This window comes from Schistocerca gregaria, chromosome 10 (assembly GCF_023897955.1).
Source record: "Schistocerca gregaria isolate iqSchGreg1 chromosome 10, iqSchGreg1.2, whole genome shotgun sequence".
NCBI classification, from domain to species: domain Eukaryota; kingdom Metazoa; phylum Arthropoda; class Insecta; order Orthoptera; family Acrididae; genus Schistocerca; species Schistocerca gregaria.
The window spans coordinates 59,742,368-59,814,456 of NC_064929.1; the positions used below are offsets into that span (position 1 = coordinate 59,742,368).

At 47.1% G+C, this 72,089-nt stretch overlaps 2 non-coding genes across 2 annotated transcripts; both read right to left on the reverse strand.

The window, feature by feature from the left end:
• Nucleotides 1-32,912: 32,912 nt before the first annotated feature.
• Nucleotides 32,913-32,986, reverse strand: Trnaa-agc (transfer RNA alanine (anticodon AGC)). The gene has a single exon. It is a non-coding gene; the product is annotated as a tRNA-Ala (tRNA).
• A 1,490-nt stretch (nucleotides 32,987-34,476) lies between these two features.
• Trnaa-agc (transfer RNA alanine (anticodon AGC)) lies at nucleotides 34,477-34,549 on the reverse strand. Its single transcript has one exon. It is a non-coding gene; the product is annotated as a tRNA-Ala (tRNA).
• Between the last annotated feature and the right edge of the window lie 37,540 nt (nucleotides 34,550-72,089).

Here is a 72,089-nt window from a genome sequence, read left to right on the forward strand (position 1 = left end):
TTCCAGGTAACGATCAAAGCGTAAACTCTTTGAGACATTACTCCCATGGAGGAAAGTGCGCATGGTGACTATTGTATTCAAACCCGATGCAATTTCCGTGTTTCATCAACACTCTGATAGTCCACAGATTACAGAATGCCTCCAGATGTGCATCGTTAACTACTACTGGTCTTCCAGGGAACGATCAAAGCGTCGACTGTTTGAGACATTACTCCCATAGAGGAAAGTGCGCATGCTGACTGTTGTATTCAATCCCGAGGCAATTTCTGTGTTTCATCAACACTTTGAAGGTCCACATATTACAGATTGTCTCCATATGTGCATCTTCAACTACTACTGGTCTAACTGGAAACGATCAAAAAGTAGACTGTTTGAGAATTACTCCCATTTAGGCAAGTGCGCATGGTAACTGTTGTATTCAATCCCGATGCAATTTCTGTGTTTCATCAACACTCTGATAGTCCACAGATAACAGAATGCCTCCAGATGTGCATCGGAAATTACTACTGGTCTTCCAATGAACGACCAAAGCGTAGACTGTTTGAGACATTACTCCCATGGAGGAAAGTGCGTATAGTGACTGTTGTATTCAATCCCGATGCAATTTCTGTGTTTCATCAACACTCTGATAGTCCACAGATTACAGAATGCCTCCATATGTGCATCGGAACCTACTACTGGTCTTCCAAGGAACGATCAAAGCGTAGACTGTTTGTGACATTACTCCCATAAGGGAATGTGCGCATGCTGAATGTTGTATTCAATCCCGAGGCAATTTCTGTGTGTCATCAACACTTTGAAGGTCCACAGATTACAGATTGTCTCCAGATGTGCATCGGAAACTACTACTGGTTTTCCTGGGAACGATCAAATCGTAGACTGTTTGAGAATTACTGCCATGGAGGAAAGTACGGGTGGTAACTGTTGTATTCAATCCCGATGCAATTTCTGTGTTTCATCAACACTCTGATAGTCCACAGTTTACAGAATGCCTCCATATGTGCATCGGAAACTACTACTGGTCTTCCAGGGAACGATCAAAGCGTAGACTGTTTGAGACATTACTCCCATGGAGGAAAGTGCGCATGGTGAGTGTTGTATTGATTCCCGATGCAATTTCTGTGTTTCATCACAATCTGATAGTCCACAGATTACAGAATGCCTCCAGATGTGCATCGGAAACTACTACTGGTCTTCCAGGGAACGATCATAATGTAAAATCTTTGAGACATTTCTCCCATGGAGGAAAGTGCGCATGGTGACTGTTGTATTCATTCCAAATGCATTTTCTGTTTTTCATCAACACTTTGATAGTCCACAGATTACAGACTGCCAACAGATGTGCTTCGGAAACTACCACTGGTCTTCCTGGGAACGATCAAAGCGTAGACTCTTTGAGACATTACTCCCATGGAGGAAAGTGCACATGGTGACTGTTGTATTCAATCCCTATGCAATTTCTGTGTTCGATCAACACTCTGATAGTCCACAGATTACAGAATGCCTCCAGATGTGCATCGGTAACTACTACTGGTCTTCCAGGGAATGATCAAAGCGTCGACAGTTTGAGACATTACTCCCATAGAGTAAAGTGCGCATGCTGACTGTTGTATTCAATCCCGAGGCAATTTCTGTGCTTCATCAACACTCTCATAGTCCACATATTACCGAATGCCTCCAGATGTGCATTGGAAACAACTACTGGTCTTCCAGGGAACGATGAAAGCGTAGACTGTTTGAGACATTGCTCCCATGGAGGAATCTTCGCATGGTGACTGTTGTATACAATCCCGATGCAATTTCTCTGTTTCATCAACACTCTGATAGTCCACAGATTACAGAATGCATCCATATGTGCATCGGAAACTACGACTGGTCTTCCAGGGAACGATCAAAGATTAGACTGTTTGAGACATTACTCCCATGGAGGAAACTGCGCATGGTGAGTGTTGCATTCAATCCCGATGCAATTTCCGTGCTTCATCAACACTCTGAAGGTCCACAGATTACAGAATGCCTCCAGATGTGCATCGGAAACAACTACTGGTCTTCTAGGGAACGATCAAAGCGTAGACTGTTTGAGACATTGCTCCCATGGAGGAAAGTGTGCATGGTGACTGTTGTATTCAAACCCGATGCAATTTCTGTGTTTCATCAACACTCTGATGGACCACAGATTACAGAATGCCTCCAGATGTGCATCGGTAACTACTACTGGTCTTCCAGGGAACGATCAAAGCGTCGACTGTTTGAGACATTACTCACATAGAGGAAAGTGCGCATGCTGACTGTTGTATTCAATCCCGAGGCAATTTCTGTGTTTCATTAACACTTTGAAGGTCCACATATTACAGATTGTCTCCAGATGTGCATCTTCAACTACTACTGGTCTAACTGGAAACGATCAAAAAGTAGACTGTTTGAGAATTACTCCCATTTAGGCAAGTGAGCATGGTAACTGTTGTATTCAATCCCGATGCAATTTCTGTGTTTCATCAACACTCTGACAGTCCACAGATAACAGAATGCCTCCAGATGTGCATCGGAAATTACTACTGGTCTTCCAATGAACGACCAAAGCGTAGACTGTTTGAGACATTACTCCCATGGAGGAAAGTGCGTATAGTGACTGTTGTATTCAATCCCGATGCAATTTCTGTGTTTCATCAACACTCTGATAGTCCACAGATTACAGAATGCCTCCATATGTGCATCGGAAACTACTACTGGTCTTCCAAGGAACGATCAAAGCGTAGACTGTTTGTGACATTACTCCCATAAGGGAATGTGCGCATGCTGAATGTTGTATTCAATCCCGAGGCAATTTCTGTGTATCATCAACACTTTGAAGGTCCACAGATTACAGATTGTCTCCAGATGTGCATCGGAAGCTACTACTGGTCTTCCTGGGAACGATCAAATCGTAGACTGTCTGAGAATTACTGCCATGGAGGAAAGTACGGGTGGTAACTGTTGTATTCAATCCCGATGCAATTTCTGTGTTTCATCAACACTCTGATAGTCCCCAGTTTACAGAATGCCTCCATATGTGCATCGGAAACTACTACTGGTCTTCCAGGGAACGATCATAACGCAAAATCTTTGAGACATTTCTCCCATGGAGGATAGTGCGCATGGTGACTGTTGTATTCATTCCAAATGCATTTTCTGTTTTTCATCAACACTTTGATAGTCCACAGTTTACAGACTGCCAACAGATGTGCTTCGGAAACTACCACTGGTCTTCCTGGGAACGATCAAAGCGTAGACTCTTTGAGACATTACTCCCATGGAGGAAAGTGCACATGGTGACTGTTGTATTCAATCCCGATGCAATTGCTGTGTTCCATCAACACTCTGATAGTCCACAGATTACAGAATGCCTCCAGATGTGCGTCGGATACTACTTCTGGTCTTCCAGGGAACGATCAAAACGTAGACTGTTTGAGGCATTACTCACATGGAGGAAAGTGGACATGGTGACTGTTGTATTCAATCCCGATGCAATTTATGTGTTTCATCAACACTCTGATAGTCCTCAGATTACAGATTGCCTCCAGATGTGCATCGGAAACTACTACTGGTCTTCCTGGGAACGATGAAAGCGTAGACTGGTCAGACATTACTCCAATGGAGGAATGTGCGCATGGTGACTGTTGTATTCAATCCCGAGGCAATTTCTGTGTTTCATCAACCATTTGAAGGTCCACAGATTACAGAATGCCTCTATATGTGCATCGGAAACTACTACTGGTCTTCCAGGAAACGATCTTAGCGTACACCGTTTGTGAACTACTCCCATGGAGGAAAGTGCGCATGCTGACTGTTGTATTCAATCCCGATGCAATTTCTGGGTTTCATCAACAGTCGGATGGACCACAGATTACAGAATGCCTCCAGATGTGCATCGGAAACTACAACTGGCCTCCCAAGGAACGATCAAAGCGTAAACTCTTTGAGACATTACTCCCTTGGAGGAAAGTGCGCATGGTGACTGTTGTATTCAATCCCGATGAGATTTTTGTGTTTCATCAACACTCTGACAGTCCACAGATTACAGAATGCCTCCAGATCTGCATTGGAATCTACTACTGGTCTTCCAGGGAACGATCAAAACGTAGACTGTTTGAGAATTACTCGCATTGAGGAAAGTGCGCATGCTAACTGTTGTATTCAATCCCGATGCAATTTCTGTGTTTCATCAACACTCTGATAGTCCACAGATAGCAGAATGCCTCCAGATGTGCTTCGGAAATTATTACTGGTCTTCCAGGGAACGACCAAAGCGTAGACTGTTTGAGACATTACTCCCATGGTGGAAAGTGCGCATAGTGACTGTTGTATTCAATCCCGATGCAATTTCTGTGCTTCATCAACACTCTGATAGTTCACAGATTACAGAATGCTTCCAGATGTGCATCGGCAACTACTACTGGTCTTCCAAGTAACGATCAAAGCGTAAACTCTTTGAGACATTACTCCCTTGGAGGAAAGTGCGCATGGTGACTGTTGTATTCATTCCCGATGCATTTTCTGTGTTTCATCAACACTCTGATAGTCCACAGATTACAGATTGTCTCCAGATAGGCATCGGAAACTACTACTGGTCTTCCAGGGAACGATCAAAGCGTAGACTGTTTCAGACATTACTCCCATATAGGAAAGTGTGCATGGTGACTGTTGTATTCAATCCCGAGGCAATATCTGTGTTTCATCAACACTTTGAAGGTCCACAGATTACAGAATGCCTCCAGATGTGCATCGGAAACTACTACTGGTCATCCAGGGAAAAATCAAACCGTAGCCTGTTTGAGAATTACTCCCATGGAGGAAAGTGCGGATGGTGACTGTTGCATTCACTCCCGATGCAATTTCTGTGTTTCATCAACAGTCTGATAGTCCACAGATTACAGAATGTCTCCAGATGTGCATCGGAAACTACTACTGGACTTCTAGGGAACGATCAAAGCGTAGTCTGTTTGAGACATTACTAACATGGAGGAAAGGGCGGATGGTGACTGTTGTATTCAATCCCGATGAAATTTCTGTGTTTCATCAACACTTTGAAAGTCCACAGATTACAGAATGCCTCCAGATGTGCATCGGAAACTACTACTGGTCCTCCAGGAACCGATCAAAGCGTGGACTGTTTGAGACATTCCTCCCGTGGAGGAAAGTGCGCATGGTGACTGTTGTATTCAATCCCGATGCAATTTCTGTGTTTCACCAACACTGTGATAGCCCACAGATTACAGAACGCCTCCAGATGCGCATCGGAAACTACTACTGGTCTTCCAGGGAACGATCAAAGCGTCGACTGTTTGAGACATTACTCCCATGGAGGAAGGTGCACATGGTGAGTGTTGTATTCAATCCCGATGCAATTTCTGTGTTACATCAACACTCTGATAGTCCACAGATTACAGAATGCTTCCAGATGTGCATCGGCAACTACTACTGGTCTTCCAAGTAACGATCAAAGCGTAAACTCTTTGAGACATTACTCCCTTGAAGGAAAGTGCGCATGGTGACTGTTGTATTCATTCCCGATGCATTTTCTGTGTTTCATCAACACTCTGATAGTCCACAGATTACAGATTGTCTCCAGATGTGCATCAGAAACTACTACTGGTCTTCCTGGGAACGATGAAATCGTAGACTGTTTCAGACATTACTCCAATGGAGGAAAGTGCGCATGGTGACTGTTGTATTAAATCCCGAATCAATTTCTGTGTTTCATCAACAATTTGAAGGTCCACAGATTACAGAATGCATCCATATGTGCATCGGAAAATACTGCTGGTCTTCCAGGAAACGATCAAAACGTACACCGTTTGAGAATTACTCCCATGGAGGAAAGTGTGGAAGGTGACTCTTGTATTCAATCCCAATGCAATTTCTATGTTTCATCAACAGTCTGACAGTCCATAGATTACAGAATGCCTCCAGATGTGCATCGAAACCTACTACTGGTCTTCCTGGGAACGATTTAAACGTAGACTGTTTGAGAATTACTCCCATGGAGGAAAGTGCGCATATTGACTGTTGTATTCTATCCCGATGCAATTTCTGTGTTTCATCAACACTCTGATAGCCCACAGATTACAGAATGCCTCCAGATCGGCATCGGAATCTACTACTGGTCTTCCAGGGAACGATCAAAGCGTAGACTGTTAGATACATTACTCGCATGGAGGAAAGTGCGCATGGTGACTGTTGTATTCAATCCCGATGCAATTTCTGTTTTTCATTAACAATCTGAAGGTCCACAGATTACAGAATGCCTCCATATGTGCATCGGAAACTACTACTGGTCTTCCGGGAAACGATCAAAACGTACACCGTTTGAGACTTACTCCCATGGTGGAAAGTGCGGATGGTGACTGTTGTATTCACTCAGGATGCAATTTTTGTGTTTCATCAACAGTCTGATAGTCCACAGATTACAGAATGTATCCGGATGTGCATCGGAAACTACTACTGGACTTCTAGGGAACGATCAAAGCGTAGTCTGTTTGAGACACTACTAACTTGGAGGAACGTGCGGATGGTGACTGTTGTATTCAATCCCGATGCGATTTTTGTGTTTCATCAACACTCTGACAGTCCACAGATTACAGAATGCCTCCAGATCTGCATTGGAATCTACTACTGGTCTTCCAGGGAACGATCAAAACGTAGACTGTTTGAGAATTACTCGCATTGAGGAAAGTGCGCATGGTAACCGTTGTATTCAATCCCGATGCAATTTCTGTGTTTCATCAACACTCTGATAGTCCACAGATAGCAGAATGCCTCCAGGTGTGCTTCGGAAATTATTACTGGTCTTCCAGGGAACGACCAAATAGTAGACTGTTTGAGACATTACTCCCATGGTGGAAAGTGCGCATAGTGATTGTTGTATTCAATCCCGATGCAATTTCTGTGTTTCATCAACACTCTGATAGTTCACAGATTACAGAATGCTTCCAGATGTGCATCGGGGACTACTACTAGTCTTCCAAGTAACGATCAAAGCGTAAACGCTTTGAGACATTACTCCCTTGGAGGAAAGTGCGCATGGTGACTGTTGTATTCATTCCCGATGCTTTTTCTGCTTCATCAACACTCTGATAGTCCACAGATTACAGATTGTCTCCTGATGTGCATCGGAAACTACTACTGGTCTTCCCTGGAACGATCAAAGCGTAGACTGTTTCAGACATTACTCCCATATAGGAAAGTGTGCATGGTGACTGTTGTATTCAATCCCGAGGCAATTTCTGTGTTTCATCAACACTTTGAAGGTCCACAAATTACAGAATGCCTCCAGTTGTGCATCGGAAACTACTACTGGTCATCCAGGGAAAAATCAAACCGTAGCCTGTTTGAGAATTACTCCCATGGAGGAAAGTGCGGATGGTGACTGTTGTATTCACTCCCGATGCAATTTCTGTGTTTCATCAACAGTCTGATAGTCCACAGATTACAGAATGTCTCCAGATGTGCATCGGAAACTACTACTGGACTTCTAGGGAACGATCAAAGCGTAGTCTGTTTGAGACATTACTAACATGGAGGAAAGTGCGGATGGTGACTGTTGTATTCAATCCCGATGCAATTTCTGTGTTTCATCAACACTGTGATAGCCCACAGATTACAGAACGCCTGCAGATGTGCATCGAAAACTACCACTGGTCTTCAAGGGAACGATCAAAGCGTAGACTGTTTGAGACATTCCTCCCATGGAGGAAATTGCGCATGGAGACTCTTGTATTCAATAACGATGCAATTTCTGTGTTTCATCAATACCCAGATAGTCCACAGATTACAGAACGCCTGCAGATGTGCATCGAAAACTACTACTGGTCTTCCAGGAAACGATCAAAACGTACACCGTTTGAGAATTACTCCCATGGTGGAAAGTGCGGATGGTGACTGTTGTATTCACTCCCGATGCAATTTCTGTGTTTCATCAACAGTCTGGTAGTCCACAGATTACAGAATGTTTCCGGATGTGCATCGGAAACTACTACTGGACTTCTAGGGAACGATCAAAGCGTAGTCTGTGTGAGACATTTCTAACATGGAGGAAGGTGCGGATGGTGACTGTTGTATTCAATCCCGATGCAATTTCTGTGTTTCATCAACACTTTGAAAGTCCACAGATTACAGAATGCCTCCAGATGTGCATCGGAAACTACTACTGGTCTTCCAGAAACCGATCAAAGCGTGGACCGTTTGAGACATTCCTCACGTGGAGGAAAGTGCGCATGGTGACTGTTGTATTCAATCCCGAGGCAATTCTGTGTTTCATCAACAATTTGAAGGTCCACAGATTACAGAATGCATCCATATGTGCATCGGAAAATACTACTGGTCTTCCAGGAAACGATCAAAACGTACACCGTTTGAGATTTACTCCCATGGAGGAAAGTGCGGAAGGTGACTGTTGTATTCAATCCCAATGCAATTTCTGTGTTTCATCAAATCTCTGATAATCCACAAATTACAGAATGCCTCCAGATGTGCATCGAAACCTACTACTGGTCTTCCTGGGAAACGATCTAAACATAGACTGTTTGAGAATTACTCCCATGGAGGAAAGTGCGCATGGTGACTGTTGTATTCAATCCCGATGCAACTTCTGTGTTTCATCAACACTCTGATAGCCCACAGAATACAGAATGCCTCCAGATCTGCATCGGAATCTACTACTGGTCTTCCAGGGAACGATCAAAGCGTAGACTGTTAGATACATTACTCCCATGGAGGAAAGTGTGCATGGTGACTGTTGTATTCAATCCCGATGCAATTTCTGTGTTTCATTAACAATTTGAAGGTCCACAGATTACAGAATGCCTCCATATGTGCATCGGAAACTACTACTGGTCTTCCAGGAAACGATCAAAACGTACACGGTTTGAGAATTACTCCCATGGTGGAAAGTGCGGATGGTGACTGTTGTATTCATTCCCGATGCAATTTCTGTGTTTCATCAACAGTCTGATAGTCCACAGATTACAGAATGTTTCCGGATGTGCATCGGAAACTACTACTGGACTTCTAGGGAACGATCAAAGCGTAGTCTGTTTGAGACATTACTAACATGGAGGAAAGTGCGGATGGTGACTGTTGTATTCAATCCCGATGCAATTTCTGTGTTTCATCAACACTCTGATAGTTCACAGATTACAGAATGCTTCCAGATGTGCATCGGGGACTACTACTAGTCTTCCAAGTAACGATCAAAGCGTAAACGCTTTGAGACATTACTCCCTTGGAGGAAAGTGCGCATGGTGACTGTTGTATTCATTCCCGATGCTTTTTCTGCTTCATCAACACTCTGATAGTCCACAGATTACAGATTGTCTCCTGATGTGCATCGGAAACTACTACTGGTCTTCCCTGGAACGATCAAAGCGTAGACTGTTTCAGACATTACTCCCATATAGGAAAGTGTGCATGGTGACTGTTGTATTCAATCCCGAGGCAATTTCTGTGTTTCATCAACACTTTGAAGGTCCACAGATTACAGAATGCCTCCAGTTGTGCATCGGAAACTACTACTGGTCATCCAGGGAAAAATCAAACCGTAGCCTGTTTGAGAATTACTCCCATGGAGGAAAGTGCGGATGGTGACTGTTGTATTCACTCCCGATGCAATTTCTGTGTTTCATCAACAGTCTGATAGTCCACAGATTACAGAATGTCTCCAGATGTGCATCGGAAACTACTACTGGACTTCTAGGGAACGATCAAAGCGTAGTCTGTTTGAGACATTACTAACATGGAGGAAAGTGCGGATGGTGACTGTTGTATTCAATCCCGATGCAATTTCTGTGTTTCATCAACACTGTGATAGCCCGCAGATTACAGAACGCCTGCAGATGTGCATCGAAAACTACCACTGGTCTTCAAGGGAACGATCAAAGCGTAGAATGTTTGAGACATTCCTCCCATGGAGGAAAGTGCGCATGGAGACTCTTGTATTCAATAACGATGCAATTTCTGTGTTTCATCAATACTCAGATAGTCCACAGATTACAGAACGCCTGCAGATGTGCATCGAAAACTACTACTGGTCTTCCAGGAAACGATCAAAACGTACACCGTTTGAGAATTACTCCCATGGAGGAAAGTGCGGAAGGTGACTGTTGTATTCAATCCCAATGCAATTTCTGTGTTTCATCAAATCTCTGATAATCCACAAATTACAGAATGCCTCCAGATGTGCATCGAAACCTACTACTGGTCTTCCTGGGAAACGATCTAAACATAGACTGTTTGAGAATTACTCCCATGGAGGAAAGTGCGCATGGTGACTGTTGTATTCAATCCCGATGCAACTTCTGTGTTTCATCAACACTCTGATAGCCCACAGAATACAGAATGCCTCCAGATCTGCATCGGAATCTACTACTGGTCTTCCAGGGAACGATCAAAGCGTAGACTGTTAGATACATTACTCCCATGGAGGAAAGTGTGCATGGTGACTGTTGTATTCAATCCCGATGCAATTTCTGTGTTTCATTAACAATTTGAAGGTCCACAGATTACAGAATGCCTCCATATGTGCATCGGAAACTACTACTGGTCTTCCAGGAAACGATCAAAACGTACACGGTTTGAGAATTACTCCCATGGTGGAAAGTGCGGATGGTGACTGTTGTATTCATTCCCGATGCAATTTCTGTGTTTCATCAACAGTCTGATAGTCCACAGATTACAGAATGTTTCCGGATGTGCATCGGAAACTACTACTGGACTTCTAGGGAACGATCAAAGCGTAGTCTGTTTGAGACATTACTAACATGGAGGAAAGTGCGGATGGTGACTGTTGTATTCAATCCCGATGCAATTTCTGTGTTTCATCAACACTGTGATAGCCCACAGATTACAGAATGCCTCCAGATGTGCATCGGAAACTACTACTGGTCTTCCAGGGAACGATCAAAGCGTCGTCTGTTTGAGACATTACTCCCATGGAGGAAAGTGCACATGGTGAGTGTTGTATTCAATCCCGATGCAATTTCTCTGTTTCATCAACACTCTGATAGTCCACAGATTACAGATTGTCTCCAGATGTGCATCGGAAACTACTACTGGCCTTCCTGGGAACGATGAAATCGTAGACTGTTTCAGACATTACCCCAATGGAGGAATGTGCGCATGGTGACTGTTGTATTCAATCCCGAGGCTATTTCTGTGTTTCATCAACAATTTGAAGGTCCACAGATTACAGAATGCATCCATATGTGCATCGGAAAATACTACTGGTCTTCCAGGAAACGATCAAAACGTACACCGTTTGAGAATTACTCCCATGGAGGAAAGTGCGGAAGGTGACTCTTGTATTCAATCCCAATGCAATTTCTGTGTTTCATCAACAGTCTGACAGTCCATAGATAACAGAATGCCTCCAGATGTGCATCGAAACCTACTACTGGTCTTCCTGGGAACGATTTAAACGTAGACTGTTTGGGAATTACTCCCATGGAGGAAAGTGCGCATGGTGACTGTTGTATTCAATCCCGATGCAATTTCTGTGTTTCATCAACACTCTGATAGCCCACAGATTACAGAATGCCTCCAGATCTGCATCGGAATCTACTGCTGGTCTTCCAGGGAACGATCAAAGCGTAGACTGTTAGATACATTACTCGCATGGAGGAAAGTGCGCATGGAGACTCTTGTATTCAATAACGATGCAATTTCTGTGTTTCATCAATACTCAGATAGTCCACAGATTACAGATTGTCTCCAGATGTGCATCGGAAACTACTACTGGTCTTCCTGGGAACGATGAAATCGTAGACTGTATCAGACATTACTCCAATGGAGGAAAGTGCGCATGGTGACTGTTGTATTCAATCCCGAGGCAATTTCTGTGTTTCATCAACAATTTGAAGGTCCACAGATTTTAGAATGCATCCATATGTGCATCGGAAAATACTACTGGTCTTCCAGGAAACGATCAAAACGTACACCATTTGAGAATTACTCCCATGGAGGAAAGTGCGGAAGGTGACTGTTGTATTCAATCCCAATGCAATTTCTGTGTTTCATCAAATCTCTGATAGTCCACAAATTACAGAATGCCTCCAGATGTGCATCGGAAACTACTACTGGTCTTCGAGGGATCGATAAAAGCGTAAACTCTTTGAGACATTACCCCCATGGAGAAGAGTGCGCATGGTGACTGTGGTATTCAATCCCGATGCAATTTCTGGGTTTCATCAACAGTCTGACAGTCCATAGATTACCGAATGCCTCCAGATGTGCATCGAAACCTACTACTGGTCTTCCTGGGAAACGATCTAAACATAGACTGTTTGAGAATTACTCCCATGGAGGAAAGTGCGCATGGTGACTGTTGTATTCAATCCCGATGCAATTTCTGTGTTTCATCAACACTCTGATAGCCCACAGATTACAGAATGCCTCCAGATCTGCATCGGAATCTGCTACTGGTCTTCCAGGGAACGATCAAAGCGTCGACTGTTTGAGACATTACTCCCATGGAGGAAAGTGCACATGGTGAGTGTTGTATTCAATCCCGATGCAATTTCTCTGTTTCATCAACACTCTGATAGTCCACAGATTACAGATTGTCTCCAGATGTGCATCGGAAACTACTACTGGCCTTCCTGGGAACGATGAAATCGTAGACTGTTTCAGACATTACTCCAATGGAGGAAAGTGCGCATGGTGACTGTTGTATTCAATCCCGAGGCAATTACTGTGTTTCATCAACAATTTGAAGGTCCACAGATTACAGAATGCATCCATATGTGCATCGGAAAATACTACTGGTCTTCCAGGAAACGATCAAATCGTACACCGTTTGAGAATTACTCCCATGGAGGAAAGTGCGGAAGGTGACTCTTGTATTTAATCCCAATGCAATTTCTGTGTTTCATCAACAGTCTGACAGTCCATAGATTACAGAATGCCTCCAGATGTGCATCGAAACCTACTACTGGTCTTCCTGGGAAAGATTTAAACGTAGACTGTTTCAGACATTACTCCAATGGAGGAAAGTGCGCATGGTGACTGTTGTATTCAATCCCGAGGCAATTTCTGTGTTTCATCAACAATGTGAAGGTCCACAGATTACAGAATGCATCCATATGTGCATCGGAAACTACTACTGGTCTTCCAGGAAACGATCAAAACGTACACGGTTTGAGAATTACTCCCATTGGGGGAAAGTGCGGATGGTGACTGTTGTATTCACTCCCGATGCAATTTCTGTGTTTCATCAACAGTCTGAGAGTCCACAGATTACAGAATGTTTCCGGATGTGCATCGGAAACTACTACTGGACTTCTAGGGAACGATCAAAGCGTAGTCTGTTTAAGACATTACTAACATGGAGGAAAGTACGGATGGTGACTGTTGTATTCAATCCCGATGCAATTTCTGTGTTTCATCAACACTTTGAAAGTCCACAGATTACAGAATGCCTCCAGATGTGCATCGGAAACTACTACTGGTCTTCCAGGAACCGATCAAAGCGTGGACTGTTTGAGACATTCCTCCCGTGGAGGAAAGTGCGCATGGTGACTGTTGTATTCACCCCGATGCAATTTCTGTGTTTCATCAACACTGTGATAGCCCACAGATTACAGAACGCCTCCAGATGTGCATCGAAAACTACTACTGGTCTTCAAGGGAACGATCAAAGCGTAGACTGTTTGAGACATTCCTCCCATGGAGGAAAGTGCGCATGGAGACTCTTGTATTCAATAACGATGCAATTTCTGTGTTTCATCAATACTCAGATAGTCCACAGATTACAGAATGCCTCCAGATGTGCATTGGAAACTACTACTGGTCTTCCAGGGAACTATCAAAGCGTCGACTGTTTGAGACATTACTCCCACGGAGGAAAGTGCACATGGTGAGTGTTGTATTCAATCCCGATGCAATTTCTGTGTTTCATCAACACTCTGATAGTCCACAGATTACAGAATGCATCCAGATGTGCATCGGAAACTACTACTGGTCTTCCAGGGAACGATCAAAGCGTAGACACTTTGAGACATTACTCCCATGGAGGAATGTGCGCATGGTGACTGTTGTATTCATTCCCGATGCATTTTCTATTTTTCTTCAACACTTTGATAGTCCACACATTACCTTCTGCCTCCAGTTGTGCATCGGAAACTACTACTGGTCTTCCAGGGAATGATCAAAGCGTAGAATGTTTGAGACATTACTCCTATGGAGGAAAGTGCACATCGTGGCTGTTGTATTCAATCCCGATGCAATTTCTGTGTTTCATTAACACTCTGATAGTCCACAGATTACAGATTGTCTCCAGATGTGCATCGGATACAAGTTCTGGTCTTCCAGGGGACGATCAAAGCGCAGACTGTTTGAGGCATTACTCCCATGGAGGAAAGTGCACGTGGTGACTGATGTATTCAATCCCGATGCAATTTATGTGTATCATCAACACTCTGATAGTCCTCAGATTACAGATTGCCTCCAGATGTGCATCGGAAAATACTACTGGTCTTCCTGGGAACGATCAAATAGTCAACTGTTTCAGACATTACTCCCATGGAGGAAAGTGCGCAAGGTGATTGTTGTATTCACTCCCGAGGCAATTTCTGTGTTTCATCAACACTTTGAAGGTCCACAGATTACAGACTGCCTCCTCATGTCCATCTTAATCTACTACTGGTCTTCCAGGGAACGATCAAAGCGTTGCCTGTTTGAGATTTACTCCCATGGAGGAAAGAGAGGATGGTGACTGTTTAATTCAATCCCGATGCAATTTCTGTGTTTCATCTACACTTTGAAGGTCCACAGATTACAGATTGTCTCCAGATGTGCATCGGAAGCTACTACTGGTCTTCCTAGGAACGATCAAAACGTAGACTGTTTGAGAATTACTGCCATGTAGGAAAGTACGCGTGGTAACTGTTGTATTCAATCCCGATGCAATTTCTGTGTTTCATCAACACTCTGATAGTCCACAGTTTACAGAATGCCTCCATATGTGCATCGGAAACTACTACTGGTCTTCCAGGGAGCGATCAAAGCGTAGACTGTTTGAGACATTACTCCCATGGAGGAAAGTGCGCATGGTGAGAGTTGTATTGATTCCCGATGCAATTTCTGTGTTTCATCAACACTCTGATAGTCCACATATTACAGATTGCCTCCAGATGTACATCGGAAACTACTACTGGTCTTCCAGGGAACGATCATAACGTAAAATCTTTGAGACATTTCTTCCATGGAGCAAAGTGCGCATGGTGACTGTTGTATTCATTCCCAATGCATTTTCTGTTTTTCATCAACGATTTGATAGTCCACAGATTACAGACTGCCTCCAGATGTGCGTCGGATACTACTTCTGGTCTTCCAGAGAACGATCAAAATGTAGACTGTTTGAGGCATTACTCCCATGGAGGAAAGTGCACATGGTGACTGTTGTATTCAATCCCGATGCAATTTCTGTGTTTCATCAACACTTTGATAGTCCACAGATTACAGACTGCCTCCAGATGTGCGTCGGATACTACTTCTGGTCTTCCAGGGAACGATCAAAACGTAGACTGTTTGAGGCATTACTCCCATGGAGGAAAGTGCACATGGTGACTGTCGTATTCAATCCCGATGCAATTTATGTGTTTCATCAACCCTCTGATAGTCCTCAGATTACAGATTGCCTCCAGATGTGCATCGGAAACTACTACTGGTCTTCCTGGGAACGATGAAAGCGTAGACTGATCAGATATTACTAAAATGGAGGAATGTGCGCATGGTGACTGTTGAATTCAATCCCGAGGCAATTTCTGTGTTTCATCAACACTCTGATATTCCACTGATTACAGATTGCCTCCAGATGTGCATCGGAAACTACTACTGGTCTTCCAGGAAACGATCAAAACGCGCACCGTTTGGGAACTACTCCCATGGAGGAAAGTGCGCAATGTGACAGTTGTATTCAATCCCGATGCAATTTCTGGGTTTCATCAACAGTCTGATAGTCCACAGATTACAGAATGCCTCCAGATGTGCATCGGAAACTACAACTGGCCTCCCAGGGAACGATCAAAGCGTAGACTGTTTGAGACATTACCCCCATGGAGGAAAGTGCGCATGGTGACTGTAGCATTCAATCCCGATGCGATTTTTGTGTTTCATCAACACTCTGACAGTCCACAGATTACAGAATGCATCCAGATCTGCATTGGAATCTACTACTGGTCTTCCAGGGAACGATCAAAACGTAGACTCTTTGAGAATTACTCGCATTGAGGAAAGTGCGCATGGAAACTGTTTATTCAATCCCGATGCAATTTCTGTGTTTCAGCAACACTCTGATAGTCCACAGATAGCAGAATGCCTCCAGATGTGCTTTGGAAATTAGTACTGGTCTTCCAGGGAACGACCAAAGCGTAGACTGTTTGAGACATTACTCCCATGGTCTAAAGTGCGCATAGTGACTGTTGTATTCAATCCCGATGCAATTTCCGTGTTTCATCAACACTCTGATAGTTCACAGATTACAGAATGCTTCCAGATGTGCATCGGCAACTACTACTGGTCTTCCAAGTAACGATCAAAGCGTAAACTTTTTGAGACATTACTCCCTTGGAGGAAGGTGCGCATGGTGACTGTTGTATTCAATCACGATGCATTTTCTGTGTTTCATCAACACTCTGATAGTCCACAGATTACAGATCGTCTTAAGATGTGCATCGGAAACTACTACTGGTCTTCCCTGGAACGATCAAAACGTAGACTATTTCAGACATTACTCCCATATAGGATAGTGTGCATGGTGACTGTTGTATTCAATCCCGAGGCAATTTCTGTGTTTCATCAACACTTTGATGGTCCACAGATTACATAATGCCTCCAGTTGTGCATCGGAAACTACTACTGGTCATCCAGGGAAAAATCAAACCGTAGCCTGTTTGAGAATTACTCCCATGGAGGAAAGTGCGGATGGTGACTGTTGTATTCACTCCCGATGCAATTTCTGTGTTTCATCAACAGTCTGAGAGTCCACAGATTACAGAATGTCTCCGGATGTGCATCGGAAACTACTACTGGACTTCTAGGGAACGATCAAAGCGTAGTCTGGTTGAGACATTACTAACATGGAGGTAAGTGCGGATGGTGACTGTTGTATTCAATCCCGATGCAATTGCTGTGTTTCATCAACACTTTGAGAGTCCACAGATTACAGAATGCCTCCAGATGTGCATCGGAAACTACTACTGGTCTTCCAGGAACCGATCAAAGCGTGGACTGTTTGAGACATTCCTCCCGCGGAGGAAAGTGCGCATGGTGACTGTTGTATTCAATCCCGATGCAATTTCTGTGTTTCATCAACACTGTGACACCCACAGATTACAGAACGCCTCCAGATGTGCATCGAAAACTACTACTGGTCTTCAAGGGAACGACCTATGCGTAGACTGTTTGAGACATTCCTCCCATGGAGGAAAGTGCGCATGGAGACTCTTGTATTCAACAACGATGCAATTTCTGTGTTTCATCAATACTCAGATAGTCCACAGATTACAGAATGCCTCCAGATGTGCATCGGAAACTACTACTGCTATTCCAGGGAACGATCAAAACGTACACCGTTTGAGAATTACTCCCATGGAGGAAAGTGCGGAAGGTGACTGTTGTATTCAATCCCAATGCAATTTCTGTGTTTCATCAACACTCTGATAGTCCACAAATTACAGACTGCCTCCAGACGTGCATCGGAAACTACTACTGGTCTTCGAGGGAACGATCAAAGCGTAAACTCTTTGAGACATTACTCCCATGGAGAAGAGTGCGCATGGTGACTCTTGTATTCAATCCCGATGCAATTTCTGGGTTTCATCAACACTCTGATAGTCCATAGATTACAGAATGCCTCCAGATGTGCATCGAAACCTACTACTGGTCTTCCTGGGAACGATCTAAACGTAGACTGTTTGAGAAATACTCCCATGGAGGAAAGTGCGCATGGTGACTGTTGTATTCAATCCCGATGCAATTTCTTGGTTTCATCAACTGTCTGATAGTCCACAGATTACAGAATGCCTCCAGATGTGCATCGGAAACTAATACTGGTCTTCCAGGAAACGATCAAAACGTACACCGTTTGAGAATTACTCCCATGGTGGAAAGTACGCAAGGTGACTGTTGTATTCAATCCCGATGCAATTTCTGTGTTTCATCAACACTCTGATAGTCCACAGATTACAGAATGCCTCCAGATGTGCATCGGAAACTACTACTGGTCTTCTTGGGAACGATCAAAGCGTAAACTCTTTGAGACATTACTCCCATGGAGGAGAGATCGCATGGTGACTGTTGTATTCAATCCCGATGCAATTTCTTGGTTTCATCAACTGTCTGATAGTCCACAGATTACAGAATGCCTCCATATGTGCATCGGAAACTACTACTGGCCTCCCAGGCAATGATCAAAGCGTAGACTGTTTGAGACATTACTCCCATGGAGGAAAGTGCGCATGGTGACTGTTGTATTCAATCCCGATGCAATTTCTGTGTTTCATCAACTCTCTGATAGTCCACAGATTACAGAATGCTTCCAGATCTGCATCGGAATCTACCACTGGTCTTCCAGGGAACGATCAAAGCGTAGACTGTTAGAGACATTACTCGTATGGAGGATAGTGCGCATGGTGACTGTTCTATTCATTCCCGATGCAATTTCTGTGTTTCAACACTCTGATAGTCCACACATTACGGAATGCCTCCAGATGTGCATCAGAAACTACCACTGGTCTTCCAGGGAACGATGAAAGCGTAGACTGTTTGAGACATTACTCCCATGGAGGAAAGTGCGCATGCTGACTGTTGTATTCAAACCCGATGCAAATTCTGTTTTTCATCAACACTCTGATAGTCCACAGATTACAGAATGCCTTCAGATGTGCATCGGTAACCTCTACTGGTCTTACAGGGAACGATCAAAGCGTAGACTCTTTAAGATATTACTCCCATGGAGGAAAGTGCACATGGTGACTGTTGTATTCAATCCCGATGCAATTTCTGTGTTTCATCAACACTTTGAAGGTCCACAGATTACAGATTGTTTCCAGATGTGCATCGGAAACTACTACTGGTCTTCCTGGGAACGATCAAAACGTAGACTGTTGGAGAATTACTTCCATGGAGGAAAGTGCCCATGGTAACTATTGTATTCAATCCCGATGCAATTTCTGTATTTCATCAACACTCTGATAGTCCACAGATTACAGAATGCCTCCAGATGTGCATCGGATACTACTTCTGGTCTTCCAGGGAACGATCAAAGCGTAGACTGTTTGAGGCATTACTCCCATGGAGGGAAGTGCACATGGTTGATGTTGTATTCAATCCCGATGCAACTTCTTAGTTTAATCAACACTCTGATAGTCACAGATTACAATTGTCTCCAGATGTGCATCGGAAACTACTACTGGTCTTCCGAGTAACGATGAAAGCGTAGACTGTTTCAGACATTACTCCAATGGAGGAAAGTGCGCATGGTGACTGTTGTATTCAATCCCGAGGTAATTTCTGTGTTTCATCAACAATTTGAAGGTCCACCGATTACAGAATGCCTCCATATGTGCATCGGAATCCTCTACTGGTCTTCCTGGGAACGATCAAAACGTAGACTGTTTGAGACATTACTCCCATGGATGAAAGTGCGGATGGTGACTGTTGTATTCAATTGCGATGCAATTTCTGTGTGCCATCAACACTCTGATAGTCCACAGATTACAGATTGTCTCCAGATGTGCATCGGAAATTACTACTGGTCTTCCAGGGAACGATCAAAGCGTAGACTGTTTCAGACACTACTCCCATGGAGGAAAGTGCGGATGTTGACTGTTGTATTCAATCCCGATGCAATTTCTGTGTTTCATCAACACTCTGATAGTCCACAGATTACAGATTGTCTCCATATGTGCATCGGAAACTACTACTGGTCTTCCTGGGAATTATCAAAGCGTAGACTGCTTCAGACATTGCTCCCATGGAGGAAAGTGCGGATGGTGACTGTTGTATTCAATCCCTATGCAATTTCTGGGTTTCATCAACAGTCTGATAGTCCACAGATTACAGAATGCCTCCAGATGTTCATCGGAAACTACTACTGGACTTATAGGGTACGAACAAAGCGTAGACTGTTTGAGACATTACTCCCATGGAGGAAAGTGCTGATGGTGACTGTTGTATTCAATCCCGATGCAATTTCTGTGTTTCATCAACACTCTTATAGTCCACAGATTACAGATTGTCTCCAGATTTGCATCGGAAACTACTACTGGTCTTCCAGGGAACGATCAAAGCGTGGACAGTTTGAGACATTACCCCCATGGAGGAAAGTGGGCATAGTGATTGTTTTATTGAATCCCGATGCAATTTCTGTGTTTCATCAACACATGGAGTGAGTTGATGTTTTGTGATACTCTGTCTCTGACAAACAAGCACAGGTGATATTGGTGCGAACACAGGAAGCATGCAGCCCGTCGCTGCCTGCAGACACAGAGCAGCCACACTAGGAGAGCGGCCTAAGCCGTAGGCGAAATGTGCTCGTTCGTTTTGGCGCGACGTCGAACTATAAATAAGGCTGTCACTAGCGTGAGCGTCGTGTAAAGTCGGAAAAGTCATCTGCATGGGTGATTGCCAAGTTTGGGGAGAGTTTCGTAGTATGATCAGTGCAATGGAGACGCGGAAACTTGTTGTGACCCAGTGTTTTGCAGTTGGACGACAAGAGTGGTACACAGTAGCAAAGAGGGAGGCACTGAGTTGGCATGATCAATGGAATGCACAACGGGCCTCGAGATGTGCTTGTTACCTCAGGTGCTGTGTGATTGTCGACAAGGAGTGAAATGGACCAATTATTTTACTGCCCTTTCAATTTAAGACGTTAAAAACAGACGGAATTTGCATTCGTAATACCAGAGCATCGAAACTACTTGGAACTCTTGTGTATATGAACGAGTCCGCGCCTTTGTACTCTGGTACCTTCGCCGCTACAAACCAACCAACCATTGTGACCGTGCACATCAGAGTCGCAAAGAATGGAGAATACGCAGGTTTCGTGGTGTGTTTAAGCCGTAGCTCACTCTACTCTCTATGTGTCAGTGAGGGTGTCTTTCAGGTTTCGTGTATTCTGTATCGAATCGTAGTTGGCCACAATGAAAGTGGCACGCATAACGTCGAAAATAGAGTTCGGACACCGCTCTGAGTAAGACGAACGTGTAGTCCACTCTCTAGACTTCAATGACGTTAAGCCGTGATACCTTAGACAGATCTGCACTCGATGACACCTCGATAACAGCCGGTCCCCACTCTTACATCTTGCTCTCCTTATTTCAGTATACATCATATCAGTCTGTGACGCTGGTTTTGCAACTTCTTCCGTGCCTTTAGGTACGCCGCGACCAAAACTTACCATTCACTGACCACAAATTATAGAGGCGCCGGGGCTTGAACCCGAGACCTTTCACACGCTAAGCGAATTGTTCTGCCAATTGAGCTTTGGCTGCACACACGACCAAGCCTCCCAATTCTCCATTCTTTGCGACTCTGATGTGCACGGACACGATGGTTGGTTGGTTTGTAGCGGCGAAGGTACCAGAGTACAAAGGCGCGGACACGTTCATATACACAAGAGTTCCAAGTAGTTTCGATGCTCTGGTATTACGAATGCAAATTCCGTCTGTTTTTAACGTCTTAAATTGAAAGGGCGGTCACAAATTGGTCCATTTCACTCCTTGTCGACAATCACAAATCACCTGAGGTAACAAGCACATCTCGAGCCCCATTGTGCACTCCATTGTTCATGCCAACTCAGTTCCTCGCATTTTGCTACTGTGTACCACTCTTGTCGTCCAACTGCAAAACACTGGTCCACAACAAGTTTCTGCGTCTCCATTGCACTGATCATACTACGAAACGATCCTCAAACTTGGAAATCACCCATGCAGCCGACTTTTCCGTCATTACTCGACGCTCACGCAACGCTCACGCTAGTGACAGCCTTATTTATAGTTCGATGTCGCGCCAATGCGAATGAGCACATTTCGCCTACGGCTTAGGCCGCTCTCCTAGTGTGGCTGCTCTGTGTCTGCAGGCAGCGAGGGGCTGCAAGCTTCCTGTGTTCGCAACTATATCACCTGTGCTTGCTTGTCAGAGACAGACTATCCGAAAACGTACAACTCACTCCATGAATTGATTGCTACGGCATCTGTTATCAGCAGTCAAAACCAGCAACACCAGTAGCAGCTGACTTAACGCAAAGAAAGGGAACGTGCAGTGGGATTTACGTGAACTCGGCGCCAGGCAGATCTTTCCGACGTAGGCTTGAGAATCTTATGGGAACACTTGTACTGTTTCTAAATTAAGTGTAGGTGTGGGAGGAGGGTGCTTCCTGCGCACGAATAAAAGCACGCTTGCCAATTGTGGATGCTAATCGTTCGCTTGTATCTGCCTAGACACCTCTGCTGGTTTTGAATTACTCCACTTGCATGGCAAGGTGCGCATGTAGGTGTGTTTAAAATTCAGGAGGCGCTGGGTATCGATCCCAGTACCTCCCGCACGCTAAGCGAGCGCTCTACCATCTGAGCTGCGCCCACCCCCTTGTTGACTAATACTGCTACATACAGCCATATCAACGTCACAGACCCTTGCACTCCCATTATTCCGCAGACAAACACTGCTCTCTATGTATCAGTGAGGGTGTCTTTCAGATTTCGTGCATTCTGTATCCAATCGTAGTTGGCCACAATGAAAGTGGGACGCATAACATCGAAAATTGAGTTCGGACACCGCTCTGAGTAAGACGAACGTGTTGTCCACTCTCTAGACTTCAATGACGTTAAGCCGTGATACCTTAGACAAATCTGCACTCGATGACACCTCGATAACAGCCGGTCCCCACACTTACATCTCGCTCTCCTTATGTCAGTACACAACATATCAGTCTGTGACGCTGATTTTGCAACTTCTTGCGTGCCTTTAGGTTCGTCGCGACCATCACTTACCATGCACTGACCACAAAACATGGAGGCGCCGGGGCTTGAACACGAGACCTTTCACACGCTAAACGAACGATCTGCCAACTGAGCTACGGTTGCACCTGCGACCAAGCCTACCAATTCTCCATTCTTTGCGTCTCTGATGTGCACGGACACGATGGTTGGTTGGTTTGTAGCGGCGAAGGTGCCAGAGTACAAAGGCACGGACACGTTCATATACACAAGCGTTCCATGTAGTTTCGATGCTCTGGTATTACGAATGCAAATTCCGTCTGTTTTTAACGTCTTAAATTGAAAGGGCGGTAAAAAAATTGGTACATTTCACTCCTTGTCGACAATCACACAGCACCTGAGGTAATAAGCACATCTCGAGCCCCATTGTGCATTCCATTGTTCATGCCAACTCAGTGCCTCGCTCTTTGCTACTGTGTACCACTCTTGTCGTCCAACTGCAAAACACTGGGCCACAACATGTTTCCGCGTCTCCATTGCACTGATCATACTACGAAACGCTCCCCAAACTTGGCAATCACCAATGCAGCCGACTTTTCCGACTTTACACGACGCTCACGCTAGTGACAGCCTTATTTATAGTTCGACGTCGCGCCAATGCGAATGAGCACATTTCTCCTGCGGCTTAGGCCGCTCTCCTAGTGTGGCTGCTCTGTGTCTGCAGGCAGCGAGGGGCTGCAAGCTTCCTGTGTTCGCACCTATATCACCTGTGCTTGCTTGTCAGAGACAGACTATCCCAAAACATACAACTCACACCTTGAATTGATTGCTACGGCATCTGTTATCAGCAGTCACAACCAGCAACACCAGTAGCAGCCGACTGCACCAAAGAGTGGGAACGTGCAGTTGGATTTACGTGAACTCGGCGCAAGGCAGATCTTTCCGACGTAGGCTTGAGAATCTTATGGGAATACTTGTACTGTTTCTAAGTTAAGTGTAGGTGTGGGAGGAGGGTTCTTCCTGCGCACGAATAAAAGCACTCTAGCCAATTAAGGATGCTAATCGTTCGCTTGTATCTGCCTAGACACCTCTTCTGGTTGTGAATTATTCCACTTGCATGGCAAGGTGCGCATGTAGGTGTGTTAAAAATTCTGGAGGCGCTGGGTTTCGATCACAGTACCTCTCGCACGCTAAGCGAGCGCCATACCATCTGAGCTACGCCCACACACCCGTTGACTAATAGTGCTCCATACAGCCATATCAACGTCACAGACCCTTTCACTCCCATTATTCCGCAGACAAACACTACTCTCTATGTATCAGTGAGGGTGTCTTTGAGGTTTCGTGCATTCTGTACCGAATCGTAGTTGGCCATAATGAAAGTGTCACGCATAACGTCGAAAATAGAGTTCGGACACCGCTCTGAGTAAGACGAACGTGTTGTCTACTCTCTAGACTTCAATGACGTTAAGCCGTTATACCTTAGACAGATCTGCACTCGATGACACCTCGATAACAGCCGGTCTCCACACTTACTTCTTGCTCTCCTTATGTCAGTATACATCATATCAGTCTGTGACGCTGGTTTTGCAACTTCTTGCGTGCCTTTAGGTTCGCCGCGACCAAAACTTACTATGCACTGACCACAAAACATGGAGGTGCCGGGGCTTGAACCCGAGACCTTTCACACGCTAAGCGAACGATCTGCCAACTTTTTTTTTATTTATTTTTAAATTGACACGTAACCGATGTGCTCTCCAAACAACAACACTTGCATTTCAGAACATGTCTTTCACACATGTCTACAAAATCACCTTCACCTTCAAATACAGTTTCCTTGCGACTGACAGAGACGTAGGCAAAGTTTAAAGTTGCTATTTCCATTAAATCTCGTTAATCAGAAAAACGGTAATTTACATCTGCAGCGGAACAAAATTCCGTTCCGCCCAGCGTGTGGCTCGAAACCACGACCCTGGGATTAGGAGTCTGACGCTCTACCGACTTTTTTTTCGTACTTTCCCTACTGTCTCGGTTCTTGGTCTTACTTTTGTTTTTCTTGTTCGCCCTAAAGGTCCACGTAAACTTCAGTCCAGGTGTAGAGAATAATTTTACATAAAGGCGGCAAAACCAGCTACAGTATAAAAGAAATCGGCTCACACAGGCGACCTTAGCCAACACCCTCCCTTTCAAATGTCAGGCTAAGCATATTTGCAAAATCTTTACGGAGTCCTGGCAAGCGCAATCGGTTCCAGTAAGCAGTAAGGATGTACTGCCGAAACGTTAGGTGTTCATCCTCTTCATGACAACTATTGACAAAATGTACGAAGTGTCCAAGCAACCACATAACGGTATTGAGCTTCGTTCGCGGATAAAAGGAAGAATCGGGCCGTACGATGATGTCAATGGTATAAGCGGTTTCGGCAGTCCTAGTGACACAAGCCAGTTGTTTCCTGAGCCAAAGCCAATTAGCAAGGTGTCCACTGCAGGTGAATCGATGCTCAAGTGTGTCCAGGAGACCACACCGAGTGCAGTTGTCCGTGTCAGAAAGACCAATACGGTGCAGTCGTACGTTGGTGGGGACCAAATTATTAATTACCCTATACCCTGTTGAAGCAAAGCAAGCGCTGTATCATGTATAAGATACAGAGGCGAGCGAGTGCACGGGACTTACCCTAGTTCACTGCTAGTAGCGTCACGTCATCGTAACGCGCCTGCATATAGTATTGCACCACATTTAACATAAAAGTAAAAATTAAGATTTGTGTGTAAAACTTTGTTAAAGTATAGTTCTATGTAATAATGTTTCAGGTAACAAATCTTAATGTTATAAAATTAGTAGTTTACGTAAAATTCACGTTTTGAAAGAAAAATAGGAGGCGCTAAATAATGACGCTAGGAAGCCAAAATTTGGTGAGAAGGTGCAGTAAGAAGTCATTAATGAGTGGTGCTGGTTTCCAAAACCATAAAACTAAAATTGACTCCAGAATCCGCCTTTTTCGGAAAAATCAGAGGCGCGAAATAATAGAGCTACAATATTGAAAATTGGTAGGATGCTTCAGTTCACCCTAATAATAATAATGGAAATACCACAATCAGTTACCTCTTCTAGTTTTTTAGTAATTTAATAAAAACTACTTTTGTGAGTAAAATGTACATAAGCATTATAGATTAAGTACTTTAAACTTTAATGATAAAACAAATTCTTTAAGACCAATGATCAGATAGGACAATTAACAAAGCTACACCAAGTTTTAGTCTTGTAGCATAATTAACAGCTGATACAAGTCTTGATAAAGCTGTGGTTCAGAGGTAACAATCTACCGTTAGTTCCATTGTAAAAATTCTAGAGAGTAAAGTTTTAATTTTAGCGGGCTGAGATTTTCTACGTGCTTCTGTACTGCTCAGATGTATGTATACAAAAATTGAGAAGTTTGTAAAGCTATTATTAAATGTGATATTTAAGATTATGTGCCTGAGATAGCGATCATTTGGAGGCAGCAGGCATCTGCATAGGAACGGAAAGAACAGATGCTCTCTTGGCGGTACGCGCCGGAGCTATATAAAAAGAGCGGCAGAGGCAGTAGTAAGCTCACTCCGCATTAGACCAACGCCTAGTCCACGCGAGCTTAACGTCCGATCGCGCCTCGCCTCGGGTGACGTCATAGCGGGCTGTGACATGCGCGTACTTAGCAATGTAAACGGACATTGAAAATCGCGAGGACTGTACACCGTCCTGGATCGTTTAGACTTCGGTAACAAACTGTTATTGTGCCGTCCGTGTGAAGTATAATTCCGCGTGGCAAGTGGTGACTAACTCCACTTTTAAGGCGAGCATTAATCTTTTTTTTTTTTAACATTATTGCGAACTATTAATAGAGCACCGTTAGTTAGAGTAATGAACTATTCGGGAGGAACTTGCTGTAGAAGTCGCCTCTGAACTATTAAACGATTGGCTGAATTAACAATATTTAATGTCTTTAGCATTTTCAGAAGTTTCGAGTAAGTTGTGTGAGCCTTTAAGATAATAAAATCTTGTTTGGAACTGTAAATTTTATTGAAGCAGCCCTAATCCCGTGAAGAACTATGGATATTTTTCGTTTAGCTGGGCTGTACAGGAATGTGGCCGTGCAGACTGGGAACTAAGGTCAGTAAGTTTCCCTTCGCTTTCTGACTGGCCACCAAATTAGTTGCCAGGCTCGCGTGATTTAAGGTGGCAATGTTCAACTTTCATTCAACATTAAACAACGACTTCTTCGCCGTCCCACATATGTTGCATCGGCAATAGTCTGTTACGTGAAATGAACATTCAAACAACTCATTCGACAACTTCTTCGCCGCCCCACACTGTGGACGCCACGGCCATAGTGTGGATCGGCAGACTAACATTCTTCCGGACGTTCTTCCAGGACACTGATGGAGACGCCAGTTCGATTGGATTGGGACCAGCCAGCCCCTCCCAACGGGCAATCAAGCTCTTGGTCGTTGGCACCGGTCGTCGCAAGAAGACGTCACCGAGGTAACTAACCGCAATATAAAATTCCCGGACGTATTTCAACTTAAAATTGAGGCGACCGACGTGGTCAGGTGGAGCAAGGCTCTTCGGACGCAGAACAGTAAAAAGTCTGGATGTAATTGAAGTCACTTCTTGCGTAACAATGAGAGTCGTACGGCGGACGTACAAGGCAGATGCCTTGCGAGTAATGTCAGTGAGGCCCAAGCCTCCGGAGATACGCGGTTTCGTCATAACCTCGTAACGCAACTTGAATAGATGACCCTTCCATATAAACCTGCTAGACAATTGGCGCAACCCTTTCGCCACCATAATGGGAAGTGGGAACAGCTGAGCTACATAATAGGCTTTACATAACACGTAAGTGTCTAAAATTTTGACTTTTTGCAAAATGGTAGCAGAGCGCTGCTCATGGACCATCAGAGCCCCCTGTATCTTCTCGGTGACAGATTTCCAATTAAGAGCCGCCATTTTTATGGGACACCGATCAATGCTAATCCCCAATGACGTATGGCGATCGACAAAAGTGGCCCAAGGGACATCAGCATCGCGAAAACCTCGAATATCAAGGAACTTACATTTACCCTGATTGAGACGCGCTCCAGAGACACAACAGTATGCATCAACTGCCCCTTTCAACAATGTGATATCATCACGTTGACGGAGGAGAACAACGACATCGTCCGCGTACGCCTTAACAGTGAGCTTCCCACCAGAGAGGGTCATACCCTGAAGCTTGAAAGCAAGAGTCCGAAGCAGCGGTTCCAGGGACAATATGAAGAGAGACATAGAGAGCGGACTACCCTGAGGTACCCCTCGGCGGATAGCAATGGGCGGCGTCAGCTGCCCATTGACTGACACCCGAGCAGTTATTCCCCTATACAAATTACCAAGAACACCACGTGATGAAGCGTTAAAACCTATTGTATCTAAAACACGACTTAAAAACACATGACTGACGTGATCAAAAGCCTTGTAAAAATCGAGGAAAGCAAAGGCACAATGAACGTTTTTAACCGCCGCAACCGAGACAACATCCCGATATTTGGCTACTGGGGTCAGAATAGATCTACCAGGAAAACAACATTGATGTGCACCAATCACACCCCGAAGCAGAGAAGACAATCGACTATTGAACGCTCTAGCAGCTGTCTTGTAATCAAAGTTCAGCAATATGAGCGGACGAATATTGGCAGCAGATAAACGACCAGTGGACTTCGGAATTAAAACAATTTTCCCTACTTTAAAATCGGCTGGCACATCCATCCCCCTGACAATCTCATTTAAAATCTGCGTAAAAGTGCCACCCAAAAGAGGCCAAAAACGGAGATAAAATTCTTTAGGCAGGCCGTCTGGACCCGGCGATTTACCGGACGGAGAGCGAGCAATAAAACCGAAAACATCATCTACCTGGAACTCCCGGAGAAAGTCGCCGTTCGCGTCAGGCGTGATCGTCGCAGGAAGATCCTCAAGGACATCATCAGAAAGTGACGCACCAGAATCATCGGCAGAATAGAGACTAGCGTAATACTGATGAAGAGCACGCGTCACATCCTCCTGTGCAATAAGCTGTCGTCCATCATCCACCATAAGAGAAGAGATGAAGGTGCGACGACGTCGAGTCTGATGCCGCAGCAGGTGGTACAAAGAAGTCAGTTCACCTTCAACAAGAGAGTGAGGTTTCGACTTTACTCGCAGACCATCCAACTGTCGTCGTTTGAGGGTCAAGAGCTTTGCTTTAATACGACGAACATCATGGATCCGCAGAGGAGAAGGACCCGCCGCGTCATACAGTTCACGCAGGACAGAGTAGTAAAATTCATACGTGTTCTTAAAATCACGCGCCCTTGCGGCACAGTAAAAAATCAAAGACTGACGAATCTTGGGCTTGGCAAACGCAGTCCACCAAACGAGCAAGGAGGGGTAACGCGGGACAGAGCGAAGACATCGCTCCCACACGGCACTTACAACTTCATCAATGGCACTGTCGGCAAGGTGGGAAACATTTAACATCCACTGGGAGCGATAAAGTTTTGTTGGTTGGTGACTAAGATTTACTGTTGCAGTAAAAGCACAATGGTCAGAAAAACTAGTAGGAATAACATCGGCAGAAAGAATGTTATCACATAAAAGATTAGAGAAGTAGAATCTGTCGAGTCTACTGCACGAGGACGCGGTAAAATACGTAAATTTCACCAGGGTTGGATATTTGTGTTCCCAAACATCACGCAGGTGCATCGTACGAACCAAGTCATGTAGATCTCGGCAATAATTAAAATTGGGGGACTGGTCTTCAGGGCGTAAAACACAATTAAAATCGCCTCCGAGCAGGAGACTCCGAGGACTCTTGCGCAAAAGATAAATAAGCTCTTCCCTATAAAAGCGCGATCGAGCCACAGTGCGACCCGAACCAGAGGGGGCATACAAAACAACTAGGTGGAGATCAAAAAGACGACAACCAATCCCACGGCCAGAGTCAAGGAATTCAATGTCAGTAACAGGAATACCTTCTCGAAAGAAAAGAGCAGTTCCTGTTGAATTTTCCGGTGCGACATTAAAAACAGTTTGAAATCAAGGTAGAGAGAGATCAGAAAACAATACTTCCTGCAAAAATACTACGTCCGCACAGGAGTCGTAGAGAAACTGCCGCAAAGAGGCAATGCAAACGTCGGACTCAATACGGTCAATATTTAAGGTAAGAAAGGTGTATGCTTGAACCATGGAGAGAAAAGCGAGAGAAGAAATCACCTACACCGACGCATCAACATCACAGTCCATAGCAGGGGAGACGGAGGCATCCGAGGGAAGAGGACTGCTACCCCCTTCCGCGGATCCCTTACGTTTCGGTTTTTTACGAACAGCATTGACGTTCGGCTGAACGCGCAACTTGCGTCGGCTGACGGGCAAGGAAGCGGCAGCCGCCGGTGACGTAGGAGGGTCAAGTTCTGTATCCGACACCACCCGCGCCGGTCCACAGTCAGGGTCCCGGGTCGCGGGGGAAACATCCGACGAAACGGACTGGTCTTCACCAATACTAGCTTCCGGCAAACATGGACTACACGGACGCGAAACGTGAGCAGGAAGCTCCGAAGCTGCTAAGTTGGAAGGAAGCGGAGCAGCTCCGCTGTCAGAGGTATGGGGCAGCGAAGCAGGAAGTTGTTGCGGCTCAACTTGTTGTGACAACGAAGTCGGTTCGGAAGGCGGCGCCAACAGGCCCGACCGACGAGCCGACTCGAGAGAAGCCGTGTCGGAAGCCGGAGGGGCGTCAGCAGCCGCTACCGGAACAGCTACTTCAGGGGAACAGGGAGCATCTACACTACTCTGTGGCTCGGAGGATGTCGGTCTCTCGGATTGGGGCATCTCGGGGAGATCCTCATCCGTACTATTTCCATCTTGTGCGCGACGCCGTTTATTATTCAAAAGCGGCACACCCACCTGAGGAACAGACGGAACAACATCAGATCTGGCACGCAAAGGAGGAAATTCTGTGTCAGGGGCGTGCAAACCTGCGGCGGGGCGCTACTACCACTGGACTGTTCGACACCAAGAGCAGAACCACCTGCAACGAGGTCAGCGACCGTTAACTTGCGACGTTGTTCGAGAGAATTTTTTAACACAAAAACCCTCCGCGGACAGTCGGTACGCACGTGGCCACTCTCATTACACAAGAAACAGGTGCCAACCTGTCCACTATATGTTACGTGGACACGATATCTACCGATCTGCAGGTGCGAGAAATATTCTGCTTCACGTGCATTTCGACGGAACGAATACCACTGTAACACTGCAGACGATGTTGGCTGGACCAGCGTTCAAGGCGAATACTCTTAACATCACCATACTTGAGTAAACCCTCCTTAAGGTACACATTATCCACCTCCGGCGGAAGGTTGTAAACACGAACACTGGTGTACGTAATGGAAGCATATGAAAGCAGTATGGTACTGACAGAATCATCCCGATGCCGAAAGCGAACATGATGACCAAATTTGGAAATAATTCTATCAACCTGAAGGGTGTCCATAAATTTAACAAAGAAAACATAGAGTTCTGTATCAAAATATGCAGTGTGCACCTGATCCGAATTAATGCCAAAGGTATCTACTAACCAATCATGAATCTCAAGGAAACTAGGTTGCACATGGCGTGTGGACTTGTCGAAAGCAAAACTAACTGTATCCTGACGAGGAATAACCTGAGACGACATTTTCAAAAACTACGCGGTCTAAACCGCTAAACAAAAACAGTGAAATACACACAGAAAGTAACACAAGGAACGAAACAACGACGGAGAAAAACTTACAGAAGGTACAACACTACACGTAAACAAACGATATCCCACAATACGTAACGCTACGGTGGAGCGGAAGATTAGGCACGTCCACACTGCACGGCGTCTGAAGCGGAACTGATAACTGAGCTACGGCTGCACACGCGACCAAGCCTGCCTATTCTCCATTCTTTGCGACTCTGATCTGCACGGACACGATGGTTGGTTGGTTTGTAGCGGCGAAGGTACCAGAGCACAAAGGCGCGGACACGTTCATATACACAAGAGTTCCAAGTAGTTTCGATGCTCTGGTATTACAAATGCAAATTCCGTCTGTTTTAACGTCTTAAATTGAAAGGGCGGTAAAATAATTGGTCCATTTCACTCCTCGTCGACAATCACACAGCACCTGAGGTAACAAGCACCTCTCGAGCCCCATTGTGCATTCCATTGTTCATGCCAACTCAGTGCCTCGCTCTTTGCTACTGTGTACCACTCTTGTCGTCCAACTACAAAACACTGGGCCACAACAAGTTTCCGCGTCTCCATTGCACTGATCATACTACGATACGCTCCCCAAACTTGGCAATCACATATGCGGCTGACTTTTCCGACTTTATACGACGCTCACGCTAGTGACAGCGTTATTTATAGTTCGACGTCGCGCCAAAGCGAATGACCATATTTCGCCTATGGCTTAGGCCGCTCTCCTAGTGTGGCTGCTCTGTGTCTGCAGGCAGCGAGGGGCTGCAAGCTTATTGTTTTCGCACCTATATCACCTGTGCTTGCTTGTCAGAGACAGACTATGCCAAAACATACAACTCACTCCATGAATTGATTGTTACGGCATCTGTTATCAGCAGTCACAACCAGCAACACCAGTAGCAGCCGACTGCACGCAAAGAATGGGAACGTGCAGTGGGATTTACGTGAACTCGGCGCAAGGCAGATCTTTCCGACGTAGGCTTGAGAATCTTATGGGAACACTTGTACTGTTTCTAAATTAAGTGTAGGTGTGGGAGGAGGGTGCTTAGTGCGCACGAATAAAAGCACGCTTGCCAATTGTGGATGCTAATCGTTCGCTTGTATCTGCCTAGACACCTCTGCTGGTTGTGAATTATTCCACTTGCATGGCAAGGTGCGCATGTAGGTGTGGTAAATATTCTGGAGGCGCTGGGTATCGATCCCAGTACCTCTCGCACGCTAAGCGAGCGCTCTACCATCTGAGCTACGCCCACCCCCCCGTTGACTAATAGTGCTTCATACAGTCATACCAACGTCACAGACACTTGCACTCCCATTATTCCGCAGACAAACACTACTCTCTATGTATCAGTGAGGGTGTCTTTCAGGTTTCGTGCATTCTGTATCCAATCGTAGTCGGCCACAATGAAAGTGGCACGCATAACGTCGAAAATAGAGTTCGGACACCGCTCTGAGTAATACGAACATGTTGTCCACTCTGTAGACTTCAATGACGTTAAGCTGTGATACCTCAGACAGATCTGCACTCGATGACATCTCTATAACAGCCGTTCCCCACACTTACATCTTGCTCTCCTTATGTCAGTATACATCATATCAGTCTGTGACGCTGGTTTTGCAACTTCTTGCGTGCCTTTAGGTTTGCCGCGACCAAAACTTACCATGCACTGACAACAAAACAAGGAGGCGCCGGGGCTTGAACCCGAGACCTTTCATACGCTAAGCGAAAGATCTGCCAACTGAGCTACGGCTGCACAAACGACCAAGCCTGCCTATTCTCCGTTCTTTGCGACTCTGATGTGCGCAGACACGATGGTTGGTTGGTAAATACAGTACAAAGGCGCGGACACGTTCATATACACAAGAGTTCCAAGTAGTTTCGATGCTCTGGTATTACGAATGCAAATTCCGTCTGTTTTTAACGTCTTAAATTGAAAGGGCGGTAAAATAATTGGTCCATTTCACTCCTTGTCGACAATCACACAGCACCTGAGGTAACAAGCACATCTCGAGCCCCGTTGTGCATTCCATTGATCATGCCAACTCAGTGCCTCGCTCTTTGCTACTGTGTACCACTCTTGTCGTCCAACTGCAAAATACTGGGCCACAACAAGTTTCCGCGTCTCCATTGCACTGATCATACTACGAAACTCTCCCCAAACTTGGCAATCACCCATGAAGCCGACTTTTCCGACTTTACGCGACGCTCACGCTAGTGACAGCCTTATTTATAGTTCGACGTCGCGCCAAGCGAATGAGCACATTTCGCCTGCGGCTTAGGCCGCTCTCCTAGTGTGGCTGCTCTGTGTCTGCAGGCAGCGAGGGGCTGCAAGCTTCCTGTGTTCGCACCTATATCACCTGTGCTTGCTTGTCAGAGACAGACTATCCCAAAACATACAACTCACTCCATGAATTGATTGCTGCGGCATCTGTTATCAGCAGTCACAACCAGCAACACCAGTAGCAGCCGACTGCACGCAAAGAATGGGAACGTGCAGTGGGATCTACGTGAACTCGGCAAAAGGCAGATCTTTCCGACGTAGGCTTGAGAATCTTATGGGAACACTTGTACTGTTTCTAAATTAAGTGTAGGTGTGGGAGGAGGGTGCTTCCTGCGCACGAATAAAAGCACGCTTGCCAATTGTGGATGCTAATCGTTCGCTTGTATCTGCCTAGACACCTCTTCTGGTTGTGAATTATTCCACTTGTATGGCAAGGTGCGCATGTAGGTGTGTTATAAATAATGGAGGCGCTGGGTATCGATCCCAGTACCTCTCGCACGCTAAGCGAGCGCTCTACCATCTGAGCTACGCCCACACCCCGTTGACTAGTAGTGCTACATACAGAAATATCAACGTCACAGACCCTTGCACTTCCATTATTCCGCAGACAAACACTACTCTCTATGTATCAGTGAGGGTGTCTTTCAGGTTTCGTGCATTCTGTATCGAATCGTAGTTGGCCACAATGAAAGTGGCACGCATAACGTCGAAAATAGAGTTCGGACACCGGTCTGAGTTAGACGAACGTGTTGTCCACTCTGTAGACTTCAATGACGTTAAGCCGTGATACCTTAGACAGATCTGCACTCGATGACACCTCGATAACAGCCGTTCCCCTCACTTACATCTTGCTCTCCTTATGTAAGTATACATCATATCAGTCTGTGACGCTGGTTTTGCAACTGCTTGCTTGCCTTTAGGTTCGCCGCGACCAAAACTTACCATGCACTGACTACAAAACATAGAGGCGCCGGGGCTTGAACCCGAGACCTTTCACACGCTAAGCGTACGATCTGCCTACTGAACTACGGCTGCACACACGACCAAGCCTGCCTATTCTCCATTCTTTGCGACACTGATGCGCACGGACACAATGGTTGGTTGGTTTGTAGCGGCGAAGGTACCAGAGTACAAAGGCGCGGACACGTTCATATACACAAGAGTTCCAAGTAGTTTCGATGCTCTGGTATTACGAATGCAAATTCCGTCTGTTTTTAACGTCTTAAATTGAAAGGGCGGTAAAATAATTGGTCCATTTCACTCCTTGTCGACAATCACACAGCACCTGAGGTAACAAGCACATCTCGAGCCCCATTGTGCATTCCATTGTTCATGCCAACTCAGTGCCTCGCTCTTTGCTACTGTGTACCACTCTTGTCGTCCAACTGCAAAACACTGGGCCACAACAAGTTTCCGCGTCTCCATTGCACTGATCATACTACGAAACGCTCCCCAAACTTGGCAATCACCCATGCAGCCGACTTTTCCGACTTTACACGACGCTCACGCTAGTGACAGCCTTATTTATAGTTCGAAGTCGCGCCAAAGCGAATGAGCACATTTCGCCTGCGGCTTAAGCCGCTCTCCTAGTGTGCTGCTCTGTGTCTGCAGGCAGCGTGGGGCTGCAGGCTTCCTGTGTTCGCACCTATATCACCTGTGCTTGCTTGTCAGAGACAGACTATCGCAAAACATATAACTCACTCCATGAAGTGATTGCTACGGCATCTGTTATCAGCAGTCACAACCAGTAACACCAGTAGCAGCCGACTGCATGCAAAGAATGGGAACGTGCAGTGGGATTTACGTGAACTCGGCGCAAGGCAGATCATTCCGACGTAGACTTGAGAATCTTATGGGAACATTTGTACTATTTCTAAATTAAGTGTAGGTGTGGGAGGAGGGTGCTGCCCGCGCACGAATAAAAGCACGCTTGCCACTTGTGGATGCTAATCGTTCGCTTGTATCTGCCTAGACACCTCTGCTTGTTGGGAAATATTCCACTTGCATGGCAAGGTGCGCATGTAGGTGTGTTTTAAATTCTGGAGGTGCTGGGTATCGATCCCAGTACCTCTCGCACGCTAAGCGAGCGCTCTACCATCTGATCTTCGCCCACCCCCCCTTGACTAATTTTGCTACATACAGCCATATCAACGTCACAGACCCTTGCACTCCCATTATTCCGCAGACAAATACTACTCTCTATGTATCAGTGAGGGTGTGTTTCAGGTTTCGTGCATTCTGTATCGGATCGTAGTTGGCCACAATGAAAGTGGCACGCATAACGTCGAAAATAGATTTCGGACACCGCTCTGAGTAAGACGAACGTGTTGTCCACTCTCTAGACTTCAATGACGTTAAGCCGTGATACCTAAGACAGATCTGCACTCGATGACACCTCGATAACAGCCTGTCCCCACACTTACATCTTGCTCTCCTTACGACAGTATACATCATATCAGTCTGTGACGCTGGTTTTGCCACTTCTTGCGTGCCTTTATGTTCGTCGCTACCAACACTTACCATGCACTGACCACAAAGCATGGAGGAGCCGGGGCTTGAACCCGAGACCTGTCACACGCTAAGCGAACGATCTGCCAAATGAGCTGCGGCTGCACACACGACCAAGCCTGGCTATTCTCCATTCTTTGCGACTCTGATGTGCACGGACACGATGGTTGGTTGGTTTGTAGCGGCGAAGGTACCAGAGTACATAGGCGGCGCGGACACGTTCATATACACTAGAGTTCCAAGTATTTTCGATGCTCTGGTATTACGAATGCAAATTCCGTCTGTTTTTAACGTCTTAAATTGAAAGGGCGGTCACAAATTGGTCCATTTCACTCCTTGTCGACAATCACACAGCACCTGAGGTAACAAGCACATCTCGAGCCCCAATGTGCTCTCCATTGTTCATGCCAACTCAGTGCCTCGCTCTTTGCTACTGTGTAAAACTCTTGTCGTCCAACTGCAAAACACTGGGGCACAACAAGTTTCCGCTTCTCCATTGCACTGATCATACTACGAAACGCTCCCCAAACTTGGCAATCACCCATGCAGCCGATTTTTCCGACTTTACACGACGCTCACGCTAGTGACAGCCTTATTTATAGTTCGACGTCGCGCCAAAGCGAATGAGCACATTTCGCCTACGTCTTAGGCCGCTCTCCTAGTGTGGCTGCTCTGTGTCTGCATGCAGCGAGGGGCTGCAAGCTTCCTGTGTTCGCACCTATATCACCTGTGCTTGCTTGTCAGAGACAGACTATCGCAAAACATACAACTCACTCCATGAATTGATTGCTACGGCATCTGTTATCAGCAGTCACAACCAGCAACACCAGTAGCAGCCGACTGCACGCAAAGAATGGGTACGTGCAGCGGGATTTACGTGAACTCGGCGCAAGGCAGATCTTTCCGACGTAGGCTTGAGAATCTTATGGGAACATTTGTACTGTTTCTAAATTAAGTGTAGGTGTGGAAGGTGGGTGCTTCCTGCGCACGAATAAAAGCACGCTTGCCAATTGTGGATGCTAATCGTTCGCTTGTATCTGCCTAGACACCTCTGCTGGTTGTGAATTATTCCACTTGCATGGTAAGGTGCGCATGTAGGTGTGTTAAAAATTCTGGAGGCGCTGGGTATCGATCCCAGTACCTCTCGCACGCTAAGCGAGCGCTCTACCATCTTTTTTTATTTATTTATTTATTTAGGCTGTGGCGGGATCGAGTGCTCTCCCAACTTTTTTTTTCTACTAACTTTTTTTGTGTTTTGTTTTTACTTTTTTTTCAGTAATTTTATAATTTTTTTTGTTATTTATAAAATAAAACCTCTTGAACATGAAAATAAGAGACGACGTTCTTCATAAAATAACACAATACCCTTTGAAAATGGAAAACATAAGAGGTAGCTATATTTCCGCAAAGGCCTTCTATTTTTATTCTTTTTTTTTAACATAAAGGAGTATACAGTCTCACCATCAGCAGCAAACTCTTTTTTTTAGTCTTTTTTTGTTTTTTTGGGGGGGGAGCATAGGAGAAAGAAAAACAAATAGGCTGCAGATAGAGAGCTATGTGTGAAAGGGATAAACATGTATAAGGAGAAAAAACTTAGAAGAGGAGGAGAAAAGAGAAGTGAAATAACATAGGAATACTTTCCGCGCCATGCTCCACTTTGGCGCGCCATCAGAACAAAATGTATTCTATCATTGACCATTGAAGGGGAACGTGGGATCGTCCAGTCTTGGTTGGCAATGTTCGTTGAGATTCCAGCTTTGAGGCGGATTGGTGAAAATACTCTGTAAATAGTTCGCGAAAGTGGCCCGATAGTGTCGATGTCGGCGAAGGGTGTGGTGACGTACTTGGAGGCGTGTCCAGAAGTCCACCGGATCGACGATGTCGTCCCGGAAGAGGTAGTTGACAGCCATGCCACTGATCCATGTGACGGCGTGCCACTTAGCCGGTGGAAAGTAGGTCGTGTCAGGATATATCATTATAGTAGGAGAAACATGATGTGGTGGTACTCGGAGGTAGAAAGCCACAATCTTCTGTACGGGGGTCCAGACAGCTGCTGCTGGCCCACACTCAAAACGATGTAAATCTGTATCTTCGACATTGCATTTGAGGCACAGGGGTGAGTCCACCAGTGCAATACGATGCAGTTTCTGTCTTGTAGTATACTTGCCGTTGACGAGAAGGTACCACATAGAGGTGGTGTCAGTGGTGTGATATGGTTGGTGGATCGTTTTCCAAACTGTAGGCCATGAAACCTGAGGTTGACGTGTTTCGGCGGGGCTGCGTGGTGGAGACTTTCGGAGAAGGCGGTAGATGTCGCGGGTGGTCGTCTTCCTGGTCCTGGGGAGCTCGGTGCATATGTAGCTGTACTCCAAAAAGAAACGGCCGATACGTGACATCGGAGGTGGGATGTTCGCCAAAGACGTCGGTGGGCGTCTCGAAACAGGTGCGAGCTCGGTCGTCAACATTCCAGTAAAACTAGCATTTTTGGCTTTTCCATAACCGGAGCATAGTATTGGTGTAAAATGCCGTAGTCCTGGCTCTCACATTAACCAGGTCGAGGCCACCATCCCGCTTCGGTAAGGTGAGAGCTTCATACTGGACTTTGAATATGTGTCCAGAACAAATGAAATAGCCGAAAGCCGCCTGTAATCTGGCCGCCATTGTCGCAGTGATGGGCAGAATCTGCGCTATATGGGGTATCCGGATTGCCAGATGGTTATTGACGAAGGTGACTCTCTGGCACATATTCAGCGGGCGTAGAATGTGATTTTGTATGTTGGCCCGGATGCGTTGCAGCAGCGCCCGATAATTGATCGCCGAGGTGCGGCGAATGTCTCGCGTGTACACCAACCCGAGACAGCGAAGAGTGTCCACCAGTTGAAATGGGACGGCGCTGTCGGCGGGAAGGCCACGGCCGATCTTCATGGCGCATGATTTTGCCACGTTCATAGCGCTCCCTGCCCCTTCACTGTAACGGGTAATCCACTGCATTGCAGCTTGTACGTCGGCCGCTGAACGTACGACGAGGACCAAGTCGTCCGCGTAAGCTCGGCAGCGGAACATATGATCCCGGAGTGGAATACCTGTCAAACGTCGCCGTAATCCGCAAATGAGTGGTTCCATCGCAATGGCATAAAGCACCGTCGACAAGGGGCAACCCTGCCGTACTGAGCGTTCAATCCGTATAGGTTCTGTAAGTCTGCCGTTGACGAGAAGTCTGGACGTTGCTCCACGAAGGAGCCGCATAACCACTTGCGTGAACGTCGGGGGAATTGCCATTCGGTTCATCACTGCGTTCAGGAATGCATGATTGACGCGGTCAAACGCTTGTTTGAAGTCGATGGAGATTAAAGCGCCTGGCAGCCTCGAGTGTGTTGCCACAGCGATCACATCTCGATATTCACTGAGGGCTGTCTGTATATTACGATCTCCGCCTAAAGATGTTTGTTCGTGGGAAACAATGTCTCGTAAGACACGTTTGAGTCGCACTGCTAGAAGGCGTGTGAAAATATTGAAGTCGGAATTGAGTAACGTGATCGGCCGATAACTGTCGAGTCGTGTTCCTCCTGCGGGTTTCGGGAGTGGTACAAGTAAGCCTTCCATGAACATTGGTGGCGGGTTCGCCGCGCCGGACAAAAGTTCCCAGTACATGTCCCTCCATCGTGACATCATAAAATCTTGGAAGGTTCTGTAAAATTCGAGAGGTAAACCATCCGGGCCGGGAGATCGATTCAGAGACCCTTTAGCCACAGCGCCTTGGACGTCGTCGTTGGTCACTTCAGAAGTCAGGAGGGTAGCCGCTGCTGCGTTTAGCGTACCAAGTGTCTCCTGGGTAACCTCAGCAATGGCTTCCGCACCGGCAGGTACCTCTTGATATAAAAGTCTATAGTGCGTTGTGAATGCATCCGCAATGGTAGCTTGCGAAGTCAGCCGGCGTCCATCAGGTAAGTCTAAAGTTGTCATTAAAGCCTGTCGGCGTCGACGAACATTTTGAATAATATGATGCATAGAAGGTTCTTCAGCGTTAATCCTATCTTGGCTGCGTGCTCGTACAATAGCTCCCTCTAGACGACATCTGGTCAAGGTTAAAATCTTCGCCTTAATGCGTTGAGCTTCTTTTAGACGATCCGGGGATGGAGGTTGATCCATGAGTTCACGTAGAGCGCTATAGTAGAAATCAGTTGTATGGTGATTCCACCTGGCTTTGGCTCTGCCATAGTGTGTCAATGTGCGTCGGATGGCCGGTTTGGCGCACAGCAACCACCACTGCAGTGTGGTCTCGTAACGCGTAATTCGTTGAACACAGGTGTGCCACGTGTCGGTGACCTGTTGTCGACATTCAGGGTCCCGCAGTAGTGCTACATTGAGTTTCCAAGGTCCTGCACTGCGCCATATAGATTGTCGACGTAGGTTCATGGTACAGATGTAGATGTCATGATCCGAGAAGGCAGACGGCCAACGTTCCGCGTCGAGGAGAACTGATTTTAGAGCGTTAGAGATGTATATTCTGTCAAGTCGGCTGGCGGAGTGGCTCGTAATGTGTGTATACCCCGGGCGGTCGCCGTGTACCACTCGCCAAGTGTCGAGGAGACGAAGGCGGCGGACGAGGAAGCGAAGTTCCGGACATGTGGTGAAATGGGGGTATTGGTCTGTGCGCTCGAGAACGCAGTTGAAATCTCCACCTACGATGAGATGATCGTATCGGCCGAGGAATAAAGGTGTGATATCTTCTGCGTAGAAATGGGAGCGATCCCTCCGTTTATCAGTGCCCGATGGGGCGTACAGATTAATGATTTTGAGTCCGTCAACTGTGATGGCCACCCCTCGCGCTGTTGGGAGGTATGCGACATCGGAAACTGCAATCCCTTCTCGGAGGAGGATGGCTGCACATGTGTGTTCCATAGCTGCAGGGGCGGCGTACGTCTCATATCCATAACACCCAGCCCAAGTTGCTGTCCTCAGTTCTTGTAACAGGGCGATGTCGATGTCCGCTGCTCTTAGCGTGTCACGGAGCAGTTGAAGTTTAGCGTGGGAGCCGATATTATTAGTATTGATAGTAGCTATTCGGTACGCCTGATGGGAGATTCGTGCTGCCGATAGGGTCGTAGCTGGTGAAGATTGTTGTGGTGGATGCTGGAAGTCCATAGAAGTCGCAGTGGTCGCCGTAGAAACTTCCCCCATTTTAGTGTTGGTCTAACGGAGGAACAGATCTCATTTCCGCATCAGATGGAGGTGGGAAATCCGTGTCATCCGCCCATGAAAAATGTCCGACAGGTTTGGCATCGGCGAGAGGTGGCAGCGCCGGCCGAGTCGGCTCAGTTGCGTCGGTGACAACAGGCGTGCTATGTTCCATGGCTTAAGGCGCGGGGCTTGCGCACGCTCTCTGTTGGACGGTTCACCGTCTTTTGGATGACGCGTCTCCGTGGCAGAGGAGAAAGTGTTATCGTGTCCTCCGTCAGAGTGATGTGCCATCTCTTCGTCCTGCGGAGGGGGCTCAATGGTTGATTCTGATGTCTTGCGCCGTTTTTTTCGTCGTTTGGGCGACTTCTGCTTTCGGCAATGAGTTTCGGTGTCTGAGGAAGGAAGAGATTCACGTCGTTCGGGTACAAAAGCCGCGGGTGCTATGATGCGGTCGTCATTCCCCAGAACACTGTCACTGGCATCCTTGTGTTCTTCTAGCGTGGGTGTGTCCGGCTGTTGGACATGTTCACGGGCGGCATCGTCGGTGTCAAGGTGCTGGGACGCCTCCGAGTGTATCGGACCAGAGAGATGATCATGAACGGCGTCATGTGTGGACTGGACGTGCAGTGTCGCCGCATAGGTGACTGGAAGGGTGGTCGTGGTTCTGTCGGTGTTCGTATCGTCGGGCCTTAGTTGTGTGATGCGGCGTTGCAGACATTCATTACGGACGTGGCCTTCTTTGCCACAACCGGAACATGTTCGAGGTTGTCCGTCGTAAATGACCACCGCGCGGCAGCCGCCGATAGAAATGTACGATGGAACGTGCCGTTTGAGATCGATTCGGACTTGTCTCACACCATTAAGCACCGGATACGTCGTAAACTGTGCCCATGTCTCGGCTAAGTGGCTCTGGACTTTTTCGAACGGGCTTAGCGCCGCGATGACTTCATCTTCTTTTACCTCGAAAGGCAGTTCGAATACACGGATCGTCCGAGGGCCAAGTCCTGCATGGTCGACATCCACAGGCCCGACGTTTCCGTCGGAGTGCCGAAATTTTAGTCCATGTCGCGTCCTTTGAATAATCTCATTGCAGGCAGCGTCAGAAGACATCTTAACATAAACGACGCTGCTAATGATCGATAGGTGTATGCCGATGAGTTCGTCACGGGGGATCTTCACGTCTTCGCGTAGGAAGCTTTCGACGGCCAGTGCTTTGGGTCGTGCGTAATCATTTGAGAAGGTGAACTTAAGAGCGTTCTTCCTGTAAGAGTTGGCCATTAGAGCGTGGTCGACTGAGAATCGCTGTGACGACGATGTAAACAAAATACTCCGCGGGCGCAGCGGCGTGGACGGCCGAGCGCGGTACGCACTGCTGCCCTGCCGAACGCAGACAACCATCTGAGCTGCGCCCACCCTCCCGTTGACTAATAGTGCTACATACAGCCATATCAACGTCACAGACCCTTGCACTCCCATTATTCCGAAGACAAACACAACTCTCTATAAATCAGTGAGGGTGTCTTTCAGGTTTCGTGCATTCTGTATCGAATCGTAGTTGGCCACAATGAAAGTGGCACGCATAACGTCGAAAATAGAGTTCGGACACCGCTCTGAGTAAGACGAACGTGTTGTCCACTCTCTAGACTTCAATGACGTTAAGCCGTAATACCTAAGACAGATCTGCACTCGATGACACCTCGACAACAGCCGGTCCCCACACTTACATCTTGCTCTCCTTATGACAGTATACATCATATCAGTCTGTGACGCAGGTTTTGCAACTTCTTGCGTGCCTTTATGATCGCCGCGACCAACACTTATCATAAAACATGGAGGAGCCGGGGCTTGAACCCAAGACCTTTCACACACTAAGCGAACGATCTGCCAACTGACCTACGGCTGCACACACGACCAAGCCTGCCTACTCTCCATTCTTTGCGACTCTGATGCGCACGGACACGATGGTTGGTTGGTTTGTAGCGGCGAAGGTACAAGAGTACAAGGGCGCGGACACGTTCATATACACAAGAGTTCCAAGTAGTTTCGATGCTCTGGTATTACGAATGCAAATTCCGTCTGTTTTTAACGTCTTAAATTGAAAGGGCGGTCACAAATTGGTCCGTTTCACTCCTTGTCGACAATCACACAGCACCTGAGGTAACAAGCACATCTCGAGCCCCATTGTGCTCACTATTGTTCATGCCAACTCAGTGCCTCGCTCTTTGCTACTGTGTAAAACTCTTGTCGTCCAACTGCAAAACACTGGGCCACAACAAGTTTCCGCTTCTCCATTGCACTGATCATACTACGAAACGCTCCCCAAACTTGGCAGTCATCCATGCAGCCGACTTTTCCGACTTTACACGACGCTCACGCTAGTAACAGCCTTATTTATAGTTCGACGTCGCGCCAAAGCGAATGAGAACATTTCGACTACGGCTTAGGCCGCTCTCCTAGTGTGGCTGCTCTGTGTCTGCATGCAGCGAGGGGCTGCAAGCTTCCTGTGTTCGCACCTATATCACCTGTGCTTGCTTGTCAGAGACAGACTATCGCAAAACATACAACACTCTCCATGAATTGATTGCTACGGCATCTGTTATCAGCAGTCACAACCAGCAACACCAGTAGCAGCCGACTGCACGCAAAGAATGGGAACGTGCAGCGGGATTTACGTGAACTCGGCGCAAGGCAGATCTTTCCGACGTAGGCTTGAGAATCTTATGGGAACATTTGTACTGTTTCTAAATGAAGTGTAGGTGTGGGAGGAGGGTGCTTCCTGCGCACGAATAAAAGCACGCTTGCCAATTGTGGATGCTAATCGTTCGCTTGTATCTGCCTAGACACCTCTGCTGGTTGTGAACTATTCCACTTGCATGTAGGTGTGTAAAAAATTATGGAGGCGCTGTGTATCGATCCCAGTAACTCTCGCACGCTAAGCGAGCGCTCCACCATCTGAGCTGCGCCCACCCCCCCATTGATTAATAGTGCTAAATACAGCCATATCAACGTCACAGACCCTTGCACTCCCATTATTCCGCAGACAAACACTACTCTCTATAAATCAGTGAGGGTGTCTTTCAGGTTTCGTGCATTCTGTATCGAATCGTAGTTGGCCAAAATGAAAGTGGCACGCGTAACGTCGAAAATAGAGTACGGGCACAGCTCAGAGTAAGATGAACGTGTGGTCCACTCTCTAGACTTCAGTGACGTTAAGCCGTGATACCTAAGACAGATCTGCACTCGATGACACCTCGATAACAGCCGGTCCCCACACTTACATCTTGCTCTCCTTATGACAGTATACATCATATCAGTCTGTGACGCAGGTTTTGCAACTTCTTGCGTGCCTTTATGATCGCCGCGACCAACACTTATCATAAAACATGGAGGAGCCGGGGCTTGAACCCAAGACCTTTCACACACTAAGCGAACGATCTGCCAACTGACCTACGGCTGCACACACGACCAAGCCTGCATATTCTCCATTCTTTGCGACTCTGACGCGTACGGACACGATGGTTGGTTGGTTTGTAGCGGCGAAGGTACAAGAGTACAAGGGCGCGGACACGTTCATATACACAAGAGTTCCAAGTAGTTTCGATGCTCTGGTATTACGAATGCAAATTCCGTCTGTTTTTAACGTCTTAAATTGAAAGGGCGGTCACAAATTGGTCCGTCTCACTCCTTGTCGACAATCACACAGCACCTGAGGTAACAAGCACATCTCGAGCCCCATTGTGCTCTCTATTGCTCATGCCAACTCAGTGCCTCGCTCTTTGCTACTATGTAAAACTCTTGTCGTCCAACTGCAAAACACTGGGCCACAACAAGTTTCCGCTTCTCCATTGCACTGATCATACTACGAAACGCTCCCCAAACTTGGCAATCACCCATGCAGCCGACTTTTCCGACTTTACACGATGCTCACGCAACGGTCACGCTAGTGATAGCCTTATTTATACACTCCTGGAAATTGAAATAAGAACACCGTGAATTCATCGTCCCAGGAAGGGGAAACTTTATTGACACATTCCTGGGGTCAGATACATCACATGATCACACTGACAGAACATCAGGCACATAGACACAGGCAACAGAGCACGCACAATGTCGGCACTAGTACAGTGTATATCCACCTTACGCAGCAACGCAGGCTGCTATTCTCCCATGGAGACGATCGTAGAGATGCTGGATGTAGTCCTGTGGAACGGCTTGCCATGCCATTTCCACCTGGCGCCTCAGTTGGACCTGCGTTCGTGCTGGACGTGCAGACCGCATGAGACGACCCTTCATCCAGTCCCAAACATGCTCAATGGGGGACAGATCCGGAGATCTTGCTGGCCAGGGTAGTTGACTTACAACTTCTAGAGCACGTTGGGTGGCACGGGATACATGTGGACGTGCATTGTCCTGTTGGAACAGCAAGTTCCCTTGCCGGTCTAGGAATGGTAGAACGATGGGTTCGATGACGGTTTGGATGTACCGTGCACTATCCAGTGTCCCCTCGACGATCACCAGAGGTGTACGGCCAGTGCATCCGTGCGTCGCTGCGGTCCGGTCCCAGGTCGACGGGCACGTGCACCTTCCGCCGACCACTGGCGACAACATCGATGTACTGTGGAGACCTCACGCCCCACGTGTTGAGCAATTCGGCGGTACGTCCAGCCGGCCTCCCGCATGTCCACTATACGCCCTCGCTCAAAGTTCGTCAACTGCACATACGGTTCATGTGCACGCTGTCGCGGCATGCTACCAGTGTTAAAGACTGCGATGGAGCTCCGTATGCCACGGCAAACTGGCTGACACTGACGGCGGCGGTGCACAAATGCTGTGCAGCTAGCGCCATTCGACGGCCAACACCACGGTTCCTGGTGTGTCTCCTGTGCCGTGCGTGTGATCATTGCTTGTACAGCCCTCTCGCATTGTCCGGAGCAAGTATGGTGGGTCTGACACACCGGTGTCAATGTGTTCTTTTTTCCATTTCCAGGAGTGTAGTTCGACGTCGAGCCAAAGCGAATGAGCACATTTCGCCTACGGCTTAGGCCGCTCTCCTAGTGTGGCAGCCCTGTGTCTGCATGCAGCGAGGGGCTGCAAGCTTCCTGTTTCGCACCTATATCACCTGTGCTTGCTTGTCAGAGACAGACTATCGCAAAACATACAACTCACTCCATGAATTGATTGCTACGGCATCTGTTATCAGCAGTCACAACCAGCAACACCAGTAGCAGCCGACTGCACGCAAAGAATGGGAACGTGCAGCGGGATTTACGTGAACTCGGCGCAAGGCAGATCTTTACGACGTAGGCTTGAGAATCTTGTGGGAACATTTCTACTGTTTCTAAATTAAGTGTAGGTGTGGGAGGAGGGTGCTTCCTGCGCACGAATAAAAGCACGCTTGCCAATTGTGGATGCTAATCGTTCGCTTGTATCTGCCTAGACACCTCTGCTGGTTTTGAATTACTCCACTTGCATGGCAAGGTGCGCATGTAGGTGTGTTAAAAATTCTGGAGGCACTGGTTATCGATCCCAGTACCCCTCGCTTACCAAGCGAGCGCTCTACCATCTGAGTTACGCCCGCCACCACGATGTGTAATGGTGCTACATACAGCCATATAGACGACACAGACACTTGCACTCCCATTATTCAGCAGACAAACACTATTCTCTATGTATCCGTGAGGGTGTCTTTCAGGTTTCGTGCATTCTGTATCGAATCGTAGTTGGCAACAATAAAAGTGGCACGCATAACGTCGAAAATAGAGTTCGGACACCGCTCTGAGCAAGACGAACGTGTTGTCCACTTTCTAGATTTCAATGAGGTTAAGCCGTGATACCTAAGCCGGATCTGCACTCAATGACACCTCGATAACAGCCGGTCCCCACACTTACATCTTGCTCTCCTTACGTCAGTATACATTATATCAGTCTGTGACGCTGGCTTTGCGACATCTTGCGTGCCTTTAGGTTAACCGCGACCTACACTTACCATGCAATGACCACAGAAAATCTAGGCGCCGGGGCTTGAACCCTGGACCTTTCACATGCGAAGCGAACGCTCTTCCAACTGACCTACGCCCCCATGCACGACCAAGCTGCGCTATTCTCCATTCTTTGCGACTCTGATGTGCAAGTACACGGTGGTTGTTTGGTTTGTAGCGGTGAAGGGACCAGAGTACAAAGGCGCTGACACTTTCATATACACAAGAGTTCCAAGTAGTTTCGATGCTCTGGTATTACAAATGCAAATTCCGTCTGTTTTTAGCGTCTTAAATTGAAAGGGCCGTCACAAATTACTCCGTTTTCACTCATTGTCGACAATCACACAGCACCTGAGGTAACAAGCACATCTCGAGCCCCATTGTGCACTCCATTGTTCATTCCAACTCAGTGCCTCGCTCTTTACTACTGTGTTCCACTCTAGTCGTCCAACTGCCAAACACTGGGCCACAACAAGTTTCCGCGTCTCCATTGCACTGCGCATACTACGAAACGCTCCCCAAACTTGGCACTCACCCACGCAGCCGACCTTTCCGACTTTCCACGACGCTCACGCAACGCTCACGCTAGTGACAGCCTTATTTACAGATCGACGTCGCGCCACAGCGAATGAGTACATTTTGCCTACGACTTAGGCCGCCCTCCTAGTGTGGCTGCTCGGTGTCTGCAGGCAGCGAGGGGCTGCAAGCTTCCTGTGTTCGCACCTATGTCACCTGTGCTTGCTTGTCAGAGACAGACTATCGCAAAACATACAACTCACTCCATGAATTGATTGCTACGGCATCTGTTATCAGCAGTCACAACTAGCAACACCAGTAGCAGCCGACTGCACGCAAAGAATAGGAATGTGCAGTGGGATTTAAATGAACTCGGGGCAAGGCAGATCTTTCCGACGTAGGCTTGAGAATCTTACGGGAACACTTGTACTGTTTCTAAATTAAGTGTAGGCGTGGGAGGAGGGTGCTTCCTTCGCACTAATAACAGCACGCTTGCCTGTTGTGGATGCTAATCATTCGCTTGTTTCTTCCTAGACACATCTTCTGCCTGTGAATTATTCCACTTGCATGGCAAGGTGCGCTTGCTTTTGTGTAAAAAATTGTGGTTGCACTGGGTCTCGATCCCAGTACTTCTCGCTTACCAAGCGAGCGCTCTACCATCTGAGCTACGAACGCCACCACGATGTGTAATGGTGCTATATACAGCCAAATAGACGACATATACAATCCCATTATTCAGCAGACAAACACTACTCTCTATGTATCCGTGAGGGTGTCTTTCAGGTTTCGTGCATTCTGTATCGAATCGTAGTTGGCCACAATGAAAGTGGAACGTATAACGTCGAAAATAGAGTTCGGACACCGCTCTGAGTAAGACGAACGTGTAGTCCACCCTCTAGACTTCAATGAGGTTAAGCCGTGATACCTAAGACAGATCTGCACTCCATGACACCTCGATAACAGCCGGTCCCCACACTTACATCTTGCTCTCCTTACGTCAGTATACATCATATCAGTCTGTGACGCTGGCTTTGCAACGTCTTGCGTGCCTTTAGGTTCGCCGCGACCAACACTTACCATGCACTGACCACAAAAAATGGAGGCGCCGCGGCTTGAACCCTGGACCTTTCACATGCGAAGCGAACGATCTACCAACTTTTTTTTTTTCTCCGGTTTAGGAGACCGATGCCTTATCCATTTTTTTTTGCTTTTTTTTTCCTTTGTAATGACCCAGGGCAGGTAGGTGGAGGCGCGTTGGGCAGGGGTCGTATCCCGAGGCCTGGCCATGACGTCTCCTCCTCCCTGCACCGTAGCACAGTGTCACCAATACGTTGTAATTGTCTTTGGTTCGGAGTCTTATGATACTTATATGTGAACACGGGACTTATGAAGCGTTGTCTATCCAAACAGTTATTTTGCCTTCCTGCCAAGATTGTACCTAAGAACTAGCGAGAATGTCTTCCTTGTCATGAAGTTAGCACAGTATGCCCCTATACCGGTTCCATTAATGATTCAGGCGCAGGAGCGATCAATAGAAATTGAAACTTAACCAACTCCCTGCTTTTCGAAAACAATAGTAAGCATATTCGCAAAGTCCCTCTTAAGGTGTGGGAAAGACTTTTGCGTCCAGTACTCATGAAGCATGTAACCAGTAAACGAAATAAAATCGGTAATACCATGATCATCAACCACTGCAAAAATGTAATGGCCAAGAAGCCACATAACTGTGTTGTTCTTGGTCCGGGGATAAAAAAACCGTGTCCGGCCAGCAGAGAATATCAGTCTTAAATGCCGATTCGGAGCTCCTGGTGAGTAAAGCCAATTGTCGGCGCAGCCAGTGTCACATGCGATGACGGTCAGCGCAGGTAAATCGGTGTTGGAGTGTATCAACACAACCACACGTTTGACAAAGCGGAGAGACACATAAACCTATACGATGAAATCGTTCGTTCGTAGGAATCAGCTGATTAACTACCTTATACCATAGGGAGGCAACAGTTGCTGAATGAACGGGTAAGCTAATATTCGTCCATATGTTACGCCAATTAAAACTGGGATAATGCAAAACAATCGGTTTGGAAGAAGAAGACCGGGGCCATTTGTCAAGCAGGGTTAGCGTAGTAATAACAGGACGACGTTGTAAATGGAGATCTAGGTAACTAATCTCAATGTAGAAGTCCCGAACATGCCGTAGCTTCGCATTTAGAGGCCCAACGTTAATGGGCGGTGACAAGCTCGCAGGACGAACGACATGGAATAATCGCGAAGTAACAGTCGGGGACTCAGATAATAAAAGATGGAGGGTTCGCTTAACATAAAGGGCAGCAGCCTTGACACGGACATCTGTGAACGACAAGCCGCCCTCAAGACGCGGCTTCGTAAGAACATCACAACGTAATTTAAAAATATGCTCCCGCCAAATATATCTGTTAATAAGCTGGACCATTTTTGCACCCTGCATTCGGGGAAGCGGAAACAACTGAGCAACGTAATATACTTTACATAAAACATAAGTGTCTAATACACGCTTTTTTTGCAGTAGCGGTATCGAACGCCATGAGTGTTCTAATAAAACACCTTGCAGCTTGGAAATGGCCACTTGCCAATTTTTTGCAGCCATCCGAAGAGGACAGCGTTCAAAATAGATACCTAAATGTGTATGGTGTTCAACAGCTGTAACCCACGGAACAACCACACGTTCAAAGCCCCGCAAATTCAGGAGCTTGCTTTTACGGGGATTGATACGAGAACTTGAGGCCGCAGAAAATTTATCGAGTTCCATTTTCAACTGTGGCACTTCTGTGGTGGGACGAAGCAAAACAACCAAATCATCAGCATAAGCTGTTGCCGTCTGGGTAACCCCAGAGATCGTAAGACCACGAAGTGTCGAGTTGAGACGTGTGAGGAGTGGTTGAAGGGAGAGAGCATAAAGGGTCATGGATAAAGGACTACCTTGCGGGAAGCCACGTAGAATATCAATGACCTTTGTTAGCTGGCCATTAATGTCAATCTTAGCAGAAATGCCAGTCGTCATATTCTTAAGTACCAGCAGCGCCTGTTCATTAAAACCGAGCCGGCGCAGCAGAAGCTCTAAAAATGAATGGGACACACGATCAAAAGCCTTACTAAAATCAACAAATAAAAGCGCACAGGAAATATTGGTGACAGCGACAATCGACACGACATCACGATACCCCGCCAGAGACGTCAATATGGAGCGCCCTGGAAAGCAGCTTTGACAAGGAGGTATCACAGGTGTAAGCAAAAGGGATAGACGTGCATTAACAGCCCTAGCGGCCGTCTTATAGTCAAAATTTAAAAGGGTTAAAGGACGAAAGTCACTAGCTGTCTTCAAACCAGCAGATTTAGGTATGAGGACAACCGTACCTCTCTTGAAATCGGCTGGAATTGTGCCACCATTCAAGATTTCATTCACAATATCCGTAAAAACAGGCCCTATAATAGGCCAAAAGCGAACAAAAAACTCCTTAGGTAGGCCATCAGGACCAGGAGATTTGTGAGATGCTGAACAAGCAATGAAAGCTGAAATTTCGTCTGCATTAAAAGGAGCTAAAAATTTCGCATTATGGTCCTCTGTTAAAACTGATGGGATAGCAGTTAAAATCTCGTCAACATCAATCGGATCAGTATCTGCCGCAGTATATAACGTCTCATAGTAGCAGGTAATTTCATGGGTTATTTCATTCTGTAAGGTAAGCCGGCGACCATCAGCTGCCATAAGGCCGTCAATCAATACACGTCGACGGTTCTTGTGGTGACGAAACAGATGGTACATAGAAGTAATTTCATGTGCTAACGTGGACGGTGGTTTAGATTTAATCTTCAATCCTTCCATCTGAAGCCGCTTAATACTAAGAAGCTTGGCCTTAATTTTCCGAATCTCAGAAAGGTGGGCACATGTCATTGTAGAATTATCATAAAGTTCCCGAAGCACCGAATAGTAATACTCAAAAGTCAGTTTCTGATCTCGCGCTCTATTATAACTGTAGGACATTAAAGTGCGACGTAGTTTTGGCTTCACACAGTGGATCCACCAGTGAAGCTTAGACGAAAGTATCGCAGAGAACGTAAACAAATGTCCCACGCCGTCTGTATTAGAGGTTCGATGTCAGGGTCATCGAGCAAGGAGACATTTAATTTCCACAGCGGCCTATAAAGTTTAAGTGGTTGACGCTCCAAATTAATTATATCAGCAAGGGCACAATGATCCGTAAAACTGGCAGGAATAACATCTACATCTAAAACAGAAACACTAAGGGGATCAGAAATATACAATCGGTCAAGTCGACTACATGAGGTGGCAGTAAAAAATGTAAATTTAACTAAGGGGGGGTGTTTAACCTCCCCCGCATCGCGTAGTCGTAATTGACGTACAAGAGAATGTAGCTCGAAACAATAATTAAAATGAGGGCATTGGTCTTTAGCTTGTAATACACAATTAAAATCGCCCCCCAATATCAAGGTCGCAGGATTTTTTCATTAAAGGTAAATCAGATCCTCTTTATAAAAACGAGACCTTTCCTGCCGCTTGCTAGAACCAGAGGGGGCATAAATGTTAACCAAGGTGGTGTCAAATAACCGACAACCAATGCCACGTCCCGAGTCTAAAAGCTCAATTTCGGTAACGGGGATACCGTCACGAATTAGGAAAGCAGTACCTGCAGAAAAATCAGGTGCAAAATTTATAATAGTGCGAAAACCAGGAACAAACAGGTGTGCAACGGAGACTTCCTGCAGGAAAACAATATCAGCTGCAGAGTCATAAATAAACTGCTGCAGAGACGCTAACTTCAGAGCAGATTGAATGCCATTTATATTTAAGGTAATAAACGTGTACGCCTGCAACATCTACCAAAAAATGGGAAATGAACCCAAATTACACCACACTAGAAGCAACTACATCCATATCATCAACATCAGACATCGCAGAGGGTGATTGTCCAGAATCAACGGAATCAGAGTCGTCCTTCGCATGCTTATGTTTCTTCCGCACCGCGTGGAGATTGGGGGGCACTTTCACCCGACGACATATCTGATGCACACCAGATTCAAGAGCAGGCGGAGTGGGGGGTTCGAGATCAGGCACGTCAACCAAAGCGTCCGAAGGATTAGCAGGGCGAGAGGAGTCAGAAGGAGGAGCCATCAAGGGGAAAACTGCATCAGGAACATCGGCACCGGTTTCAGAATGTGTAGGTATTGGAAGTGTAGGAGGTGGTAAGATAGGTTTGGAGTCTGCTGATGCGGAGCGCGCAGTTCTAGGAGCGGTTTTCCGGCAAACAGCCGTCTCCACCGAAGTGTCGTCAACATGTTGTGATGCCTGTGGCGGTGGGGATGTCAACAACACCTCGACCGAATGTTGTGGCTCTTGCGCCGACAGCATGGCAGCAAGTTTGACGTCATCAGGCAAAGCAGAAGACACAGCGGGAACAGAATCCGAAACAGGCATGGGAGATTCTGGAATTCTCTCATGAGATTCGCAAACCGGCTGCGAAACAGCAGCTTCGTCATCAGTGCTACCGGTATCACTAGCACGACGGCGTTTGTTGTTGGAAACAGACGGAATCGGTATAGGAGCAGCCGATACGTCTGGGCGAGTAGGTAGCGGAGGAAAACCTGCATCAGGGGAGGGTGACACCTGTTGTGAAGAAGCTACTGCAGGAGGCAGATAGGAAACAGTGGAGGAAGCTGCTGGCACAAGATCGGCAACCGTTAATTTGCGGCGCTGTGCTAGGCCATTTGTAAGCACAAATACCCGCTTAGGGCATTTAGCTCGAACATGACCATGTTCATTACATAGGAAACATGTACTAAGCTGCCCCTCATAAGTAAGATCTACACGATAACCACATACAACCAGATGGGACGGTATATTAGACTTAATATGCATTTCAACTGATCAGACAACATTATAACATTGCAGCTTATGTTGTGCAGACCAACGTTCATTTCGAATTGACCGAACAGTACCATAACCAAGCAAAGCTTCATTAAGATAGCTGTTGTCAACTTCAGGGGGTAAATTATAAACCCGAACTGTGGTATACGTAATTTCTGCATTTGAGACAGTAACACTGCTAACAGAACCATCCCTATGACGGAACGACACTTGCTCACCATGTTTAAGTAATATCTTATCCAGCAAAACCGGGTTCAACAATTTCACAAAAAAGCAGTATAATTCTGTATCAAAATACGCCGTATGTACCTGGTCCGATGTAATGCCAATCGTGTCCACAATCCATTCGTGAATTTCCAACGATGTCGGTAGCCTTGTAAAAACTGAAAACTGAGAGTACACTTCCGCGGAAACAACCGGGAAACCATAATACTTAATTAATGCGGCAAAAGCCGCAATACAACGCAAGACACAAGACAAACACTAAGGCAAAGAAACAACAAAAACAGAGGACAAAGAAACGTCACACACAGAAGGTAAATATTCACAACCCGAGGGTAACGGCAAGATCGAATACACAGCACGTCCGATCGCTGTCGCGTCTCAAGGCGAACTATCTGAGCTACGCCCGCCCCCCATGGATAATAGTACTACATACAGCCATATAGACGACACAGACCCTTGCACTCCCATTGTTCAGCAGACAAACACTACTCTCTATGCATCCGTGAGGGTGTCTTTCAGGTTTCGTGCATTCTGTATCGAATCGTAGTTGGCCACAATGAAAGTGGCACGCATAACGTAGAAAACAGAGTTCGTACACCGCTCTGAGTAAGACGAACGTGTTGTCCACTCTCTAGATTTCAATGAGGTTAAGCCGTGATACCTAAGACGGATCTGCACTCGATGACATCTCGATAACAGCCGGTCCCCACACTTACATCTTGCTCTCCTTACGTCAGTATACATCATATCAGTCTGTGACGCTGGCTTTGCGACATCTTGCGTGCCTTTAGGTTAACCGCGACCAACACTTACCATGCAATGACCACAAAAAATGGAGGCGACGGGGCTTGAACCCTGGACCTTTCACATGCGAAGCGAACGGTCTATCAACTGACCTATGGGCCCATACACGACCAAGCTGCGCTATTCTCCATTCTTTGCCACTCTGATGTGCAAGGACACCATGGTAGGTTGGTTTGTAGCGGTGAAGGGACCAGAGTACAAAGGCGCGGACACGTTCATATACACAAGAGTTCCAAGTAGTTTCGATGCTCTGGTATTACAAATGCAAATTCCCTCTGTTTTTAACGTCTTAAACTGAAAGGGCCGTCACAAATTGCTCCGTTTTCACTCCTTGTCGACAATCACACAGCACCTGAGGTAACAAGCACATCTCGAGCCCCATTGTGCACTCCATTGTTCATTCCAACTCAGTGCCTCGCTCTTTACTACTGTGTTCCACTCTTGTCGTCCAACTGCAAAACACTTTGCCACAACAACTTTCCGCGTCTCCATTGCACTGCGCATACTACGAGACGCTCCCCAAACTTGGCACTCACCCAATGCAGCCGACTTTCCCGACTTTACACGACACTCACGCTACGCTCACGCTAGTGACAGCCTTATTTATAGTTCGACGTCGCGCCAAAGCGAATGAGCACATTTCGCCTACGGCTTAGGCTGCCCTCCTAGTGTGGCTTCTCGGTGTCTGCAGGCAGCGAGGGTCTGCAAGCTTCCTGTGTTCGCACCTATGTCACCTGTGCTTGCTTGTCAGAGACAGACTATCGCAAAACATACAACTCACTCCATGAATTGATTGCTACGGCATCTATTATCAGCAGTCACAACTAGCAACACCAGTAGCAGCCGACTGCACGCAAAGAATAAGAATGTGCAGTGGGATTTAAATGAACTCGGGGCAAGGCAGATCTTTCCGACGTAGGCTTGAGAATCTTACGGGAACACTTGTACTGTTTCTACATTAAGTGTAGGCGTTGGAGGAGGGTGCTTCCTGCGCACTAATAACAGCACGCTTGCCAGTTGTGGATGCTAATCATTCGCTTGTATCTTCCTAGACACATCTTCTGCCTGTGAATTATTCCACTTGCATGGCAAGGTGCGCTTGCGGTTGTGTTAAAAATTCTGGAGGCACTAGGTATCGATCCCAGTACCTCTCGTTTACCAAGCAAGCGCTCTACCATCCGAGCTACGCCCGCCCTCACCCATTGGTAATGGTACTACATACAGCCATATAGACGACACAGACCCTTGCACTCCCATTATTCAACAGACAAATACTACTCTCTATGTATCCGTGAGGGTGTCTTTCAGGTTTCGTGCATTCTGTATCGAATCGTAGTTGGCCACAATGAAAGTGGCACGCATAACGTCGAAATAGAGTTCGGACACCGCTCTGAGTAAGACGGACGTGTTGTCCACTCTCTAGATTTCAATAAGGTTAAGCCGTGATACGTAAGACGGATCTGCACTCGGTGACATCTCGATAACAGCCGGTCCCCACACTTACATCTTGCTCTCCTTACGTCAGTATACATCATATCAGTCTTTGACGCTGGCTTTGCGACATCTTGTGTGCCTTTAGGTTAACCGCAACCAACACTTACCATGCAATGACCACAAAAAATGGAGGCGCCGTGGCTTGAACCCTGGACCTTTCACATGCGAAGCGAACGCTCTACCAACTGACCTACGCCCCATGCACGACCAAGCTGCGCTATTCTCCATTCTTTGCAACTCTGATGTGCAAGGACACGATGGTTGGTTGGTTTGTAGCGGTGAAGGGACCAGAGTACAAAGGCGCGGACACGTTCATATACACAAGAGTTCCAAGTAGTTTCGATGCTCTGCTATTACAAATGCAAATTCAGTCTGTTTTTAACGTCTTAAATTGAAAGGGCCGTCACAAATTGCTCCGTTTTTACTCCTTGGCGACAATCACACAGCACCTGAGGAAACAAGCATATCTCGAGCCCCATTGTGCACTCCATTGATCATTCCAACTCAGTGCCTCGCTCTTTACTACTGTGTTCCACTCTTGTCGTCCAACTGCAAAACACAGGGCCACAACAAGTTTCCGCGTCTCCATTGCACTGCGCATACTACGAAACGCTCCCCAAACATGGCAGTCACCCATGCAGACGACTTTACACGACACTTACGCAACGCTCACGCTAGTGACAGCCTTATTTATAGTTCGACGTCGCGCCAAAGCGAATGAGCACATTTCGCCTACGGCTTAGGCCGCCCTCCTAGTGTGGCTGCTCGGTGTCTGCAGGCAGCGAGGGGCTGCAAGCTTCCTGTGTTCGCACCTATGTCACCTGTGCTTGCTTGTCAGAGACGGACTATCGCAAAACATACACCTCACTCCATGTATTGATTGCTACGGCATCTGTTATCAGCAGTCACAACTAGCAACACCAGTAGCAGCCGACTGCACGCAAAGAATAAGAATGTGCAGTGGGATTTACGTGAACTCGGCGCAAGGCGGATCTTTCCGACATAGGCTTGAGAATCTCACGGGAACACTTGTACCGTTTCTAAATTAAGTGTAGGCGTGGGAGGAGGGTGCTTCCTGCGCACTAATAACAGCAGGATTGCCGGGTGTGGATGCTAACCATTCGCTTGTATCTTCCTAGACACATCTGCTGGCTGTGAATTATTCCACTTGCATGGCAAGGTGCGCATGTAGGTGTGTTAAAAATTCTGGAGGCACTGGGTATTGATCCCAGTACCTCTCGCATACTAAGCGAGCGCTCTACCATCTGAGCTACGCCCGCCCCCCCGGAGACTAATCGTGCTACATACAGCCATATACACGACACAGACCCTTGCACTCCCATTATTCAGCAGACAAACACTACTCTCTATGTATCCGTTAGGGTGTCTTTCAGGTTTCGTGCATTCTGTATCGAATCGTAGTTGGCCACAATGAAAGTGGCACGTATAACGTCGAAAATAGAGTTCGGACACCGCTCTGAGTAAGACGAACGTGTTGTCCACCCTCTAGACTTCAATGAGGTTAAGCCGTGATACCTAAGACAGATCTGCACTCGATGACACCTCGATAACAGCCGGTCCCCACACTTACATCTTGCTCTCCTTACGTCAGTATACATCATATCAGTCTGTGACGCTGGCTTTGCAACATCTTGCGTGCCTTTAGGTTCGCCGCGACCAACACTTACCATGCACTGACCACAAAAAATGGAGGCGCCGCGGCTTGAACCCTGGACCTTTCGCATGCGAAGCGAACGCTCTACCAACTCAGCTACGCCCCATGCACGACCAAACTGCGCTATTCCCCATTCTTTGCGACTTTGATGCGCACGGACACGATGGTTGGTTGGTTTGTAGCGGTGAAGGGAGCAGAGTACAAAGGCGCGGACACGTTCATATACACAAAAGTTCCAAGTAGTTTCGATGCTCTGGTATTACAAATGCAAATTCCGTCTGTTTTTAACGTCTTAAATTGAAAGAGCCGTCACAAATTGCTCCGTTTTCACTCCTTGTCGACAATCATACAGCACCTGAGGTAACAAACACATCTCGAGCCCCATTGTGCACTCCATTACTCATGCCAACTCAGTGCCTCTCTCTTTACTACTGTGTACCAATCCTGTCGTCCAACTGCAAAACCCTGGGCCACAACAAGTTTCCGCGTCTCCATTGCACTGCGCATACAACGAAACGCTCCCCAAACTTGACACTCACCCACGCAGCCGACTTTTCCGACATTCCACGACGCTCACGCTAGTGACAGCATTATTTATAGTTCGACGTCGCGCCAAAGCGAATGAGCACATTTCGCCTACGGCTTACGCCGCGCTCCTAGTGTGGCTGCTCGGTGTCTGCAGGCAGCGAGGGTCTGCAAGCTTCCTGTGTTCGCACCTATGTCACCTGTGCTTGCTTGTCAGAGACAGACTATCGCAAAACAGACAACTCACTCCATGAATTGATTGCTACGGCATCTGTTATCAGCAGTCACAACTAGCAACACCAGTAGCAGCCGACTGCACGCAAAGAATAGGAATGTGCAGTGGGATTTACGTGAACTCGGCGCAAGGCAGATCTTTCCGACATAGGCTTGAGAATCTTACGGGAACACTTGTACTGTTTCTAAATTAAGTGTAGGCGTGGGAGGAGGGTGCTTCCCGCGCACTAATAACAGCACGCTTGCCAATTGTGGATGCTAATCATTCGCTTGTATCATCCTAGACACATCTGCTGGCTGTGAGTTATTCCACATGCATGGCAAGGTGCGCATGTAGGTGTGTTAAAAATTCTGGAGGCACTGGGTATTGATCCCAGTACCTCTCGCATACAAAGCAAGCGCTCTACCATCTGAGCTACGACCGCCCCCCCGAAGACTAATGGTGCTACATACAGCCATATAGACGACACAGGCCCTTGCACTCCCATTATTCAGGAGACAAACACTACTCTCTATGTATCTGTTAGAGTGTCTTTCAGGTTTCGTGCATTCTGTATCGAATCGTAGTTGTCCACAATCAAAGTGGCACGTATAACGTCGAAAATAGAGTTCGGACACCGCTCTGAGTAAGACGAACGTGTTGTCCACCCTCTAGACTTCAGTGAGGTTAAGCCGTGATACCTAAGACAGATCTGCACTCGATGACACCTCGATAACAGCCGGTCCCCACACTTACATCTTGCTCTCCTTACGTCAGTATACATCATATCAGTCTGTGACGCTGGTTTTGCAACATCTTGCGTGCCTTTAGGTTCGCCGCGACCAACACTTACCATGCACTGACCACAAAAAATGGAAGAGCCGCGGCTTGAACCCTGCAGCTTTCACATGCGAAGCGAACGCTCTACCAACTGAGCTACGCCACATGCACGACCAAACTGCGCTATTCCCCATTCTTTGCGACTCTGATGCGCACGGACACGATGGTTGGTTGGTTTGTAGCGGTGAAGGGAGCAGAGTACAAAGGCGCGGACACGTTCATATACACAAAAGTTCCAAGTAGTTTCGATGCTCTGGTATTACAAATGCAAATTCCGTCTGTTTTTAACGTCTTAAATTGAAAGAGCCGTCACAAATTGCTCCGTTTTCACTCCTTGTCGACAATCATACAGCACCTGAGGTAAAAAACACATCTCGAGCCCCATTGTGCACTCCATTATTCATGCGAACTCAGTGCCTCGGTCTTTACTACTGTGTACCAATCTTGTCGTCCAACGGCAAAACATTGGGCCACAACAAGTTTCCGCGTCTCCATTGCACTGCGCATACTACGAAACGCTCCCCAAACTTGGCACTCACCCACGCAGCCGACTTTTCCGACATTCCACGACACTCACGCTAGTGACAGCATTATTTATAGTTCGACGTCGCGCCAAAGCGAATGAGCACATTTCGCCTACGGCTTAGGCCGTTCCTCCTAGTGTGGCTGCTCGGTGTCTGCAGGCAGCGAGGGTCTGCAAGCTTCCTGTGTTCGCACCTATGTCACCTGTGCTTGCTTGTCAGAGACAGACTATCGCCAAACAGACAACTCACTCCATGAATTGATTGCTACGGCATCTGTTATCAGCAGTCACAACTAGCAACACCAGTAGCAGCCGACTGCACGCAAAGAATAGGAATGTGCAGTGGGATTTACGTGAACTCGGCGCAAGGCAGATCTTTCCGACATAGGATTGAGAATCTTACGGGAATACTTGTACTGTTTCTAAATTAAGTGTAGGCGTGGGAGGAGGGTGCTTCCCGCGCACTAATAACAGCACGCTTGCCAATTGTGGATGCTAATCATTCGCTTGTATCTTCCTAGACACATCTGCTGGGTGTGAATTATTCAACTTGCATGGTAAGGTGCGCATGTAGGTGTGTTAAAAATTCTTTTGGCACTGGGTATTGATCCCAGTAACTCTCGCATACTAAGCGAGCGCTCTACCATCTGAGCTACGGCCACCACCCCCCCGACGACTAATGGTGCTACATACAGCCATATAGACGACACAGACCCTTGCACTCCCATTATTCAGCAGACAAACACTACTCTCTATGTATCTGTTAGGGTGTCTTTCAGGTTTCGTGCATTCTGTGTCGAATCGTAGTTGTCCACAATCTAAGTGGCACGTATAACGTCGAAAATAGAGTTCGGACACCGCTCTGAGTAAGACGAACGTGTTGTCTACCCTCTAGACTTCAATGAGGTTAAGCCGTGATACCTAAGACAGATCTGCACTCGATGACACCTCGATAACAGCCGGTCCCCACACTTACATCTTGCTCTCCTTACGTCAGTATACATCATATCAGTCTGTGACGCTGGCTTTGCTACATCTTGCGTGCCTTTAGGTTCGCCGCGACCAACACTTACCATGCACTGACCACAAAAAATGGAGGCGCCGCGGCTTGAACCCTGCACCTTTCACATGTGAAGCGAACGCTCTACCAACTCAGCTACGCCACATGCACGACTAAACTGCGCTATTCCCCATTCTTTGCGACTCTGATGCGCACGGACACGATGGTTGGTTGGTTTGTAGCGGTGAAGGGAGCAGAGTACAAAGGCGCGGACACGTTCATATACACAAAAGTTCCAAGTAGTTTCGATGCTCTGGTATTACAAATGCAAATTCCGTCTGTTTTTAACGTCTTAAATTGTAAGAGCCGTCACAAATTGCTCCGTTTTCACTCCTTGTCGACAATCATACAGCACCTGAGGTAAAAAACACATCTCGAGCCCCATTGTGCACCCACGCAGCCGACTTTTCCGACTTTCCACGACGCTCACGCTAGTGTCAGCATTATTTATAGTTCGACGTCGCGCCAAAGCGAATGAGCACATTTCGCCTACGGCTTAGGCCGCCCTCCTAGTGTGGCTGCTCGGTGTCTGCAGGCAGCGAGGGTCTGCAAGCTTCCTGTGTTCGCACCTATGTCACCTGTGCTTGCTTCTCAGAGACAGACTATCGCCAAACATACAACTCACTCCATGAATTGATTGCTACGGCATCTGTTATCAGCAGTCACAACTAGCAACACCAGTAGCAGCCGACTGCACGCAAAGAATAGGAATGTGCAGTGGGATTTACGTGAACTCGGCGCAAGGCAGATCTTTCCGACATTGGCTTGAGAATCTTACGGGAACACTTGTACTGTTTCTAAAGTAAGTGTAGGCGTGGGAGGAGGGTGCTTCCCACGGACTAATAACAGCACGCTTGCCAATTGTGATGCTAATCATTCGCTTGTATCTTCCTAGACACATCTCCTGGCTGTGAGTTATTCCACTTGCATGGCAAGGTGCGCATGTAGGTGTGTTAAAAATTCTGGAGGCACTGGGTATTGATCCCAGTACCTCACGCATACAAAGCGAAGGCTCTACCATCTGAGCTACGCCCGCCCCCACGAAGACTAATGGTGCTACATACAGCCATATAGACGACACAGGCCCTTGCACTCCCATTATTCAGCAGACAAACACTATCGAATCGTAGTTGTCCACAATCAAGGTTGCACGTATAACGTCGAAAATAGAGTTCGGACACCGCTCTGAGTAAGACGAACGTGTTGTCCACCCTCTAGACTTCAGTGAGGTTAAGCCGTGATACCGAAGACAGATCTCCACACGATGACACTTCGATAACAGCCGGTCCCCACACTTGCATCTTGCTCTCCTTACGTCAGTATACATCATATCAGTCTGTGACGCTGGTTTTGCAACATCTTGCGTGCCTTTAGGTTCGCCGCGACCAACACTTACCATGCACTGACCACAAAAAATGGAAGAGCCGCGGCTTGAACCCTGCACCTTTCACATGCGATGTGAACGCTCTACCTACTGAGCTACGCCACATGCACTACCAAACTGCGCTATTCCCCATTCTTTGCGACTCTGATGCGCACGGACACGATGGTTGGTTGGTTTGTAGCGGTGAAGGGAGCAGAGTACAAAGGCGCGGACACGTTCATATACACAAAAGTTCCAAGTAGTTACGATGCTCTGGTATTACAAATGCAAATTCCGTCTGTTTTTAACGTCTTAAATTGAAAGAGCCGTCACAAATTGCTCCGTTTTCACTCCTTGTCGACAATCATACAGCACCTGAGGTAACAAACACATCTCGAGCCCCATTGTGCACTCCATTATTCATGCCAACTCAGTGCCTCGCTCTTTACTACTGTGTACCAATCTTGTCGTCCAACTGCAAAACACTGTGCCACAACAAGTTTCCGCGTCTCCATTGCACTGCGCATACTACGAAACGCTCCCCAAACTTGGCACTCACCCACGCAGCCGACTTTTCCGACATTCCACGACGCTCACTCTAGTGACAGCATTATTTATAGTTCGACGTCGCGCCAAAGCGAATGAGCACATTTCGCCTACGGCTTAGGCCGCCCTCCTAGTGTGGATGCTCGGTGTCTGCAGGCAGCGAGGGTCTGCAAGCTTCCTGTGTTCGCACCTATGTCACCTGTGCTTGCTTGTCAGAGACAGACTATCGCAAAACATACAACTCACTCCATGAATTGATTGCTACGGCATCTGTTATCAGCAGTCACAACTAGCAACACCAGTAGCAGCCGACTGCACGCAAAGAATAGGAATGTGCAGTGGGATTTACGTGAACTCGGCGCAAGGCAGATCTTTCCGACATTGGCTTGAGAATCTTACGGGAACACTTGTACTGTTTCTAAATTAAGTGTAGGCGTGGGAGGAGGGTGCTTCCCGCGCACTAATAACAGCACGCTTGCCAATTGTGGATGCTAATCATTCGCTTGTATCTTCCTAGACACATCTGCTGGGTGTGAATTATTCCACTTGCATGGCAAGGTGCGCATGTAGGTGTGTTAAAAATTCTGGAGGCACTGGGTATTGATCCCAGTAACTCTCGCATACTAAGCGAGCGCTCTACCATCTGAGCTACGCCCACCACCCCCCCGACGACTAATGGTGCTACTTACAGCCATATAGACGACACAGACCCTTGCACTCCCATTATTCAGCAGACAAACACTACTCTCTATGTATCTGTTAGGGTGTCTTTCAGGTTTCGTGCATTCTGTATCGAATCGTAGTTGTCCACAATCTAAGTGGCACGTATAACGTCGAAAATAGAGTTCGGACACCGCTCTGAGTAAGACGAACGTGTTGTCCACCCTCTAGACTTCAATTAGGTTAAGCCGTGATACCTAAGACAGATCTGCACCCGATGACACCTCGATAACAGCCGGTCCCCACACTTACATCTTGCTCTCCTTACGTCAGTACACATCATATCCGTCTGTGACGCTGGCTTTGCTACATCTTGCGTGCCTTTAGGTTCGCCGCGACCAACACTTACCATGCACTGACCACAAAAAATGGAGGCGCCGCGGCTTGAAACCTGCACCTTTCACATGCGAAGCGAACGCTCTACCAACTGAGCTACGCCACATGCACGACCAAACTGCGCTATTCCCCATTCTTTGCGACTCTGATGCGCACGGACACGATGGTTGGTTGGTTTGTAGCCATGAAGGGAGCAGAGTACAAAGGCGCGGACACGTTCATATACACAAAAGTTCCAAGTAGTTTCGATGCTCTGGTATTACAAATGCAAATTCCGTCTGTTTTTAACGTCTTAAATTGAAAGAGCCGTCACAAATTGCTCCGTTTTCACTCCTTGTCGACAATCATACAGCACCTGAGATAAAAAACACATCTCGAGCCCCATTGTGCACTCCATTATTCATGCGAACTCAGTGCCTCTGTCTTTACTACTGTGTACCAATCTTGTCGTCCAACTGCAAAACATTGGGCCACAACAAGTTTCCGCGTCTCCATTGCACTGCGCATACTACGAAACGCTCCCCAAACTTGGCACTCACCCACGCAGTCGACTTGTCCGACATTCCACGACGCTCACGCTAGTGACAGCATTATTTATAGTTCGACGTCGCGGCAAAGCGAATGAGCACATTTCGCCTACGGCTTAGGCCGCCCTCCTAGTGTGGCTGCTCGGTGTCTGCAGGCAGCGAGGGTCTGCAAGCTTCCTGTGTTCGCACCTATGTCACCTGTGCTTGCTTGTCAGAGACAGACTATCGCAAAACAGACAACTCACTCCATGAATTGATTGCTACGGCATCTGTTATCAGCAGTCACAACTAGCAACACCAGTAGCAGCCGACTGCACGCAAAGAATAGGAATGTGCAGTGGGATTTACGTGAACTCGGCGCAAGGCAGATCTTTCCGACATAGGATTGAGAATCTTACGGGAATACTTGTACTGTTTCTAAATTAAGTGTAGGCGTGGGAGGAGGGTGCTTCCCGCGCACTAATAACAGCACGCTTGCCAATTGTGGATGCTAATCATTCGCTTGTATCTTCCTAGACACATCTGCTGGGTGTGAATTATTCCACTTGCATGGTAAGGTGCGCATGTAGGTGTGTTAAAAATTCTTTTGGCACTGGGTATTGATCCCAGTAACTCTCGCATACTAAGCGAGCGCTCTACCATCTGAGCTACGCCCACCAGCCCCCCGACGACTAATGGTGCTACATACAGCCATATAGACGACACAGACCCTTGCACTCCCATTATTCAGCAGACAAACACTACTCTCTATGTATCTGTTAGGGTGTCTTTCAGGTTTCGTGCATTCTGTATCGAATCGTAGTTGTCCACAATCTAAGTGGCACGTATAACGTCGAAAATAGAGTTCGGACACCGCTCTGAGTAAGACGAACGTGTTGTCCACCCTCTAGACTTCAATGAGGTTAAGCCGTGATACCTAAGACAGATCTGCACCCGATGACACCTCGATAACAGCCGGTCCCCACACTTACATCTTGCTCTCCTTACGTCAGTACACATCATATCAGTCTGTGACGCTGGCTTTGCTACATCTTGCGTGCCTTTAGGTTCGCCGCGACCAACACTTACCATGCACTGACCACAAAAAATGGAGGCGCCGCGGCTTGAACCGTGCAGCTTTCACATACGAAGCGAACGCTCTACCAACTGAGCTACGCCACATGCACGACCAAACTGCGCTATTCCCCATTCTTTGCAACTCTGATGCGCACGGACACGATGGTTGGTTGGTTTGTAGCGGTGAAGGGAGCAGAGTACAAAGGCGCGGACACGTTCATATACACAAAAGTTCCAAGTAGTTTCGATGCTCTGGTATTACAAATGCAAATTCCGTCTGTTTTTAACGTCTTAAATTGAAAGAGCCGTCACAAATTGCTCCGTTTTCACTCCTTGTCGACAATCATACGGCACCTGAGGTAAAAAACACATCTCGAGCCCCATTGTGCACTCCATTATTCATGCGAACTCAGTGCCTCGGTCTTTACTACTGTGTACCAATCTTGTCGTCCAACTGCAAAACATTGGGCCACAACAAGTTTCCGCGTCTCCATTGCACTGCGCATACTACGAAACGCTCCCCAAACTTGGCACTCACCCACGCAGCCGACTTTGCCGACATTCCACGACGCTCACGCTAGTGACAGCATTATTTATAGTTCGACGTCGCGCCAAAGCGAATGAGCACATTTCGCCTACGGCTTAGGCCGTTCCTCCTAGTGTGGCTGCTCGGTGTCTGCAGGCAGCGAGGGTCTGCAAGCTTCCTGTGTTCGCACCTATGTCACCTGTGCTTGCTTGTCAGAGACAGACTATCGCCAAACAGACAACTCACTCCATGAATTGATTGCTACGGCATCTGTTATCAGCAGTCACAACTAGCAACACCAGTAGCAGCCGACTGCACACAAAGAATAGGAATGTGCAGTGGGATTTACGTGAACTCGGCGCAATCCAGATCTTTCCGACATAGGATTGAGAATCTTACGGGAATACTTGTACTGTTTCTAAATTAAGTGTAGGCGTGGGAGGAGGGTGCTTCCCGCGCACTAATAACAGCACGCTTGCCAATTGTGGATGCTAATCATTCGCTTGTATCTTCCTAGACACATCTGCTGGCTGTGAGTAATTCCACTTGCATGGCAAGGTGCGCATGTAGGTGTGTTAAAAATTCTGGAGGCACTGGGTATTGATCCCAGTACCTCTCGCATACAAAGCGAAGGCTCTACCATCTGAGCTACGCCCGCCCCAACGAAGACTAATGGTGCTACATACAGCCATATAGACGACACAGGCCCTTGCACTCCCATTATTCAGCAGACAAACACTACTCTCTATGTATCTGTTAGGGTGTCTTTCAGGTTTCGTGCATTCTGTATCGAATCGTAGTTGTCCACAATCAAAGTGGCACGTATAACGTCGAAAATAGAGTTCGGACACCGCTCTGAGTAAGACGAACGTGTTGTCCACCCTCTAGACTTCAGTGAGGTTAAGCCGTGATACCTAAGACAGATCTGCACTCGATGACACCTCGATAAAAGCCGGTCCCCACACTTACATCTTGCTTTCCTTACGTCAGTATACATCATATCAGTCTGTGACGCTGGTTTTGCAACATCTTGCGTGCCTTTAGGTTCGCCGCGACCAACACTTACCATGCACTGACCACAAAAAATGGAAGAGCCGCGGCTTGAACCCTGCACCTTTCACATGCGAAGCGAACGCTCTACCTACTGAGCTACGCCACATGCACGACCAAACTGCGCTATTCCCCATTCTTTGCGACTCTGATGCGCACGGACACGATGGTTGGTTGGTTTGTAGCGGTAAAGGGAGCAGAGTACAAAGGCGCGGACACGTTGATATACACAAAAGTTCCAAGTAGTTTCGATGCTCTGGTATTACAAATGCAAATTCCGTCTGTTTTTAACGTCTTAAATTGAAAGAGCCGTCACAAATTGCTCCGTTTTCACTCCTTGTCGACAATCATACAGCACCTGAGGTAACAAACACATCTCGAGCCCCATTGTGCACTCCATTATTCATGCGAACTCAGTGCCTCGCTCTTTACTACTGTGTACCAATCTTGTCGTCCAACTGCAAAACACTGGGCCACAACAAGTTTCCGCGTCTCCATTGCACTGCGCATACAACGAAATGCTCCCCAAACTTGGCACTCACCCACGCAGCCAACTTTTCCGACATTCCACGACGCTCACTCTAGTGACAGGATTATTTATAGTTCGACGTCGCGCCAAAGCGAATGAGCACATTTCGCCTACGGCTTAGGCCGCCCTCCTAGTGTGGCTGTTCGGTGTCTGCAGGCAGCGAGGGTCTGCAAGCTTCCTGTGTTCGCACCTATGTCACCTGTGCTTGCTTGTCAGAGACAGACTACCGCAAAACATACAACTCACTCCATGAATCGATTGCTACGGCATCTGTTATCAGCAGTCACAACTAGCAACACCAGTAGCAGCCGACTGCACGCAAAGAATAGGAATGTGCAGTGGGATTTACGTGAACTCGGCGCAAGGCAGATCTTTCCGACATAGGATTGAGAATCTTACGGGAACACTTGTACTGTTTCTAAATTAATTGTAGGCGTGGGAGGAGGGTGCTTCCCGCGCACTAATAACAGCACGCTTGCCAATTGTGGATGCTAATCATTCGCTTGTATCTTCCTAGACACATCTGCTGGGTGTGAATTATTCCACTTGCATGGTAAGGTGCGCATGTAGGTGTGTTAAAAATTCTTTTGGCACTGGGTATTGATCCCAGTAACTCTCGCATACTAAGCGAGCGCTCTACCATCTGAGCTACGCCCACCACCCCCCCGACGACTAATGGTGCTACTTACAGCCATATAGACGACACAGACCCTTGCACTCCCATTATTCAGCAGACAAACACTACTCTCTATGTATCTGTTAGGGTGTCTTTCAGGTTTCGTGCATTCTGTATCGAATCGTAGTTGTCCACAATCTAAGTGGCACGTATAACGTCGAAAATAGAGTTCGGACACCGCTCTGAGTAAGACGAACGTGTTGTCCACCCTCTAGACTTCAATGAGGTTAAGCCGTGATACCTAAGACAGATCTGCACCCGATGACACCTCGATAACAGCCGGTCCCCACACTTACATCTTGCTCTCCTTACGTCAGTACACATCATATCAGTCTGTGACGCTGGCTTTGCTACATCTTGCGTGCCTTTAGGTTCGCCGCGACCAACACTTACCATGCACTGACCACAAAAAATGGAGGCGCCGCGGCTTGAACCGTGCAGCTTTCACATGCGAAGCGAACGCTCTACCAACTGAGCTACGCCACATGCACGACCAAACTGCGCTATTCCCCATTCTTTGCGACTCTGATGCGCACGGACACGATGGTTGGTTGGTTTGTAGCCGTGAAGGGAGCAGAGTACAAAGGCGCGGACACGTTCATATACACAAAAGTTCCAAGTAGTTTCGATGCTCTGGTATTACAAATGCAAATTCCGTCTGTTTTTAACGTCTTAAATTGAAAGAGCCGTCACAAATTGCTCCGTTTTCACTCCTTGTCGACAATCATACAGCACCTGAGGTAAAAAACACATCTCGAGCCCCATTGTGCACTCCATTATTCATGCCAACTCAGTGCCTCGCTCTTTACTACTGTGTACCAATCTTGTCGTCCAACTGCAAAACATTGGGCCACAACAAGTTTCCGCGTCTCCATTGCACTGCGCATACTACGAAACGCTCCCCAAACTTGGCACTCACCCACGCAGCCGACTTTTCCGACATTCCACGACGCTCACGCTAGTGACAGCATTATTTATAGTTCGACGTCGCGCCAAAGCGAATGAGCACATTTCGCCTACGGCTTAGGCCGCCCTCCTAGTGTGGCTGCTCGGTGTCTGCAGGCAGCGAGGGTATGCAAGCTTCCTGTGTTCGCACCTATGTCACCTGTGCTTGCTTGTCAGAGACAGACTATCGCAAAACAGACAACTCACTCCATGAATTGATTGCTACGGCATCTGTTATCAGCAGTCACAACTAGCAACACCAGTAGCAGCCGACTGCACGCAAAGAATAGGAATGTGCAGTGGGATTTACGTGAACTCGGCGCAAGGCAGATCTTTCCGACATAGGATTGAGAATCTTACGGGAATACTTGTACTGTTTCTAAATTAAGTGTAGGCGTGGGAGGAGGGTGCTTCCCGCGCACTAATAACAGCACGCTTGCCAATTGTGGATGCTATTCATTCGCTTGTATCTTCCTAGACACATCTGCTGGGTGTGAATTATTCCACTTGCATGGTAAGGTGCGCATGTAGGTGTGTTAAAAATTCTTTTGGCACTGGGTATTGATCCCAGTAACTCTCGCATACTAAGCGAGCGCTCTACCATCTGAGCTACGCCCACCACCCCCCCCCCCCCCCCCCCCGACGACTAATGGTGCTACATACAGCCATATAGACGACACAGACCCTTGCACTCCCATTATTCAGCAGACAAACACTACTCTCTATGTATCTGTTAGGGTGTCTTTCAGGTTTCGTGCATTCTGTATCGAATCGTAGTTGTCCACAGTCAAAGTGGCACGTATAACGTCGAAAATAGAGTTCGGAAACCGCTCTGAGTAAGACGAACGTGTTGTCCACCCTCTAGACTTCAATGAGGTTAAGCCGTGATACCTAAGACAGATCTGCACTCGATGACACCTCGATAACAACCGGTCCCCACACTTACATCTTGCTCTCCTTACGTCAGTTTACATCATATCAGTCTGTGACGCTGGCTTTGCTACATCTTGCGTGCCTTTAGGTTCGCCTCGACCAACACTTACCATGCACTGACCACAAAAAATGGAGGCGCCGCGGCTTGAACCCTGCACCTTTCACATGTGAAGCGAACGCTCTACCAACTCAGCTACGCCACATGCACGACCAAACTGCGCTATTCCCCATTCTTTGCGACTCTGATGCGCACGGACACGATGGTTGGTTGGTTTGTAGCGGTGAATGGAGCAGAGTACAAAGGCGCGGACACGTTCATATACACAAAAGTTCCAAGTAGTTTCGATGCTCTGGTATTACAAATGCAAATTCCGTCTGTTTTTAACGTCTTAAATTGAAAGAGCCGTCACAAATTGCACCGTTTTCACTCCTTGTCTACAATCATACAGCACCTGAGGTAACAAACACATCTCGAGCCCCATTGTGCACTCCATTATTCATGCCAACTCAGTGCCTCGCTCTTTACTACTGTGTACCAATCTTGTCGTCCAACTGCAAAACACTGGGCCACAACAAGTTTCCGCGTCTCCATTGCACTGCGCATACAACGAAATGCTCCCCAAACTTGGCACTCACCCACGCAGCCAACTTTTCCGACATTCCACGACGCTCACGCTAGTGACAGCATTATTTATAGTTCGACGTCGCGCCAAAGCGAATGAGCACATTTCGCCTACGGCTTAGGCCGCCCTCCTAGTGTGGCTGCTCGGTGTCTGCAGGCAGCGAGGGTCTGCAAGCTTCCTGTGTTCGCACCTATGTCACCTGTGCTTGCTTGTCAGAGACAGACTATCGCAAATCATACAACTCACTCCATGAATCGATTGCTACGGCATCTGTTATCAGCAGTCACAACTAGCAACACCAGTAGCAGCCGACTGCACGCAAAGAATAGGAATGTGCAGTGGGATTTACGTGAACTCGGCGCAAGGCATACCTTTCCGACATAGGCTTGAGAATCTTACGGGAACACATGTACTGTTTCTAAATTAAGTGTAGGCGTGGGAGGAGGGTGCTTCCCGCGCACTAATAACAGCACGCTTGCCAATTGTGGATGCTAATCATTCGCTTGTATCTTCCTAGACACATCTGCTGGCTGTGAATTATTCCACTTGCATGGCAAGGTGCGCATGTAGGTGTGTTAAAGATTCTGGAGGCACTGGGTATTGATCCCAGTACCTGTCGCATACTAAGCGAGCGCTATACCATCTGAGCCATGCCAGCTCCCCGGAAGACTAATGGTGCTACATACAGCCATATAGACGACACAGACCCTTGCACTTCCATTATTCAGCAGACGAACACTACTCTCTATGTATCCGTTAGGGTGTCTTTCAGGTTTCGTGCATTC